The 72,089-nt window shown below is 37.4% G+C and overlaps 4 protein-coding genes and 2 long non-coding RNA genes across 6 annotated transcripts; 2 read left to right on the plus strand and 4 right to left on the minus strand.

The window, feature by feature from the left end:
* Positions 1-2,403: 2,403 nt before the first annotated feature.
* Positions 2,404-4,574, minus strand: LOC103433538 (cathecol O-methyltransferase 1-like). The gene is made up of 4 exons (XM_008371802.3): positions 3,948-4,574; positions 3,244-3,554; positions 3,091-3,155; positions 2,404-2,897 (listed from the first exon to the last, which is right to left on the minus strand). Exons 1-4 carry the CDS (start codon positions 4,385-4,387, stop codon positions 2,601-2,603), a joined length of 1,113 nt encoding a protein of 370 aa, XP_008370024.1. The 5' UTR covers positions 4,388-4,574; the 3' UTR covers positions 2,404-2,600.
* A 7,156-nt stretch (positions 4,575-11,730) lies between these two features.
* On the plus strand, positions 11,731-13,033 carry LOC114824569 (uncharacterized). Its single transcript, XR_003772856.2, has 2 exons — positions 11,731-12,077; positions 12,177-13,033. It is a non-coding gene; the product is annotated as an uncharacterized lncRNA (long non-coding RNA).
* A 1,825-nt stretch (positions 13,034-14,858) lies between these two features.
* On the plus strand, positions 14,859-33,369 carry LOC114824400 (uncharacterized). Its single transcript, XR_003772698.2, has 2 exons — positions 14,859-15,166; positions 33,031-33,369. It is a non-coding gene; the product is annotated as an uncharacterized lncRNA (long non-coding RNA).
* Positions 33,370-53,534: 20,165 nt separating this feature from the next.
* LOC103433634 (7-deoxyloganetic acid glucosyltransferase-like) lies at positions 53,535-54,230 on the minus strand. The gene has a single exon (XM_008371902.1). It carries the CDS (start codon positions 54,228-54,230, stop codon positions 53,535-53,537), a length of 696 nt encoding a protein of 231 aa, XP_008370124.1.
* A 6,598-nt stretch (positions 54,231-60,828) lies between these two features.
* Positions 60,829-61,569, minus strand: LOC139195059 (secreted RxLR effector protein 161-like). The gene has a single exon (XM_070820241.1). The coding sequence runs from the start codon at positions 61,567-61,569 to the stop codon at positions 60,829-60,831; it is 741 nt and encodes a 246-aa protein (XP_070676342.1).
* A 3,011-nt stretch (positions 61,570-64,580) lies between these two features.
* Positions 64,581-65,895, minus strand: LOC108173212 (uncharacterized). Its single transcript, XM_017331879.2, has 2 exons — positions 65,868-65,895; positions 64,581-65,002 (listed from the first exon to the last, which is right to left on the minus strand). Exons 1-2 carry the CDS (start codon positions 65,893-65,895, stop codon positions 64,581-64,583), a joined length of 450 nt encoding a protein of 149 aa, XP_017187368.1.
* Between the last annotated feature and the right edge of the window lie 6,194 nt (positions 65,896-72,089).

Here is a 72,089-nt window from a genome sequence, read left to right on the forward strand (position 1 = left end):
AAACTGCTTCTGCTTTGCTGTGAAATAAAGCTGTAGAGTGTTTGGTAAACTTTTTTGTAAAAATTCTTTTGAAAAAAAAAAACAGTATTATAGTGTTTGGTAAACTTTTATGTAAAACAGATGTGAAAAAAAACCGGTTTTTCAAAGCTGGGTTTTGCAGCTTCTTGTTTTTTGCTTTTTTCACCCAAAACTGTGAACAAAAGCTGAAGCTGAATATTTACCAAACACAAAAAGGGCTCCCAGCTTTTTTCAGAATCATCTCAGTACCAAACCAGGCCTTAGTATGCTCTCTCAAAGGTCACCTAGAAAGCAATTTTGATGCCTTGGCTATTGATTTACATGCTGATTTCTATCTTTGGTTCACTCGTAACCTTGATTTTTGGCCTATTTGGGATCCGGGAGATGCATCAGAGAAAGCTGTCACTTTGATAATCTATTTTCAGTACACGAAGGTCAAGCGAATGGATGTTTTTGTGAATCTATTTTTCCGGAGGCAACTACCATTGAAAGGTATTGATGTTGAACGGAGGGCAGTGATTGCAGTTGAACTAAAAACATGCCTTTTCACAAGTTCTCTGAATTTAAGGATTGAGGTCAAGCTTTATGGGCAATAGAAATCGTTGACGGATATCCAACTCAGAAAGAGGAATCCACATCAGGTGAACAGAAGTTGGAATACCACAGGCAAGCATTTTCATGTACAGCCCATCAAACCCTCCAAAATTTTCAAATAGCATTTCAAATTCCTGGTATGAGAATTTAAAAATTAGAAACATAATTAAAATAGCTATTTGCTGCATGCATAATCTGTTTATCTTTCTTTAGCTACATACTTGCTTGAGAGTTATCAGAGGAGGGGTTTTGTCTCGTATTTGCAATGCGCCTATGTCGTAAGATACACTTTAGGATTAATAATTGGATTAAGGCAGATTTCCAATATATAAATCATGTACCAATTGCCAACTATGACGACCTCTTATCCTTTCGAACCTTCTCTCTACCTTAGCTGGCTAGCTATGAACTTGATGATATTATGATGATGTCAATCAACTTAATCATTGAATTACTGCTTTTATTTCAAATGGTAGCTACAAGCCAACCTTATCTTCCATGTACTTAAGCCTTCACTTTGCTTTGAGAACTATTAAATGTAATGAACTTTGGTATTGCCCTTGTTCCCTTAAACTGTATATTGTCTTTTTTTCCTATATCTTCTCTGCGACCTTTTGGAGTCTAAGTGAGAAATGGCTCAATTATTACGTTTTATCACATGACAACTCATATTTAGAACAAAGAGGGTGTGTGGTTTTGGTGTAGTGATATTTGTATCATATTTAAACTTGTGGTTTTGTGGTTTTGGTGTAGTGAGATATGAGGAGTGATGAAGGTGCTACATAAACTGTAGTGAGCTACATGAAGTAGTGAGATACATGAAAGAGCTATATGAAGGAGTGATGAAAAAGCTATATGAAGGAGTGATGAAGGAGCTACATACATTGTATGTACAAAAGGGAAGATGCTTTTATCTGCACGTCTTCGAAAGAATTCAAGTTTGTATTTATAGAGTTTGAGGACATGTGTTAATATGTTCAAACACATATCTTAGGTTTGTAATGAATGTATTGGCTTTACCACATTGATCTTATAAACGCTTGTTTTTATTAATGATAATACAAAATATTCTTTAAACAATGCTCAGTGGAAATTTTACCAAAAAACATATATTTTTTGCCTCAATTTCCATTGGTATATTAATTATTGTTTAGAATTTAATTACAATATTTATTAAAAATTAAATTAAAAAATATTTTTGTCAAAAAAAAAAGGATTTGCGCGATGAAGAAGTAAATTGCGACGTTGGTTAATTCTTCGTCGTGCAAACCCTGTTTTCACTACCTTGGCGCGATGGTTGGTGTGCGACAAAGGTTTCGTTGGGCTAATTTTTGCATGACGTATTTTGACTTTGCGAGGCAAAAGACTTGCGTCGTGCAAACTGTTTTTTGCACTAGTGTACAAATACTATTTAATTAAATATGTTCTGTAAAATATATGATGTGGTTGTTGATGAATGAATTATTACTTAAGCATTGATTAACGTAATTAATTTTTTTTGGTGACACATCACATGATTTGCAAATATGGTCTAAAATTTTGACCTATTGAGCATTACTCATCTATTTATTAACAACTAGACAACATATATTTTCAATCAAAAGTTTGGATACTAATTAAATTTCCAACAGAAAAAATAATCATTTTTTTCTTCTGATAGTGCTAAAATATTTCATTCCGGGGTTGGTTAACTCTTAATTACCTTCGCGACGATGTTAATGCTTTGTTTACTTCATATCAATAAAGTTTTGGTATGAGTCGCAACATAAAATATAAGCAGGTCCCAACATATATATAACTACTGAAATTAATTAGCTACTAAAAATCCCTTCGAACAACACACAAAAATAGTCCCCTTCAAACGTCAAGTTACACATACATAAAAATGTATTCTTATTTTGTATGATAGACAATAAACTTAGAAAAAGATGGGATTATTAGGTATTTGCGTGTGGGATTATCAGGACCATGAACCTAACAACACTCCTCTACTTGTAGAATTCCATGATCCAAAGATTAGCAGTGAAACATTCATATCTGATGCCACTAAATCCAGCAGCAGTTGCTAAGGCCATGAATTCTTCTTGGCTCCTCTCCATCCCTCCCGGGCTTTGTGTCATCATATGCAGATCAAGTTGGCCGTTGGTCCTCACAGATAGGTTAGAATCCGGCTTAATTGGGAGAAGTGCCTCCACCACTATCACTTTTCCATTGTCTGGAATTGCATTGTAACAATTTTTCAATAACTTTATGCAATCTTTATCCAACCAGTCATGAAGTATGTTCTACAAAATAGTCCCAACAAAAATGGAATTATTAATTAAATAGAAAAGCTTCGGTTAATGATATTCATTGGAAAAAGGCTTCTCATGGTATAAAAGATCAAATAAAGAGAAAATTCCAATTTATAATATTACTTTTCTCAGGTCAAACAAAATATTTAAAAACAAAAATAATGCATGAGGAGTTTAAAATCACCTTCAAAAAAATGGCATCCCCATTTGGAATACTTTCAAACATGTCTCCTCCTACATTTTCAACACCTGCAAAATAAATGATTCCAATCGTTTATTACGCAGAAAAGATAGAATTCAAATTATAGGCCATAATAATATAAATTTAAAGTCGTACCAGGATAAGAGTAGGCATGTTTTATAACATGAGGTAAGTCAAAATTGATGCCCTTAATATGTGGATATTTAGAAGTGATTAGATTAATTGCCCCTCCCAAATTACCACCAACATCAACAAGCTGCGTAACGTGCTCAAAACCTTTGTAGAGCTTGAGAATTCTCTTCATAACTAGGGTGCTATGGTTGAACATTGCCTTGTTGAATATTTCATTAAACCTATGGTCGACACTTGGATACTGAAAGTGGTGCATGCCATGAGCTCTGTCAAAGGCAATTTCTCCTTCAATAACTGCATCTTTCACCTGACGCCTGTCGATGTTCACAAAATTAGAGTTAGCTATCGCTACTTTAATGTTGTATTCTTAGATCTAGACTAGGGGTAGTGCTAGTTAGATTAGGAATTTTCGATTCTACCATTAAAATTTCTGATCAAATAAAAACTTTTCCATAAAGGAGAGAACTCCGGTTCTAAAATAATTTAACAGTTTCCGATTTGCAAATTTTGATCGGCCAAAAATTTTGGAATGAAAATTGTAAACCTTATTTCCGATCTTATCCTTGAACAAATATGGGACACATTCATGTATATACGAAGCTCATGACCAACGAATCTGGGACATATTTTGATCCTCTTCATACATACATGAACATGTCCAATTTTCAAAATGTGGTTGAGTAGCAAGTCTTGACTAAAAAACATACCAGCCTTTTAAGAAGGCCTCGTCTTGAACCAAAGTCAACACAGGGGCTAAGGAAACACCATCTTCATTAGTCACAAAGTGCTTGGACACAGGGGTAAGGCCGTAGAGCCTCCGGAAACACTTGTCAAGTTTACCGTCAACAACTGTGCAGTCGAGCACGGAGTTGCTGGCCAGGACAGCTAGAAGGCGATCTAGCATCATGGGTCCGTCAGGGGTCTTGGTTCCGATGTGAGCTGCGATCTTAGATGAAGAGAGCTTGGCATTTTGACCCTCTTTTGCTATGATGTCAAAAACGCCAAGCTCAATTGCTGACTGCATGGAGAAGGACAGCACTGAAGAAACCACCAGCTGCAGTGCATGGCAGTAGCTCTCTTCTTCTTTCCTTGCTTCATCATCAAGAGGAATGTCAGGAAGGCCTTTTGGTTCCTCTAGAGAAGCCATTGGATCAGTGCTTGTGCATCTAGCTAAGCAGTCTACATTGATTTATATGCTAAAAAATCTTCGATTTATTAGGTGAAGTGTTCTGTCATTTTCATTGTTTATTGTTTTATTTTTGAGTGGATTTATTTTATTGTTTTATTTTCGTACTTGATATATTATAGCTAACGAGTTGGGATTAAACAAAGTTCTCTGCGGGCATGGATTGCTTGAATAGTTAAATTAAGTAATGGGAAATAATTTTGAATGACAGTGAGCGTAAAGACTATTACATGAACACCATACAAAGTTGGGATGAGGATCCTCTCTGGATCCCTTTTGTAGAGATCTTAAGAATTCTCACATCATGACCGTTCATTGTAAATCGTACCATCAGTTTTTGTTAGATACCATTTGTGTTTAATCTTAAATAAAATAATTTAAAATAATTTTTAACCGTACAATATACGATAAATGATTAAAATATGAAAATTATTAGGATCCCCACAATTTAGAATTAGATGAATCCAAATCCACAAATTTGAATATTAAATTGAATTTTTTTCAGAACAGGAGTTAAAACCATTTGTCCGAGTAGCAAACTAAAAGCCTCCAACTACCACTGCAATTAAAGTTGCTGATGAATAACTGATTCATTTGACTCTCTGTACCAATGAATGAAGAGTAGACCTAATGATGCGACGAGTTTTGTACGTTGTTGTTACTAATTGCAAGTTGAAAATAAGACAAATGTGCGAACCTTTTTGCCTACGGTTATCTTTGGTTAAAATGATGCGTCTTTACACTAATACTGTAATTTGGACTAAATCACACAAATGATTAGTCATAATAAATTCTTATTAAACTTATTATTTACAAAATTCGAACTTAACATCTTTTATTAAACTCATTATTTACGAAATTCACTTAACATATTTTAGTTATAATAAGTACAACTAAATTACAATATTAAGTGATGAGTTAAATTTATTTTTTTATATTCATGAGACTAGAGAAATTTATTATCAAGCAAGAAGAAATTTTTTTGGAAGTTATATTCAGATTATTTGTCCAAAAAGGTGTTTATAAGAAGATGGCGGACGTCGTTACGATTCTGTGGTAACTTTTGATAAGACATTGAAACTCTCCATAATTCACCAAATTCGACTCCGTTGTCGCTTACGAATTCGTAGACAAGAGTACTACACATGAAGGAATTTAATTTGGAATTTGGTCCAGTTGTAATTTCATAAATCGGTCACTATGTATTTTTTAGGAGAAACTTGTTGAGAAAGTCAAGGATCATCAGCAAGATACTTGCCAATATTATGAGTCAATCAATGATATCAAGGATTAATATATTGTAATTGATTACATTCCTATCTTGTATTATACACTGTCAATTAGTAGCTAGTTAGTAGGAATTGATTGTAAACATATGGCGACATATAGTAGTATTGTACAAAGAATTGAATTAATGAGAATCGGTGAATTACCACCTTCCAAAATTCACACGGTATCAGAGCCCTTCTTGGGTTCTTAGTTCTTTTTTCTTGGGTTATGGTGGAGGATTCAACATCTGGCTATTGAGTAAAAATTGTAAACAATATGTAAACAAATAATTCACTCGACACAATTTCATTCTCGTTCATTTTTTCTGAAGAGGGTTTTATTAATTTGAGTTTGACCCATTCTAGGCTACGCACCTTGAGTGAATTATTTGTTTACATATTGGGTATTATTTTTACTCAACATAATTTTTGGCACGCTCGGTGGGACCCATTCACCTTTTCATCTGTAACTATGAATAAATGAAATCTTATGTGCTACTTATTTTCTCGCAGGAAACAAGATGGCACCACAAGTTATTGTTTACTTCCATGAGCTTCCGACAACTCATGCCAAGGTAAGACGTGTAAAGCATGCTGGTTATCGAATGTCATTCATCATTGATCAAGCACAAGCTTCGCTCAATATCCCAAAGCCAAATCCTGGAGTCGAAGCCAACAAGGCAACTGCCAAAGTCGCAAAGACCGTGCAGAAGAAGACTCCATCAAAGAACACCACAAAAAATGTGAAGAAAAGAGTTGCTAAAGTTCTTAGGAAGAAAAGAAGTGAAAATGATGTTGTGGAAGCTACTGAAGGCCTCCCAAATGTAGCTGCTAAGGCTCCACTTGCATCACCCAAAGCTACAAAGACTAAAAAGCACAGAGTTATCAAGACTAACGCACTTGCAGCTGATAAATCTTGCATCACAACTAAAATCATAGTTGGCTCAATTCCAATCACTTTAATCATTGCGGAGCCTCTAAGGGTGGTTTCTTTTAAAGAAGAAAAGAAAGTTTCAAGAAAAAATACCACAAGACGTGTACAACCAGCCAAGAAAGACAATATTGTCTCAAATATCAAATCACAAGCTTGGTACATTGAAAGTAAAGTCAAGGTTGCTAACCCATACCACCTATGGGGGCACTACAAGGTGACAAATTGTGTCAAGTCCAAAAAGACGAATCCAAAAATACACAACAATGAGACAATGAGAATTCAAGCCCACATGTTACAGGGGGCATCTAAAAAACATCTCAAGACAAGTTTAAAAACCAAGTTATGGGGCTCCACTCTAGCTCGAAATCATAGGGGGGCATTCCCCGATCTCCAAGCCAAGTCGCGACCATGTATTGGTCATATTAAACAATCAATGGCTCAAACAAGACTACATCAATCCCATTACAAGGCATTTGCCTCGAACAACATCCCCAAATGGTTGGAGAGTAAAAATGAAGATGTAGAGTCTATGTCAGTCATGGTAATTAGCACATCACGTCTAGAGGAGCAGCTTCAAGAAATGCAAAGGAAGCTAGCCGAAAAAGATGCCGAAATTGTAGCATTAACTGCACAGCTAGCCATTAAGGCTAACGTTGTTGGTGGTGGTGAGACGAAAAAAAGAAAGTTCCTCAAGTCAAATCACACAACAAGAAGTCAAGGAAATATTTGATGAGAACATTCGTAAATTCCATATGTCCTTAACTCCACCAATTTTAGGGTACCAAATACCATACCCTACACACTATGATGCCATGCCATACCCAAAAGGTTATCAAAGACTGAGTTTCGAAAAATTTGATGGCGTAAACGGCACCCCACAAGAACATCTAGCTCACTTCTACTCAGCCTATGGAGCCCCAGTTTGGGGTTGAGGTGATTTTAAAAAAAGCTCCTATGAAAAAAAGCTGGGAGTGTTTTTGGTGTTTGGTAAACTAAAAAAAAAAGGCTTATTTTGGAAGCTGCTGTGAGAATAAGCTGAAATCAAAGGAAAAAGCTGAAGCTGCCATTTGTAGCTTTGGAAAACTAGCTTTTTTTCAAAGCACACAGAACTACAGTGCTCCTTTAATGAAAAGACCCACTATCAAACTGCTTTTTTTTCCAAAAGCACTTTTACAAAAAAGTTTACCAAACACTCTGCTGATTTATTTCACAGCCGCTTATTCTCACAGCAGCTTTTTTTCAAAGCACAGCAATACCAAACCAGCCCGGAGAGACATCACAATATGACGCCTTGCTAATAAGGCAATTTGTGCAGTCCCTAAAAGGACCAGCTTTCACTTGGTACACGCAATTGCCTCTAAGTTCTATCCGTACATGGGACGACATGCAAAAGTCGTTTCTTTCACACTTTGTTAGCTCCAAAAGAAAAATCTCGATAGTGGATTTAGCTAATGCCATGCAAAGGCATGACGAAAGCGTAAATTCATCGCAAGATGGAGAGGCCTAAAGCTATAATGAATAGAGAAATTGACCGAGGCGACGACAATACAAATGTGCTCACATAACCTCGTACCTGAGATCGGAACTTCTGTTGTTGTTGCAGAGCCTCAAACATTTGATGAGCTAGTCTCGATGGCATGCAATGTTGAAAAGCAAATTGCTCGAAATCGATTTAAATTCCGAGCATGGTCAGAAACTGAAAAGACCAACAAAGGAATAGAAGGAGAATGAGCTTTTTAGACGTAAAGCCTTATAAGGTGGTCTGAAAAAATACACACTGAACTACGTATGATTTGATCCCTAAAAAAAAAGGGTACGTAGACAACCTATCATTAAAAATGGGTGCAGTCATAAAAAAACTAAAAATAATTCCCAAAATTAAGGGATGAACTACGTTCGGTTTGATCATTTCACAAGGTGCGTAGGTTGTCTAGTTTTATTACTAGATACAGCCATAAAAACCATTTTTCCAAATTCAAGAGATGAACTACGTTCGGCTTGATCTCTTCATAGGGTACGTAGGTAGTCTAGTTTTATTACTAGATACAACCATAAAAACCATTTTCCCAAAATCAAGGGATGAACTACGTTTGACTTGATCCCTTCACAGAGTACGTAAGCAATCTGATCCCCAAATTTAGATGCAGCCATAACTCATCAAAAATTATATATTTTACCCTTAACAGAATTATCATTTGTTCGAATTGTCATATGCTAATATTTGTTTGAACTCTTCCCAGGCGAGAGTTTTAAGGACAAAGCATAGGTGATTTTCACTTATGTAAGGTGATGAAAAAAGTCTGATGCATTGAAAACACTAAATTGTCATGCATGCAGCAGCTGTACTTAAAGTTTAAAGCAGTAGCTATGTTTGAATAATGGTGCTGCTATCTACAAAGAAGCATGCCGTGTAGACTACAGGTTAAAACAGCAGCTATGTTTGACTAATGACACAGCTATCTACGAGGACACGTGCCATGTAAACTAAAAGTTAAAAGCAACGACCAAGTTTGAAAAACGGTACATCTATATTTGTAGAAACATGCTGCAGAAAAAAAAAAAAAAAACATAAAGGAAAAGATGCCTTCACTACAAGATTACCAACTAAAGCATTTTTCTCTCTCTCTCTATATATATATAGAGGTAAAGGTGCGGCATGCTGAAGTTGAAGGTGCTGCTATCTACAAAGAAGCATGCCGTGTAGACTACAGGTTAAAACAGCAGCTATGTTTGACTAATGACACAGCTATCTACGAGGACACGTGCCATGTAAACTAAAAGTTAAAAGCAACGACCATGTTTGAAAAACGGACTTGGATTCTCTGCCCTCTCAATTAGGTGTTATTTCCGTGTCCTCCTGTTTGTGTGGTCACGGTTAAGCCACGTCAATATTTTATATTACTATTTTTTTTTTTAATTATTTTTATAAAAAAACAATATAAAATGTTAGCATGAATTAACCATAACCACACAAAACAGGAGGGCACGAAAAGGACACCGAAATGATAGGGCAGAGAATCCAAGTCATTGAAAAACGGTACATCTATATTTGTAGAAACATGCTGCAGAAAAAAAAATAAAAAAACCCTTTTAAACATAAAGGAAAAGACGCCTTCATTACAAGATTACTAACTAAAGCATTTCTCTCTCTCTCTCTCTCTCTCTCTCTCTCTCTCTCTCTCTCTCTCTAGATATTTTATATTAGCATCCCACAAATTGTTGAATGTACTCTACATTAAAATTTAATATTAATAACTTATTTACCCTATTATGCAATTACAATTTTGACCTTATTAGGTTGAAAAAAAAATAAAAAATTTCTAAATACACCCCAAATCACTTTTAACGTATTATTTATTTACTTCAACTATTAAAACCCTTCCCACATTCTATTGTTGAATAAAACCCTAAGCAATGAAACTACAAACATGTTGATTGAAAAAAATTATTTTTGACCGGAACAAGAAATCGGTGTTTCGAAAGCTTTATATGAGGTAAGACTTAATATTTTTCTTTGTTTTAGTGATTTCGACGACATCGATAATTATTTAATCTCACTCAATCTAATAGTTCAAGAATTAACACTTATGAATCTCATAATTCAAAAACCATGGCATGCAAACTGATTGCAGTCAATGTCATTCATAAGGTGCTTTCTTGCAGGTCGACTTGGTTCGACCAAAATATGCACAAGAAAATGGAAACAACATGGTAGCTTTGAAATCATTATTATTATTATTGAAAAACGTTCAAATGAACCTAAACATTTTTTTTTTCAAATAATTCAATTTGAAATCATTCGACAGACTAACGTTCAGATGATTTGAAATAATTCGGCAAAATTAAAAATGAGTGTTACAAGATTTGAGAAATGTGAGGGTGTATGTAGAAAATGTAAGGTGTATATTAAGAATGTGGGATGTGAGGGTATTATGGGGAAGGAAGTGTGGTGTATTAAGATAATTTGTAATTGAAAAAAGTAAATGTGGGGTGTATTAAGTATGTGAAATTTATTCAACAACTTGTGGGGTGCTAATATAATTAGCCTATATATATATATATAGAGGTAAAGGTATGGCATGCTGAAGTTAGAACACGGAACGTAAACTGAGCAAGGGAGATGCGTAAAGGAATATGGTTTTGAATAACATAAGAAAATTCAAATAAATCTCAAACGTTTTGGTTCAATGAACCCATTATTATCAACCAAGTTTGCTCAAAAGAGTCTGCGAAAAAAGAGGAAAGGCCAACATAAAATAGCAGGAGGGCAAAACAGAAGGAAAACCACATGAATCCCTACTCCGGTTTACTGCAAGAGTGGAGCAGGGAAGCAATCGAGTTCAAAATTATTTGGGTAAAGTACAAAAAAACTACCTCAATTATTGATGTCACGACATTTTTATACATTATCTTTTAAAATTGACAATGTCATACCTCATCTTATGAATTTGTGCCAATGTCATACATTCCGTTAGCTTGACGTGAATTTCTCAGTTAAATGCTGAGGTGGCTTGATCCGGAGCCCATTTTTTATTAAAAAATTATTAAAAACTAAAAAAAAATCATTTAATATTTTTTAAATATTAAAATAATAAAGAAAAGTTAAAAAAAAAAAAAAAAAAAAACCAACAATCAGTTCGTCCCCTTCCCCCCTTCTCTCTCTTCTCCCCATCTTCTCTTCTTCCCCCTTCCTACAACTTCAACCCAGAAAAAAGAAGAGAAAAAAAAAAAAAAACCAATTTGTCTTTCCCACCCCCTCTTCTCCCCGCACCCAACCTCCCCACCTTCCCACCCACCATCTGCACCCAACCTCGCACCCACTACCTGCAACCCAAAAAAACAAAAACCTAGATCTCGTTGAGATGGAATCAGGAAAGTGGGGGGAATGGATGTGGAGGGAAGAGGGTGGGTACACGGCAGGGGGGCGGATGGACGAACTGGGTGTCCAAACTAGGTGTCCTTTTTTTTTTTTTCTTTTCCTTCTCTCTTCTTCTTCTGCAGGTTGGGTGTGGGGGGGGGGGGGGACAGACCCTTTTTTTTTTTCCTTCTCTCTCTCTTCTTCTTCTGCAGGTTGGGTGGGGGGGGGGACGGACGATTTCCATTTTTTTTTCCTTTTCTTCTTCTTCTTCTTCCTCCTCGTCCTTCTTTCTGGGTTGCAGAGGATTGGGTTTATGATGGGGGGAGGGGGGACGAACAAAATTTGGTTTGGGTTTTTTTTTTTTTGTTTTTTTTTTCTTATTCTTCCTCCTTCTTTTTCTTTTTGGGTTGCAGGAAGATGGGGAAGAGAGAGAGAGAGAGTTTTAAAAAAATTATTTTTTTAATTTTTAATTATTAAAAATATATTTAATTATTAGTGAGTGGATTTGCATGTAGCCACATCAGCACTTAACAGGAAAATTAACAGAAAAATTGACGGATGTATGACATTGGCACAAATTCACAAGATGAGGTATGACATTGTCAATTTTAAAAGATGAGGTATGAAAGTGTCGTGACACCAATAGTTGAGGTAGTTTTTTGTACTTTATCCAAATTCTTTCTTCTGCAGATTTGTTCAAAGCTTCAGCACGCCCAATGTCCAAGAGAAGCCCTTCATTCACGTCAATCCAGGACTGACAAAGTTTTACATCCAATTTCCACTTAATTGAAGCTTTAAGGTCTCTCACTCGACGCTTGACATAAACTCTTCCGGAATCATATTGCTGACGAAGAACACAAGCGACCTCATCTGCTTCTTTTCCACTAATGGTATTGCACGTGGATAAACTGCTATACACTAACACTCTGTTTGGATACGGTAAAATAAAACAAAATTTCACTTAAACTAGGGAATTTAGGATGGGAAAGCAGTTTTCCCTCATTTGGGAACCTTGTAGCGCGAGAAACGGCAAATTCTATAGGAATAAAGGTGGAAATTGGGGATGAAGAATTCCGAGTTTAATTTCCGCCTAAAGAGGTGTAATTTCACAATTCCAACAACGATGAGAATCCCGAATTCATCCGCAGGGAGATTTTGTGCACGCCAAACTTCAGGATTAGGGCACCAAAGTCAGATATCTATCGCCAAATTTCACAACAAAAGGGCTGCACGATCTTCACTCTGTTAACTCTCCAATCTTCGAAGGGATTTTCGATTGTGCAATCATCTTCTTCCTTTGTTCTAGGTCAGCGTCACTACTCTATTCTATCTTGAAAGATTTTTAGCTTTTTGGGTGCGATCTTCCTGTAAGCATCATGTATTTCTGGTTTCATTCCATCCTTATCTGGGTGCGATCATGTATTTTAGGGTGCGATCTTATTACTGTAAGCCTCATGTATTTTTGGGTGCTATCTTATCTGGGAAGGGTGAATTGTCCGGTTGAATTGCCATTTGGGTGTGATCTTATTATGTTTTACTTTCTCCGATTGAATTGTCTATTTACTCTGTAACCTTATCTGGGAAGGGTGGAATGATTTGCTCATAATTTAAAATGGTAGTAAATGATGTCTGCTAAGTGTTGAAATTAAAAAGCACCAACACTACTGGATTAATTGCAATATTAAACCAGATTAATTGAATATCTGATATGTTAGCAACATCGATTTCTTCCTGAAATGTAAGAACAAATGACAGAACAGACAAACCTCACGAGGGTATCCTAGATCGTACACCAACTTCCGGATAGTTCCATTGTATGTAAGAGACTCGAAGGTTTCTGGCTTGTACTGTGCCAATGTGTAATCCATATCAAATCCTTCTGCAACAATATTCTTCATATTCAATGATCTTTTGCAGAAGATCTACTTTCTTATGTCAAATTTACATCCTCCTTAGGGAGATGACCATACACATGGTTTTTGACCACCATCAGTTGAGCCCATTTTTAGTTTTTGATGGCCTTTGGTGTTAGTTCCTTGTTATAGATATTGTGCTTTTGAAGGTTAACTGTCAAAGAACTAAAATATAGATGCTAGTATGATTAAAGCCGTGACTTTCATTACTGCATTTAGCAATATAAATAAGTGTTGGATTGGTATAATCCTACTGGGATTTAGAGATCCCATCTATATCAAATATATGAGTTTACCAGATCTCAGCGAAGAAGAAAATGCAATACCAGATCTTAGTGAAGAAGAACAAATCAAAGCATGTGCTTGGTTGATCGAAAATGACAAGCAATTTCTCATGTTGAAGACTCTCCCAATTGAGAAGAAAAAGAATATGGTATTATTGCTTACTTCACGAGGCGCATAAGATTGTTTTCATTATGTTTCTCATTTTAGTGTTTTTCAGTAAGACATTAGTTAGAATAAAAGTCTTGCATGTCACAAATGTTGGTTGACATTTGCAAGTGTGCTTTACAGGGGTTTTCCTATTTCAATCAACTCTTATCATATTATTGCAAACGTTTTTTCCCAATTAAATATTATTGCAAACCTTTGATAAGTTCTTAATTGCTGGAAAATTTAGACAGTTTTCCCTTTAGTGCGGGTTTGGCAGCCCCAGTCTTGGGGGTTTGATGACCTTTATCATTGATGACTTTGTTACCAGTTTAACATTTTTCTTTTTTCAAATTTGTATTCCTCTATGGAATACAAATTCTAGGGAATATCCAAACAATGAAAATTGTAAATCCCTTCATTTTGCAATTTCCATTTATCCAACATCCAAACATTGAAATTTCAATTAACAGGATTTCAATTACTGGGAATTGTAATTCTCGTCATTTAGAATTCTATGAAAATTTAGAAATTCTCCATCCAAACATAGTGTAATGTTCTTAGAATTCTTGGCCAACTCAAGTAACTAAAAAAAAGTCTACTCAGATGTCAAACCACTGTCAAATCAAAACATAAATGGAGCTAGAGAAGAGAAAAATTTTCAAGGCTCGCACATGTCAAAGCCATTTCCATGCACGATGCTTGAGGGGACAATTGTTAAGCTATATATTTTCACAAATAAAATATATTAGCAAGTCTTATTAAAAACAGGGAGACTTAAGAGAAAAATAAAAATAAAAAAATAAAAAAATATATTCTACACCTGCACGTACGTGGACTATGACAAGTCTGATGGAGTTTTGTCATCTATGTGCCAACCAAGTATAGAGATCATGTGTGTCTAGAACTCTCCAAAAACCCCCACGTTCTCCACTCAAGTGATGGCTTTCTCTGAGCATCTCCACACCGCAGGAAAATAGCATCCTACTAGCTTCAACTGCCATGTCCACTTTTTCGCCTATAAAAAGGCATCAAACCAAAGCAAAGGGGGAGGACACAAAAAGAAGAAGAGAGACTCTGCAGAAATTAAGAGAAAAATTGAGAGAAAAGATAGCAACGAAGGGGAGTGACAATTAAACCTTGCAGAAATTGAAGCTCACAGAGAAGAACGAAAAAAAAAAAAAAGAGGAGACACCGCAGAAATCAAAAGAGAAATTGAGAGACAAAAAGAACGATGCAGAATGACGGTGAGGAACGAACCACAAAGAAGAACAAAGAAAGCAAGAAAACGAAAGGCACAAGGGGTGCACACGACAAAGAACAGCAAAGTACCCAAAGGTATCAAATCTTTGTCTTTAATTTATTCTTGGTTTTGTGTATTAGGTGCAGCTTTTTGCAGGATCAATAAAAGAGGAACTTGGCTTTTCCTTTTTCACCAAAGCCAGAAAGATGGATGGGAAAATTTCCCCATGGCAACCAAAAGATAAGGGAAGAAAAAAAATATGTTCTCCTTCTTCTACAATCTTGCCGACAACGGGTAAAGAGCAACCCACCCTTTTAATAGGGGGCGTTGCTTTGAAAAAACCCAGTCACCACCCTCATTTCAAGTTCCCCGTGACACTTCCTCTCTCCGTCGAGTCACTGACTACCAGTTTATTCTTCTCCGGCGGTTTCGAACCATATAGTATAAATCCGTAGGTCTTTGGAGATCTGCAACTACCAAAAAAAAAAAAAAAAAGAGATCAAATCCAAGTCTCTCAACAGTGGCAGCATGATCAGACCACCAATACCAAACAGAAGACCAAAAATGGAACGCAGCAGTGTAGTGTTCATTCTCCCTCGTCCTCTTCTTCTTTTGGCCAAGCAGCAGCCATGTCGTGATCTCTGCCCAGCAAGTTCGTCCATGCCAAGAAGAAAAATGAGTAGTTTGTGCCGCTGCAGTTAGTTCCATGAATTTTTTCGGGGTGGTCTAAACCACCCCGTGAAGTTCCAATCAAACTTGAAAGTTCCGTGAGAGTCCCGACGCCATGCTCTGTCTTCTCAAAGTTGAAGATGTCAACACTGCAGCAACAAGCATGAACATGGAAAAACAACATGAAGCATGGACTAGCGACAACAAAATTAGCCTAAGTCTTCCTGCGTTACAAAGGGTGCCAGAATGATGCCAACTTTATGCACTAGCGGGAATGAAGATTGCATTTAGGTCACTAACGGAAGAGAGAATACAAAGGGCTGCTCAAGCATCTAGAAGGTTTGCAAAAGAAAAGATGGTTTGTAAAGGAAAAGTGAGTAAAATTGACAGATGCTACGAGACTGTTTGGGCCCAAAATATTGGTTTGGGCCGAGATGTATTCTCGGCCCGAAAGGCCGTACAAAAAAGGTTATTGTAGATTATTTAGTTCGTGGGCTTCCTAACCTAGTTCAGTCAAGTCATGCTGCGAGACGAGTAATTGAATCCTGGTGCAATAAGGAGTCTCAGCAAGATATGGATAGAAGTGAATTCGGTTTGATAAAGGACTAGGTTCAAAGTCATAGTGAAAATAGGACTGGTCGAGATGGTGTTTGATGAGAAGAGGAAATCCTAATCCGAGTAGGGTTTTAACTCGATCTAGAAAGTGCCTGGTGTTACAAATAAAAGAGGCCGTGCATCGTTCAAGGCCCCTCCAATTCCACACACAACTGCCCTGCGCAAATTTTCTTAACAACCTTGAGATATTTTCCTTTTCTTTTTCGCTGACACACCTTCAGTTTGGATAAACAGTACTGTGAAGGCAACCGATGATATCTTCAGTCGGCATAGATAACACTGCGGTGAGGGTGACTGGTTATCTATCCAAGTATCGGTCGAAAAGGATTTCCGAATCCTTATTGGTCGAGGTCATCTCATTAGTCTTCTCAGCGAAATGAGGTGTTACGGTTTATTAGGCTCGGCTTACTGCACGCCGAGTTAGTTTATGATTGCATGCTCTCAAGTGGGATTTAGAGTTCGGCATTCCAACGGCCGAACCACGTTTATTGTTAAGACATATATTCGCTTTGTGTATTTGTGCCCTTACACTTTGGTGTTGATTCGACATGAGTTTACTCTGACGAATACCATCACTGTGACCGAATCCGACGTCGATGATTTGTGAACTTCGTAAGAATAGTAGCCTTGTCTTTAGGTTCAAGAACCCAAGAGGCCGAGACGTGTTCCTTCCTGGGTCGCAATCGCAAGATGCAGAAGTCGGTCGCGCATTCAACACAACATTAGCATATTTTACTCCTCGGTCGAGCTCGGCCGACGAGTTGGCATGCCCTGCATTCAACCGAAGGACATAGTTAGCCCATATATTACTTGGCCTGCGAGCCACGTAGGCTTGGTAGTTTTTAGAGTCAACATTTTGGCACGCCCAGTGAGACTCAGTGCTAAACTACGAAGTTCATGCCAATTGAAACATGATCGGTTAAAAAGAAAACAACTATGGGAAAATCAACAACCGATTTGCCAATTCAGAACATAGGACAAAGTGTATCACATGCACAGAATCCCCTTAGTGCCGTGACACCTGAGTCCACAAGCGCGACTCGCCGAGAAAAGGAAATTGGTCTCGGCGGTCAGCTTTGCAGTCTAGAAATCCCTAACAAGAACACTTGTGTCCTTAATGAAGGGATAATGGAGGACTGTGATGAGGATGGTGGTGAAGGCTTTGATCCACCAACAAGATCGTTTATTCGAAGACGACTTGACGAACAATCTAGGGCGGTTGAACAGACATTTAGTTGAGGAATCAATAAACTGCACGATGTGATACGCAGTAATAGTGACGTACAAAACAGATTGCTTGAAATACTGGTTAGCAAGGTCTGCGAGACAAGTCATTCGATCTTTCCCGGCACTTGCCACCAAAGAATAATCTGTTGCCAGTAGTACATGCCGAGCCAATTCTTACTCGACTTAAGCCAATTGACTTAGAAAAAAAAGGAGGATCGAGTAGCAGGATAGATAGACCTGACCAGAAAGTAGAAGTAACGTCCGTCGATGTAACCGAGGTCCAGCGGATGATTGATTCGGCCATGAAAAAGGGGTCGAAGTTCCCTAAATTGATCTATCCGTATCCAGCTTACGTGGAACAGTTCGAATATCCTAAAGGTTTCAAAATTCTAGATTTTAGTTTTTTCGTTGGAGAATCGTCTTTATCCTCGTTAGAACATATGGCCCATTTCACAAGCTGCCAACAGTGATTTCCACAAGCTGCGGTTGTTCAACTTTTCGTTGACAGGTTCAGCATTTGCTTGGTATAACAACCTTTCACCCAATTCCATCCAAAGCTAGGAGGAATTGGTCGAGAGATTTCACGAGCAATTTTATCGGCCAGGGATGGAAATGTCAGTTTCTTCGTTGGCAAGGATGGCTCAAGCGTCTAATGAGTCACTAATGGATTATCTTACCAGATTTAAATCAGCCAGGAATTGGTGCCGAGTACCTCTCCCTGAAGTTGAGTTTGTTAGACTTGCTTTAAACGGACTCGATGTAGAATACAAAAAGAAATTTTTAAGGGCAAACTTTCAGGATATGTATGAATTAGCCCAGCATGTTGAGCAATATGACTATTTGCTCCGAGAATAGAAGATGTCAAAACCCTCATCTAGAGGGACGATTTACAAAAATCCTACGGTCAATTACGAGTCGACCGAAGGCGAGGAATCTTAGTACGTCAGCGTGGACGCGGCCGAGATAGTAATAGATAAACCATACGTGTGCAAGGCATTGACTCAAATTAATTCCAAAGAAGTCAAAACCCGCTCGGCCACTGAAGAAACAGTAAAAACATCAAAAGTTTATACCTTTGATATCACAAAGGCTTAAGTAATTTTTGATCAATTGTTATCAGCGAAGATCATTAAACTTCGGCCATGGCATAATATTCCCAAGGCCGAAGAACTTAAAGGAATGACATATTGCAAATACCATAACTCGACAAAGCATGCAACAAACAATTGTGTCATATTACGTGATGATATCCAGAGCTGGATTGACAAAGGCAAGCTAAAGTTTCCTGAAAAACGCATGACGGTTGATACAGATCCATTCCCTTCAGTGACAGTCGGCATGGTAGACGCCCGTTTGCCCAAGAGCAAAGGAAAAAAGAAGGTCGAATTTACCCCAGTACAACATATCCGGAAGCAAAGCTCCCAGCCTCGACTCAAGATCGATCTATTTTCCAACGCGCCACCTACTGAGCTATCAAGACTGGCAGTAGTTGAACCAATGTCGAACTATAACGACGAAGAAAATGGCGGGCCAATAGTACCACAGATCCTAAAGAAAGGTTCCCAACCTCGACTTAAGATCGATTTGTTTTCTAATGCACCACTTACCGAACTCTCAGGACCTACTATAGTTGAGTCCATGTCAGACTCCAGTGAAGATGGAAATGGCGGGCCGATAGTTCTGTGTAGCAATTGTAAGGCACACATTGTATTAATCGAGCCCAAAGGGAAACTGTCTCTGATGCAGATGCCGACATCACAACACTAATCGGTAATTATAGCAAAACCTTCAAATGAACCTAGTGAAGGCCAGCGCCAGAAAGTATTCGACTGGCTCGGCCTAAGGAAATAAACAGATGGTTCTACATCGGTCAGACGACGCCTTGATTTCGACACACCGTTTTACAACGAGGACTATTATTCCCAATTTCAGTAGTTCGAGCTCATTAGCAAATAAAAAAACCTTCAGGCCACCTGAACTACGTAACCAACGTTGGTACAACTACAATTCTCCCACTGGCATGTATACCGCGCTATCCAAATCTCAGAAACGTTGACGTCAGCGTATAGATTGCTTGGCTCGACAAAAAGCTGCCCAGCCTGTTTCAACCACTAAATGACAGCCGAAAGAGACAGCAGGAAGCGGAGATGATCGACCAACCCCAACAATCATGGCTGAATTACAAGGGCAGAAGGAAACCAATTGGGACTTTGAAACTACCATTGAAGCAGCCGAGAAGCGGATCAAACTTCTTCTTCGGCCCGGGGAAATGAAAGCTCGTTTCGAGCAATTTAAGAAAGTGGTCGAAAGCCAACAGTTTCCGTTACCGTTGAAAGAACCTCTAATCAAAGTTCAATGGAATTTGCACCTTCTATTCCTCGACGAATCATTAGAATATATGAAAGAATTTCACAAGAAATATTCCGCTAACGACTTGTATGAATTGCCGAAGGCCTGCCAAGAAACTCTTGACATGGCATTAACTTGCCCCGATGCTGAGCAGATTATCTAAAAAATCACCGATCCAGCAATGAAAGCCAAATTCTAGCACATTCGAGAGGCTAAGGTTCTCGGCTTTGAGGTTGACCCATACACGGATATTGACACAGTCGAATTCCCTTTTTCTCTTGAAGACCTTCAACATCTTCGGTATCATTTCGAAGTTTTTTCGGCCATCTCCTTGTTTGGCTTAACGGCCGATGAGACAGAGTGTGTGGCACGACTGGACGAGCTCCCAAAATACGGCAGGAGCAGAGTTCGACATCAGATGCATGCAAGCCTGAAGATGACAGTCAACAGGATACAGCGACGGATAGTATAGTGCAAGCTCTAGAATATGTTAAAACACACAGCGAGCCGGCCGTGAACGCTCCGACACACGATGTATAGTCTTCACAACTCCGGAAGAGGATGACCAGGATCCAATGGGCCCTTCAGTCCTTGAAAATATGGAAATCAGTATGGTCCATGTTCTACCGACCGAATTTCAGCTAACTACACGCCAACCAAGTTCCTTGGATGGCGATGTGGTCACCGAGGAAGTAACACAAGTTGATTTCGTCACTACGACGGAGGATGAGTCACCAAACGGCGACGATAAACTTAAAACAACCTTGGATATCTTGTTTCCCTGTTTTTCCTCGACTAACCTTCAGCATTTAAAACCGTTGTATGTCATGGCCCATATTGAAGGCTACCCAATATCCAAGATTTTCGTTGATTGTGGAGCAAGGTTCAACATCATGCCTGTATCCGTCATGAAAGCATTACGATGATCCACCGACGAACTCATTCCTTTAGGAATAACCATGAGTAGCTTTGTTGGTAACAAGTCTCAGACAAAATGGACCTCCCTCTAGAGGTAAACATCGTAGGTCGCAATCACATGACCGTATTTTTTATCGTCGACTCCAAAATCGAATATAATGCTTTGCTCAGTAGGGATTGGATTCATTAAATGAATTGCATTCCTTCTTCTTTATATCAAGTTCTCATTTTTTAGGATGGTAAATCAGTTGTGGTCCACCCGGCCGACACTTAGCCGTTTGAAACCAACATGATTCAGGCCCGCTATTATGATGATTACGTTGGCTATATTACCCTACAGGGTTTTAATGAAGATGGACGGTCGACCCAGATCTCAATCCAAAAAGCCATCGAGGTAGGCGCCGAGACTGTCCACCAGGATTCGGCGAGACTCGGTTTGGCCAATTTACTCCCCACTACTGATGATTGACATCAAAAGCGAAAGGCGTCGGGCCGCGGTTTCATTCACGATGGAACAGCTGCTGGCCCATTTGTATGCTATTTCCAAGCACCCACATTCTGACATCAACTTAATCGAATTTTTGGTCGAAGAAGATAACGGCTCGGTACTATCATTGGATAAAGTTTAGGTTGCATCGGCCGAGCTCGACAACAGCCGACCCTAAGTTAAGGATCCTCTAGAGGAAATAAATGTTGGAACGGCCGATGATCCTTGGCCGCTCTTTATTAGTGCGTTATTACCCCATGCCATGAAAGTTAAACTCGATCAATTGCTTCGCGAGTTTAAAGATTGTTTTGCTTGGAGTTATCATGAAATGCTGGGTCTCGAACGGACCCTTGTCGAACATGAATTACGTATCAAACCTGGTTACAAACCTGTTCGACAACCTCTTCGCCAATTCTCGACCGAAGTACAACTCGACATAAAAGATGAAATTGTTTGACTATTAAATGCCGGGTTTATCTAAACCGCTCGATACGTCGAGTGGTTGGCGAATATCGTACCCGTGATCAAGAAAAATAGGGCCCTACGCATTTGCATTGATTTTTGAAATTTGAATTTGGCAACACCCAAGAATCCATATCCCATGCCAATTTCAAATTTGCTAATCGACGCCGTGGCTAATCATGATATGCTGTCATTTATGGATGGACATGCCGGTTATAACCAGATATTTATCGCTGAGGCCGATGTTCATAAAACTGCTTTTCGCTGCCCGGGGGCACTCGAAACCTACGAGTGGGTCGTCATGCCATTCGGTCTAAAGAACGCTGGTGCCACATACCAACGCGCGATGAATACCATTTTTCATGACCTAATCGGCACTACCATAGAAGTGTATATTGATGACGTTGTGGTCAAATAAAAAAGCCGTCGAACGCATGTTGATGATCTTTGGCACGATTTCCTTCGCATGCGACGACATAACCTTAAGATGAACCTGGCCAAATGTACCTTTGGTGTGTCGGCCGGTAATTTCTTAGGTTTTCTTGTCCACCATCGTGGCATCGAGGTCGACGTTAACAAAGCTCACATGATTATTGATGCCCCATCACCGACGACCAAAAAACAACTCCAGTTCTTGCTCGGGAAAATAAATTTTCTTCGCCGATTCATAGCCAATTCCGCTGGCAAAATGACGACATTCTCTACACTATTAAAACTTAGGGACTCAGACAAGTTTTAGTGGCGTGAAGAACATCAAGCGGCTTTCACACAAATCAAGGTTGCTCTCGCAACTCCATCTATCCTCGTACCGCCCTGACATGATAAACCTCTTAAGCTTTATGCTTACTCGGCCGATATTCAAAGGCCGAATCAGAAAATGGACACTGGCACTATCGAAGTTTAGTTTGCAGTACGTCCCACAAAAAGCCGTCAAAGGACAAATGCTTACTGATTTCTTAGCCCATCACCCTTCTCCTTATGGGTTCTGGGGTAATAATGTTGAAATTGGAATGGTGGGAGCACGTGACAATTATTGGACGATGTATTTTGATGGTTTCATCACGTTGACATCGGCCGGCGTGGGGATCGTCCTCAAGTCTCCACACCAACACCGTTGGTTCTTTTCCCTTAAGTTGGATTTCGATTGTACTAACAATCAGGCCGAGTACGAAGCCCTTGTTATCGGCCTTAGCGTGCTTCATGACTTGCGCACTACTCGTGTCCTCGTTTTCGACGATTCAGAGCTTGTGATCAACCAACTCAATGACACTTTTCGGTGTATGAGTTGCACTCTAGCGCCCTATCACATGGTGGCCAGTTACTTAGCGAAGTCGTTCGACGGTATCACATTCAATCATATTTCCCGTGGACGGAACACCGTCGCAGACGAACTCGCTCATATAGCCTCCGGAGCACAACTCTTGGGGGGCAAGAGTGGACCGATGATACCCATTTTACGGTAGTCATACCCGGCTTTGGTTAATCAACAAGTCATTTAGTGCAACCAAGTCATCCATACATGGGTAATGTCCTTACCTTCGTTATTGGAACGGGAGGATATCGTAGATATTTGCGCGGTCGAGACGCTACCAAACGACTGGAGAAGGCCAATTATGCAATACCTTGATGATCCAAGAGGCAAACATGACCGAAAGACAAGGGTCCACGCCACAAACTATGTCTCGTACCAAAACGAGTTGTATCGAAAAGGAGATGACGGTTTATTACTGTTACGCCTCGGCCCGCAAGAAGCCGCCCAAGCAATCACAGAGGTACACGAAGGAATTTACGGAGCCCATCAATCAGGACGTAAGATGCGTTGGCTACTTCGCCGACACGGTTACTTTTGGCCAAGCATATTGAAAGATTGTATCGAGTACGCACGAAGATGCGTCCAGTGTCAAATTCATGGACCCATCCAAAGGGCCCTGGTCGAATTACTTCATTCGGTCACCAAACCTTGGCCGTTCAAAGGATGGGCAATGGACATGATCGGTAAAATCACACCATCTTCTGGAGCAGCGAAACATGCATGGATACGCGTGGCAACGAATTATTTCACTAAGTGGGTCGAAGCAAAATCATACGCCAAATTAACATCCAAGAAGGTTTATGATTTTATGAGGGAACATATTGTGTCCAGGTTCGGCGTGCCATAAACGATCATAACTGATAATGGCACAGTCTTCACAGCCGAAAGGTTCAAAGAGTATATGGCGAGCTTAAAAATTTAGCTCGAGCAGTCCACACTATACTATCCACAAGCGAATGGACAAGTCGAAGCAAGTAATAAGGTTTTGATTGGTATTCTTGAGAAAATGATAAAAGAAAGACCTGGCATGTGGCATTTAAAATTGAATGAAGCCTTATGGGCATACCGAACTTCACCCCGGTTGGTAACGAGGACCACCCCATATGCGTTAACCTATGGACATGACGCGATGTTACCAGTCGAGCTAAGTGTAAATTCTTTATGAGTGATCGAGCAGAGTAGTTTGTCCAACGTCGAATATAATCAGGCCATGTTACAAGGGTTAGAAGATTTGGAAGAATATCGGCTTAACGCTTACAATCTTCTAGTGGCACAAAAGAAAATTGCCGAGCGAGCTTATAATAAAAAAGTCAAACAAAAAACGTTCGGCGAATGAGAGTTAGTTTGGCAAACTTTGTTACCCGTGGGAATTAAAGACCCCAGGTTCGGCAAATGATCGCCGAATTGAGAAGGAGCGTTTATCGTCCATAAAGTTCTCGGTAATGGGGCATACCATCTTAGAGATTGAACCGGTATTATTCACAAATTACCAATTAATGGAAAGTTTTTTAAAAAATACTACCCAGTCACATAGGAGATGCAAGAGTAAAAGCTTGTTTCATTTCATTAATAAGATGGTTTACAATCAAATTATTCTAAGGTGATGAAGGAATAGAGTTCCAAGAAGTGCCTTCAGCTCCAGCCACCTCACCTTGCCCATTATGACCTCGGCCTGCCTGTTTTTCTTATCCAACTTCAGCTGCTCGACTAGTTTCGCGTTCGCCGTAAATTCGGTTAGACAAGATTTCCCGCCCGACTCAAAGTCCATCGCAAGCTCAGAAGCAAGGGCCGACCTTTGTTTTGCCAGTTTGGCCATTTGACGGTTGAGGTTAACCAAGGCTTCCCCATTTGTCTTTAAAGCATCAATCTTCAGACGAAGAGTTTCCTGAACGGCCAGTGCAATTTTCAAGTCATCATCAGCATGAAGAGCGTTCTCGAGAATACTAAAGGATTCCCAAACTCACTCCAAGGCGGACGACGCCTGAACGACAGCCTCGGCGCTCATTTGACCATCTGCTCCGAGATCGTTTAGGCATGCACCCAACGAATCGAGTCATTTGTGCTTAAGGACTTGTGATGCCGAGAGAGATAACACTTCTTGTAGCTGAACTAGAGCAGCTGAATCGGCAGGTGCAGTCCTAGCGACCGAAGGACTAGCCGCTCCAGAAGTGCTCGACAAGAGAGCATTAAATTAGACTTCCCATAAAGGCTGCATATAAAAATCATGTTAAGTACAAGGAAATTATGAAAGAATATAGCAAGAAAGTTTTTGTTTTAAACCTGCCGAGAGGAGACTTCGGCCATATCTTTGGGTTCGTTGCTCAAACCTAAAGAACATAATGGCCGAGCCCAGTGCCTTAGACTACTTCTTAGTTCATGCAGCCGATGAAGGTTATCTATGTTCGATGACCACAGAAGAGGCCAAGAAATATAGATAACACCCTTCGGCGCATAGAATGTTCAATGAAAAGAATAGGTAGGCACCTGACATTCAGTATCTTCTTGGTTTAGAGATCTAAGGCAGAAAACTAACCAAACAAAGGCGGTAGGGGTACTTACGAAGGTCGAAATGGCTTTTTGGGAAGGAATGTTAAGGTCTTGGTTATACGGATGAACGGGTGTTTCTGCCGTCGCTTCTGGCTCGACGGCAGGTCGTTTGCCACGATCGACCGTAAAAGAGCCAACTTGGATAACCGCCTCTGACGCAGAGGGAGACGGATCGCGTGGTTGAAGGCGACTTGTCAATGGAATCTCATAACTCCAATCGCTCTCTTCTAGAACGACTACCGTGGGTTTTGGATTTTTAGGAAGTTTTTTCTCGACCGAGGGGACCGCCCCTTCTAAGGCAGGCGCAGCAGCTGGCCCCAAGGTTGCAGGCGTCTCGGCTAGTGTTGTAACAACTGGTCTAGTGACTTGAGGAACCGGCCGTACATAGGCTGTTTCTTTGGCCAGAATTGGCTTTTTCTCTGTCGAAGCTTGGACGACAGGAGTAGAAGGGGAAACACTAGGAGTCGTCGCTTCCATAATTTGACTGGAGATAACATGAATATCTCGTTCCCCTTTCCTCGCCAGCTTCTTGACCCGTTTTATAGGGTGAGGGAGGTCGAATGCGGTCTTGGCCTCTTGACGAGGCTGTTTGCTCAGCAAGGCCTGTGCGGTAGTCTTAGCCCTTTTGGAGATGGTTGATTTTTTCCCAGCCGCAGCCACAGCAACCACTTCTGTTTTTTTCAGTGACCGACCACCTGAGAAAGCAAGAGCAAATTAGTAGAGTTCAAAGTCGAAGGAAGAAGGTAGAAATAGACCGTTACCTTGAGATTGAGGGGCAGAAGCCTTATTGGGTCGACCGCCGAAGATCTTGTTCAGAACGTTTTCGACCGGAGCACCAAAAAAGTTTTGGGTATACTCTTCCCACCAATCACCGAAAGTGTTAGTGCTCAGAGATTCTGGAACGATTGGCCGAAGGCGGAATTTTTGGCACTGTTCTTGAAACTCTTTCTTGGCATCCTTACAATTCTTGTCTGACGAGACAGATAGGCGTCCTCGACTCAGCTGGGAGCGAAAGGTAAGAAGAGGCACCGGGCGACCCTGAAGATAGTCGAGTTGTCGAACAGTGAATTGGGGGTGATATACTTCCCAACTTGCTCGGTGCACGTCACACACAAGAGGAAGGTCGCGGGTAAGCACAAACGACCCCCAGGATTGACAAAGATCAGCATCCGCACTTCATGCTGATGTGGGGAGTTTGATCGATAAAGGATATTCTCGACAACGACAGATCAAGAATTCATCGTCGGAAATAGCATCAAGGCTAAAGAAGTATCTGAACACGTCTTTAGCTTGGTGATGAGGTATTGGTCGAGGGGCCACCTGAAGGGCCGAGTGCTTCAGTAGGTGGTAAGCTCTGGCCAAAGGGTGACAAAATAAACTTGTAGCCAGAGCTGGAATACCCAGAAGGGACTACTCCGGTGTGGGTCGATCTTATGAAGGGTCATCTTGGCCAAACAGCGCAAGAGATGGGCAAAAATGGCTGGACTGAGCGCCAGGGTGTGACCACTAGCCAGGGCTTCGGCCATCGGCATGTTCTCGACCAAGCATTTATTGGACTTGGCACAACAAATAAATTTGTTATACCAGTAGAAGAGGAAGGCTTCGTGTTCCCCCTGCCGTAGGTTCTCATCCCCTCGGCCAACAAAGTGGAGATAGAGAGTGTCGTAGTTGAGGAAGTTCTTATAAAGTTTCTGAACTTCCTCATTCGAGGGTTCTTGGCCCTCTCCGCTCAGCGTTTCGATGGCCCGATCATTGAAAAGAGCCTTCAGGTCAATGGTTGACGAGTACCCGGAGAGGGTAGCGTTAGCTGGGATGCCGAAAGGGGAAGTCCTTAAGATCGCGGTGATATCAAGGATAGTGGGGCCCATGGGGCCGAGGGGAAGAACCATGGTTTTGTTAGTTGAGCACCATAGGCTGAAGGCTGCCATAAGAAGCTCATTGTCCATGATGAGTTCCATAGACGAAAGATGAATGGCATCATAAATGCCAAGAGCTTTCCATTGTTCGCCGAAGATCTTTTCCATCCGAGCAACCTAAGCTTCCCAGGTCGCAATGTTTGAGGGCTAGGAGCCTTGAGGTTTCACCAAATCCCACCTCGATCATTCAAACCCTGACAGTAGGGGTGTTAGGCATGGATCCTTAAAGAGCTCGGTAATGGCCAGTGGTACTGTATTCTTGAAAAGTGGACCAAGGATTTGGTGGGGGGTGCTCATATCGCTCTCAAAGCGCAGAGTCTTAATTGAGCTCTAATCGATGATTGCCCCATATTTGTCGCATTCTTTAGAGAGCTTGGAAATGAAAGAGGCCATTGGAAATGGTTTCGAAGGATTTCTGGGAGAAAGCCAGGAGGTTTCTTTTAATCTTTGAGCAAGAGAGAGTTTGGAAAATTTGAAAGCGTAAGAATGAATGATAGAAGGCCAGGTATTTATAGACTCGTGGAATGGAAGACCAAATGGGGATAGTGATCGGGAAGATCGCTAATAATGATGGAGTGATGGAGAATATTAACAGACTCAGGAGAAAGAACAAAAAAACTCGCAGATTAAGGGGTCATGATGATATCGTGACGACATCCTTTTATAAAGAAATGATGTTTTGGTGTCCACACGAACTCGAGGGTACCGAAAGATTGGCAAATCGAGATTGCATGATGGCATGCGGCGATAGGTATATTGATTTGAAGATGTTTGGACATCCGCACGTCTTGAGAAATTCAAAAAATCTCGCGGATCAAGGGGATAATGATGAAAGGACACTTCAGGTTGGGCTGAGAAGAGAACACTTGATGAGATATCTGACGAGATTAAGATCGTGCAATCGTGCTTCATAAATGCTTATCGGGAGATGGAGCTTGGTATCGCTTCTTCAAGGTCAGGGCTCCATCAGAGACTTCAGGCTGAAAAAAGTCATCGGAAGCGATGGGGCAATGTTTGGGCCCAAAATATTGGTTTGGGCTGAGATGTATTCTCGGCCCGGAAGGGCGTACAAAAAAGGTTATTGTAGATCATTTAGTTCGTGGGCTTCCAAACCTAGGTCGGTCAAGTCATGCTGCGAGACGAGTAATTGAATCCTGGTGCAATAAGGAGTCTCGGCAAGATATGGATAGAAGTGAATCCGGTTTGATAAAGGACTAGGTTCAAAGTCATAGTGAAAATAGGACTGGTCGAGATGATGTTTGATGAGAAGAGGAAATCCTAATCCGAGTAGGGTTTTAACTCGGTTTAGAAAGTGCCTGGTGCTATAAATAGAAGAGGCTGTGCATCGTTCAAGCCCCTTCCAATTCAACACACAACTGCCCTGTGCAAATTCTCTCAATAACCTTGAGATATTTTCCTTTTCTTTTTCGCCGACACACATTCAGTTTGGATAAACAGCACTGTGAAGGCAACCGATGATATCTTCAGTGGCATAGATAGCACTGTCATTGTAGAACCAACCGGTCTTGTAGCATCTTCAGTCGGCATAGATAACACTGCGGCAAGGGTGACTGGTTATCTATCCAAGTCTCAATAAAAAAGGATTTCCGAATCCTTATTGGTCGAGGTCATCTCATTAGCCTTCTCGGCGAAGTGAGGTGTTACAGTTTATTAGGCTCGGCATACTGCACGCCGAGTTAGTTTATGATTGGATACTCTCAAGTGGGATTTAGAGTTCGGCATTCCAATGGCCGAACTAAGTTTATTGTTAAGACATATATCCGCTTTGAGTATTTTTGCCCTTACACTTTGGTGTCGATTCGGCGTGAGTTTACTCTGACGAATACCATCATTGTGACCGAATCCGACGTCGATGATTTGTGAACTTTGTAAGAATAGTAGCCTTGTCTTCAGGTTCGAGACCCCAAGAGGCCGAGACGTGTTCCTTCCTCAGTCGCAATCTCAAGACGCAGAAGTCGACCGCGTACTCAACACAACATCAGCATATTTTACTCCTCGGCTGAGCTCGGTCGACGAGTTGGCACGCCCCGCATTGAACTGAATGACGTAGTTAGCTTATAGATTACTCGGCCTACGCGCCACGTAGGCTTGGTAGTTTTTAGGGTCAACAGAGACAAATGGGGAAAAGAAAAGAATATGTTGTTCAAGAGTTTCACCCAAAGTCTTTGTGTTAGGAATTTGAAAGATAAGCAACATGGTCAAGAAGCTGCGAAGGAAAAGAAAAAAAAAACGAGTTTAATACTCAAAAGGAAAAGAAGAACTTCAGCCTAAAATATAAAGAGGTTTTTATCACATCGAAATTAAGTACAAATTGTGGATGTGATCTTCTTTTCACCACATGAAGTTCTATTTGGACTTGAAGAGTTCAACCCAAGTTCAAAGGAAAAGAAAAAAAACTTGCTATCAAACTTCCCAAAGTAATTGGGAAACTCACGTGGCAACCTTAGGAAAGATAGGCCTACTTTTGTTCCTACTACTTTGACTAAGTGAAACTCCAACACTTTTCAAGAGTAAGAGAGAAGTCTGTAAACAAAGTTCCTAGATATCCAATAGATGCTACACGCATCAAAGTTCCTAATTTCATTGGGAATGTTGCCCCATGTGAGAATTGAAGGAATAAAACAACATTTGTTTACTCACGTGACTTTACAAATTTTGAACTCTGTGATTAAATATTGGGCCAGACAATATGGCACTCACAATATGGAAAGGACATCGATTCCGTGGAGGATGTAAATCACTTCAAATGCTATAGATGCAAACTATCTTAAAGCATGAAGCTATATAAAAAAATCAAATGGCACAAAGCCCCATCAAATCTCAACAAAGTTACGAACTACGCCGGTTTGATTCCGTTAAGGATACGTAGGCAGTTTGATATCAAATTTTAGACGCAACCAAGAAGTCAAGACGAATCCCTGGTTTATATAAACTAAATTCACCTCTGCTGCTTTGATCAAGTAAATACAAATTCTACAAAGAGTAAGAGAAGTCTTCAAGCACAAGTTCCTAGACTTCCAATTAATGGATGCTGCTCATGCAACAAAGTTCCTAATTTTATAGGGAATGTTGCTCCATATGAGATTGAAGTAAAAAAAAAAATTTGTATTCACGTGAGCTTTATATTTTTAGACTCCGTGAATAAAAATAGGGATGGACACCACAAAGTCATGTCAAGTTTCAAATGGAATGAAGCGGTATCAAATGTCAAATGGCACGAAGTTGAAGGAAAAAAATCTTAAATGGCATGAAGCCGTATCAAATATCAAACAGCTTGAAGCTGTAACAAGACTCAAATGACATGAAGCCACATCACACTTCAACGGCTTAAAGTCTTCGCTCGCACGAGCTAAAACTGCACAAGGCACCAAAACGCTCTAATGGCTTAAAGTCCTTGCTCGCATGAGCTAAAACTGCACAAGACATCAAAAGCTCCAATGGTTTAAAGTCCTCGCCCGTATGAGCTAAAACTGCACAAGGCATTAAACGCTCCAACGGCTTAAAGTCCTCGTCTGCATGAGCTAAAACTGCACAAGGCATCAGTTGCTCCTTGCCTGCACGAGCTGAAACTGCACAAGGCATCAAACTCTAACAAAACACATAAGGAACTATGAGTGACTTGATCCCTCAACGAGGGTACGTAAGCAATCTAGGGCTCTACCTAGACGCAGTCACAAAATCAAATAAACACCCAAATCCCCAAGTTATCATTTATTCATATTAGAATCAAAAGGTATTCCATTCCTAAATGAAGGGTTGTAATTAATAGGAGCGTAGCCAGAAAGATGGATGAGAAGTGTTCCCTATGGCAGCCAAAAGATAAGGGAAGAAAAAAATCTCTTCTCCTTTCTCAACAATCTTGCCGACAACGGGTAAAGAGCAACCCACCCTTTTAATAGGGGGCATTGCTTTGAAAAAACCCAGTCACCACCCTTATTTCAAGTTCCCCGTGACACCTCATCTCTCTCTCGGTCGAGCAGCACCGAGTCCCTGACTACCGGTTTATTATTCTCCGGCGGTTTCGAACCATATAGTATAAAGCCGTAGGTCTCTGAAGATCTGCAACTACAAAAAAAAAAAAAAAAAAAAAAAAAAAGAGATCAAATCCAAGTCTCTCAACAGTGGCAGCAGGATTAGACCACCAATACCAAACAGAAGACCAAAAATGGAACGCAGTAATGCAGTGTTCACTCTCCCTCGTCCTCTTCTTCCTTTGGCTAAGCAGCAGCCATGCCGTGATATCTGCCCAGCAAGTTCGTCCATGCCAAGAAGAAAAATGAGCAGTTTGTGCTGCTGCAGTTAGTCCCATGAATTTCTTCGGTATGGTCTAAACCACCCAGTGAAGTTCCAATCAAACCTGAAAGTTCCGTGAGAGTCCCGACGCCATGCTTCGTCTTCTTAAAGTTGAAAATGTCGAACACTACATCAACAAGCATGAACATGGAAAAACAACAAGAAGCATGGACGAGCGACAACGAAATCAGCCTAAGTTTTCCTGCGTTACAAAGGGTGCCACAATGACGCCAACTTCAAGCACCAACGGGAATGAAGATTGCTCTCAGGTCACTAACAGAGGAGATAATACAAAGGGCTGCTCAGGCATCTAGAAGGCTTGCAAAGGAAAAAATGGTTTGCAAAGGAAAAGATGGTTTGTAAAGGAAAAGTGAGTAAAATTAACAGATGCTACAAGACAAATAGGGAAAAGAAAAGAATGTGTTGTTCAAGAGTTTCACCCAAAGTCTTTGTGTTAGGAATTCGAAAGATAAGCAAAATGGTCAAGAAGCTGCAAAGGAAAAGAAAAAAAAAACAAGTTTAAAACTCAAAAGGAAAAGAAGAACTTTAGCCTAAAATATAAAGAGGTTTTTATCACATCGAAAGTAAGTACAAATTGTGGATGTGATCTTATTTTCACCACATGAAGTTTTATTTGGACTTGAAAGAGTTCAACCCAAGTTCAAAGGAAAAGAAAAAAACTTGTTGTCAAACTTCCCAAAGTAATTGGGAAACTCACGTGGCAACCTTAGGAAAGATAGGCCTACTTTTGTTCCTACTACTTTGACTAAGTGAAACTCCAACACTTTTCAAGAGTAAGAGAAAAGTCTGTAAACAAAGTTCCTAGATATCCAATAGATGATGCACGCATCAAAGTTCATAATTTCATTGGGAATGTTACCCCATGTGAGAATAAAACAACATTTGTTTACTCACGTGAACTTTACAAATTTTGAACTCTGTCCTTCATTTGGGAAATGAATACCCTTTGATTCAAATATGAATAAATCATAACTTGGGGATTTTGGTGTTTATTTGATTTTGTGACTGCGTCTAGGTAGAGCCCTAGATTGCCTACGTACCCTCGTTGAGGGATCAATTCACTCGTAGTTCTTTATGTGTTTTGTTGGAGTTTGATGCCTTATGTAGTTTCAACTTATGCAGGCAAGGAGCAACTGATGCCTTGCGCAGTTTTAGCTCATGCAGATGGAGACTTTAAGCTGTTGGAGCGGTTGATGCCTTGTGCAGTTTTAGCTCGTGCGGGCGAGGACTTTGGGTCATTGGAGCATTTAAATTTGATTTGGCTTCATGCAATTTGAAATTTGATACGCCTTCGTGCCAGTTGACATATCTTTGTGCCATTTGAGATTTTGTTGAGGCTTCATACCATTTGATATTTGACTTTTTCTTCGGCTTCGTGCCATTGGGTTTTGTTGCGGCTTTGTGCCATCAAAATTTAATACGGCTTCGAGCCATTGAATCGGCTTTGAGCCATTTGAGTCAGCTTGGTCCCATTTAAAGTGGTTTTGTGCCGTTTAAGCGTAAAGTAAAATTAAAGGGTTTATTTCTGATAAACCCACTAATATTTTGGCATTTGACTTTGGCTTGGTATCATTTCTTACTACATGTTTAATTTTACTTTTCCTTTTCGTTTGCACTTTCTTTCTCTAATAGGTTCCATAGGAATTCAATCCTATTTGAAATAAGACTTTGAATGCATGAAAGCTGGATCATTTTTTAGGGATGTGATATCCACACACCCTTTTTTACTTCTCACACACCCTTCTAATTTTGGGTCGTCGGATCGAATGAATTGAAGAAGATCAACGAACAGAAATTAACAAAGGGTGTGTGAGAAGTAAAAAGGGGTGTGTGGATAGCACACCCCATTTTTTATTGTGAAAAAGACTTGTTTTGACTTGTCTTTCCTTTGTCTTGGGAACCTTGTCAGTTTGTCTCCATGCTTTTCACAAAGCCCATAATTTAGATGGGAACCATGACTTTCCTTTGTTCTCCACGTGAGTGGCTTTCCTGTTATCAAGGAAGGAAGACCATTTTACTCTTTGTAGAATTTGTAATTACTTGGTCGAAGTAGCATGAGTGAATTTAGTTCATATAAACTAGAGATTCGTTTCGGTTTCACTGTTGCGTCTAAAACTTGATATCAATCTCACTCCAGTTTCAACAATATAAACTAAGTTAGGATTTTGAGCAGCAATAAGTTTTCTCATACCATCAGCTTAGGGTAGAAATAGGACTCCTAACGTTCCAACAAGCAAACTGGAATATGGAAAGGGAGATGGAATTTGGACCTAACCAACGAATAACATTTTGGGTGTCCTTACCAACTGCAATTCTAGAAAACACAAATGATATCATCAGATATCTTTTGAGAGAGAGATGACGATGATTTTTTAGAGAGAGAGAGAGAGAGAGATGTATGGACTCGAATAGTGGTGCAAAATTGAACATGACTAGTGTAGTTGAACTAATTAAAACATAACATTCAATATGGTGCGGTTTCGGTTTCGGTGCAGTTTTGAAAACCCAAAACTGAAACCAAACCGTTTTCTTTGCCGCAGTTCGGTTTCAAAATTGCAACCGTTTCAAAATTGCAAAACCAAACCGTTCAGTGCGGTCCGATTCGATTCGTGTTTCAGTTTTCGGTTCCAAGTGCCCACCCCTACAAAGTATGCGACCTTTGTTAGTATTTATTATGATAGTGCGTTAATCATCATTTTAGCATTTTATTTTTTTAATATTTTAATTAATATTGGGGGTTTTGAACATTAGTTCTTGCACAAGATTAAAATTTAAAAAAAAACTTGGTGCGAGATTACATATTCAATTTAATCCCTTAAAGTGTACTTTTATCAAAATTTACATTGAATTTTTGTTATTTAACGTGTATTTTTATTTAATCTCTCCACATTAAATTTTAATTTTATTAATATGCACATATTTAGTTCTTTAATTATAAATGAACATAAATGAGAAAATATTAAAAGAAATTTTTGATACAAAAATATATAATTACATAAGTGTACAAAAATGATTGTGCCGAAATATATAAATTGACTTTTTGTACTGAAATTTTTGTACCTACATGATTGTACCGAAATATACTATAATGAACCTAAATGTATGTACCGAAATGTATTATATTGAATTAGTATACCTAAATGTATTAAATTGAATTAATGTACCTAAATTTCAATACCGAAATGTATGTACCAAAATATACGTACCGAAATGTATGTACTGAAATATAGTATATTGAATAAATGTACCTAAAAGTCAATACTCAAATGTGTGTATCAAAATATACGTACCGAAATGCATTATATTGAATTAATGTACCTATATGTTTGTATCGATGGATATATCAAAATATATATTATAAAAAAATTAGTTGCCTAAATGTAGACATTAAAATTTATTATGATGAATGAAATAAAAATTAAATTTAAATGTAATTAATACATGAAAATAAAAATAAAAAGATAAATAAAACATCAAAATATAACTAATAAATGAGATGATTAAATATACTAGGAACTAAAATTAGATTTTAATCTTACACAAGGTTATAATCTAAAACTCATCTTTTTAAAAAAATTAAAATGAAGTTTTCTAATTAATATTTGTATCTCAATCGTTCAATCTCTCTCCAACACCTCTAAACTTGTTAAGTGCCCCCTTATTTGACATAATTAACATTTACATTTAGAGTGATGTTATTCTCACCTCAATGTCTTATCTTCCCACCCATCTTTTAATGAATTTTTTAATTACAAATTTGTCCATTTACAAAAAAACTGATAAAGACATTAATTATCTTGTTTTGCTTAGTTTAACAATTTAAAAAAAAAAAAAAAGGTTGAGCATGGGAGACAATTTGTCTACCTTAAACCCTAACTCATATTTTCATCTCCTTTCATTCAGAGAAAGTAAAAAAATAGCAATGAACTTAGAAGATGACACTTCTACGGAGGAGGTAGAAGATTATGTTTCCATTGAAAAGGTAGAAGAATAATTTGTGTGTAGGTTATTTGAATTTATCCATCGTATTTTTAAATTTGTAGTTGTCGAATTCTTTTGAATTTGGATACCTCTGTAGTTTCCATTTGAATTTGCAGATCTTAGTGGTTTTCATTTACATATTATTGTTACATTTTGTAAGAGACAAATTTATAATTTCACATTGTACGTATATATTAAGGGTTATTTTGGGAATAATAGTGGATGAGAAAATAGCATTTTAATTTTTTAACTTTTTAAGGTGGGTGGGATTATAACGTGGGTGGGAAAATAAGGCAATGGGGTGTGTCTTTTAGCTTTCTACGTTTATTAGTAATACTTATTATAATAGTGAGCATTATTTTAACATTTAATCTTTTTAATTTTTTAATTAATATTTGTATCTCAATCATTTCTTCGCTTTTGTCCCTTCTCTGTCATTTGAGCAAATATCCCCAATCTAAAAATCCCAAATTCTAATCTCAATCGCTAATTGAAATCCAATATTGTAATTGAATAACATATATTTCTGGGGTTTGGTAACACTTCGTTCATCTGTGCATCTTTGCTTTTTTCTTTTTTTTTTCAAATAACAGAGAGGGGAGAAGGGTAGGCCGACGGTGAATGGAGGCAACCTGTTTCCCCTTCTCACGGTGTCGATCGACTTTACTCTGTCACATTAGTCAGCCATCCCAAGTGAGATGGATTCATAACTCATATTTGACTCAAGAGTTAGAGCAAGTTGTGTAGGTTTAGGATTTAAATTTGAATTTTGCTTCAAGAATTGAAGTAGGTACAAAATATTTCAACCTTTTAATAAACAAATAAACAAAAAGATAAATATCTTAGACCTCTACTATTCCTTCGCACACCGATGTATAAATGGTGGTGTTTGTCACAATAGAGACTCCTATAGAGGATATGTACCCCAATTTCATGGCTGCATGGTAGCAATAATTGATGTTTGCCACTTAATTCAGTGTCCACTGTTTTTAATAGGCACCAATGGGCTGTGGGATGTTATGTCAATCGACGTAGCATGTCAGGTGGTGAAGAAGTGTCTTCGTGGCCGAATGAGGAGAGTTTCCATTGATGACGAACATTGGGTTTCTCCTAAATGTCCGAGGTCGCACATCTGAGGCAGTAGCAGTCTTGGCTGACGTAGCTATGGCTCGGGGAAGCAGAGATAACATTAGTGTGATTGTCGTCGACCTCACAAAAACCAGCTAGCCTGCATGCATTTTATTTTTTTAGTAAATATACTGTTTTCATAAGTTAACTCATAGTATTCTTTACCCCTTTACACATTCGAATTTGAAGTTACATAATTCCTTTGTTAATTGGGTAATTGAAGCTTATATATATATATATATATATATATATTGTGTGTGTGTGTGTGTGTGTGGATCATTCTTGGCTGTTTCATTATTCAGATACTAATTCATTTGTGTTAGAATCGTAGAATGTGTGCTGTTTAAATTAATGGGGTAATAAGAGAGTATATATAAGCCCTTTAGTACATCCTAATAAGGGGCAACTTACAATGGCTTCGGTTAGTTTTATCTTCTTTTTTTTGTTTTTTCTGGACAAGTGATATCGTTAGTAGATTAAGTTGTGTTAAGAAAGAGAGGGATTGAAGTCGCATTGAAGTGTATTAATAAGTATGATTGCTTTTCACAACCGAGGTCATCAAGTTCCATCTACTTTTTATTTTTGGGGTTTATAGAGGAAGTGGTATTTTCAGATAGGGTGTAGTCCTTTTATCTACCAACAGATTGTTGACGCATAAATAAAGATGCTCAATTGAATAGTAGCTACAAATATATAAGAAATAGAGAGGCTTGGCTCCTTAAGATTGAGGAGGAGTTTCTATTCAATTCATTAAGTGAACGGTTTATAAAATCTTGTACTTATTATAAGAACAGTTCATATTATAAATCATTCTATACAGATTACTTTGACAAAAAATCAAGGTTTTTAGTTAATCAATTGTAGTAAATAGATAGACGGTTTTTAATTCATTCATCTGTTTTTATATAGTTTGATGATTTATAATATTTACTTGGTTGCAGAGATGATCTTTATATAGTGATTTATATTATGAACGCTTCCGATCATAAGAATAAAGTTCCGTGAATCGGCTACATACATAGTAATTTAAGGAGGAACTTCTCCTCATTCATTGAGGAGCCAAGTTAATTCCCATATCAAATATCAACTTTGGGTATGATCATGAGATGTCAGAGAAACCAAACTCCCCCTTTTGAAAAGAAGCAATTCGTGATTAGGGAATAATGATTTCCTTCTTTATTTTATGAACTTACGATATAACTTTACATGCATGCTTGTTTAACATAACAATATGCACACCCTTTTCTATATATTAACAAATGCATAAACACCTTTTTCTACATCTACTACGGCATCCACCAGAAAATATTGTACTTTATCTACCTAATATTTATTAACACTATGAATCTGATGAAGAAATGAAAGGTTTACAGAGAAAGAGAGAGAGAAATGTAGAGACTTTTCAGATTACTTCATTAAGTTTTAATGCTTACAAGCTATGCTATATATAGTATTTTACACTTGTCATCTCATCTTTATCCACCTAACTAACTTTTAACCATTCAACTAACTGCCAACAATTCTCAACTGTATTAAGCTGACATGGCACACACCCTTATTCTACTAATGACCTATGTCTACACTTATCATCCCCTCTCAATCTCAGCTAGGTTTCCCGAGCTTGAGATTGCAACAATGTTTGAAGAAAGCTGGACCATGCAGTCCCTTGGTTAGAATATCTGCAATCTGATGCTCTGTTGAAATATACTGCACTTGTAAGTTTTTTCTTTGAACCTTCTCTCTGACAAAATGAAAATATGTGTCAAGGTGCTTGATCCTTGTGTGAAACACTGGATTTGAACAGAGAGCAAGAGCTGATAAATTGCCACAATGAAGTAAAGGTGGTTCCAGTACAAACTGATGTAAATCCTTCAACAAAAGCCTGACCCAAGCTATATCTGCAGCACAATGGGCAAGGGCCTTGTATTCAACCTCTGTTGAGCTTCTAGACACTGAGGATTGTTTCTTCGATTGCCATGATATCGGATTTTGACCCATAAATACTACAAAACCAGTAACAGATCTTCTAGTATTAGGATTTGCAGCCCAATCAAAGAGTTGAGAAAGCTGTGATAGAATGATCTGAAGATGAGGAATATGTGAGTCCACAGTGAATAGTGCCATGTACATATCTCAAAATTCTCTTGACAAGACCAAAATGTTCATATGTTGGATTAGTCATATATTGACATGCCAAATTAACAACATATGATAGATTAGGCCTGGTAAAGGTTAGATACTGTAAAGCACCAACCAAACTCCTATAGATACTTGGATCATCCAAAGGAGTACCTTCAGAAGCAAGAAATTGTGTTTGAGGTTTACATGGAGTTATAGTAGGCTTGCAACTGTCCATACCAGCCTTATGAATCAAATCTGTGGCACACTTTGATTGATTGATAAAAATATCCCCATTGGTCTTGTATTCAACCTATAATCCCAGAAAGTAAGACAACTTGCCCATGTCTTTTAAATCAAACACATCACTAAGTTCTTGAATGACAGATTGCACCTTTTAAGCATTGGCCCCTGTCATTATTATGTCGTCGACATAGAGTAACAAAGCAATTACATCAGTGCCATCATGCTTAATGAAGAGACTTGTATCTACCTGAGACATTTGAAATCCCATTGCAGGAAGATAACCTGTGAATTTGGCATTCCAGGCCCATGGTGCCTGTTTCAAACCATATAGAGACTTTACAAGTTTACAAACATGCCCTGGCTTAGATGAATCTACAAATCCTTGAGGTTGCTTCATATACACTTATTCTTCTAAATCACCATTCAAGAATGCATTCTTAACATCCAATTGCCGTAACTCCCATTTATAAGAAACTACAAGAGATATAATCATCCTAATTGTGGTATGTCTGACAACCGGACTGAAGGTTTCAAAATAGTCTAAACCATGTTCTTGAGTGAACCCTTGTGCCACTAAGCGTGCTTTATACCGAGAAATCGAACCATCTGGATTCTTCTTTAGTTTGTAAACCCATTTGCTACCAATGATTGATCTATGGTTTGGTGAAGGCACCAAAATCCATGTGCCTTGACTTTTTAAAACATCAAATTCCTCCTGCATTGCCTTCTGCCAATGTGCACTTGTTGCAGCACTTTTAAAAGATATAGGTTCAGCTATATCACTGCATTGAGATACAAAAGAGAAACCTCCAACTGCATATTGATCTTGATCATCAATCTGAAGAGTGGTTAATTGAGGTAAAGTAGCAATATAGCTTGAATAATCTTTTCTTTGTATGGTTCCAGTTTGTAACCTAGTACTCATTCTGTGCATTGGATGATCAGTAGGCAAATCAGAAGATAAAGGAGTATCAAAAGGAAGATGTACCTCTAATTGTGCAGGATCCAGGACAGGTAACATTGAGGCTATAACTGGAAGGGAGTGAGTTGTTTCAGATGGTTGTGACACTGTGAGACTACCGGAAGTAGCTGATTCTTGCACAAAGTTACGTTCTGAACTTGAGTTAGCAATATACAATGAGTCATGTGCCAGAGATCCTGATTCTGATACACTCTGTGTTTGTTGCAAAGGAATAGTTACTACAATTGAATTTCTTGATGGAGCCCCTGTCTGAGACTCAGCTTGAATTGTACACTTTGACACACCATATTTAGATTTGCAGGGAAGCACACTCTCATCAACCACATGTCTTGTTATCAATAGCTTCTGAGTTTGTTTATGATAACATATAACACCTTTATATCCTAGTGCATAGCCAACAAAAACACACAGCGATGCTCTTGGTTGCAACTTGTTATTATTATAAGGTCTGATGTAAGGATATACAGTAGTGCCAAATAGTTTCAGGTTTTGAAGTTGAGGTTTAACCTTAAATAACAACTGATAAGGAGACTTTATTCCCAAAGTCCTACATGGCATCCTATTTATTAAAAACACAAAGTGAGCACAAGCATGAAACCACAAGGTTTGAGGTAACTAAGCAGTTGTCATCAGAGTTATAGTTGTTTCTATGATATGTCTATGCTTTCTTTCAGCAATTCCATTTTGCTGAGGTGTGTATGGACATGAAACCATATGAAAGATTACCTTAGTTTGCAGAAAACCCTCAAACTGTTTACTACTAAACTCTCCACCCCCATCTGTTTGCAAACATTTAATTCTAACATCAAACTGAGTATAAATGAAATGATAGAAATTCTGAAAGATACCAAACACTTCTGATTTATTTATCAAGGGAAAAATCCATACATGTCTTGTAAACTCATCCACAAAACTCACACAATATCTAAACCCTTCTACAGACTTAGTTGGTGAAGAACCCCAGAGATCCGAATGGACTTTTTGAAATGGAAAACTACATTGTTTTTTCTTATCTACGAAAGGTTGTCTAGACATTTTCCCAGATATACAATAGGAACATACATGCTGTGAATCATCAGGAGCACTAACTATATTGGATTACTGCAACATAACAGAGAGAACTTCATTACTAGGATGGCCTAATCTTTGATGCCATATTGTTGACTTAACCTTCTGACCAAGCAAAGCAGCTGACTTTTGAGCTGGAGAAACTAAATTCTTTGAAAACACCTTGATCGAAATCTAAAACAACTCACCATCACTGCTCCTTTCGTGGTATATTATAGCCTTGGTTACCTTGTCCTGCACATAGAAGTTAGTATCATCACATATAAACCAACAATAGTTTTCTTTACGCATTTGTTTGACAGATAAAAGACTAACAACAATAGTTGGAACATGTAAGACATTTCTCAGAAGTAATGAATGAGGTAATGTCTTTAAACATGTAGAACCAATATGTTTGATTTGTAAACCTTCACCATTGCCAATTGTTATTTTAGCATTGCCCTCATATGGAGAAATCTGTTGCACATAATTGAGATATGCTGTCATATGATGTGATGCTCCAGTGTCAATGATCCATGAATCATTAGGAAGAAAGTTGGCTAGAGCTTGAGCTTGCATGGCAGTTAACGTAGGAGCAGGTGCAGAACCTTGATAGGCAAATTTGTTCCTGTGATGACAATCTAATGCACTGTGTCCTCGCTTGCCACAAATTTGACACTCAAGAATTGATCCATTTGAACTTGGATTGGTAGACCTCTTCCAACAATTTGGAGTTGTATGCCCTCTCTTGGAACATATCTGACATTCAAGGATAATATTCGGCCTAGTTTCAGTGTTTCCAGACCATGACTGCCAATTTCCACCATTCTGTCTTCCGCCTGAGGTATTCCCACGATTACCACCATAGTTTGATGATCTAAAATTACCATTACCATTTGGTTTTGTACCATAGACATTTCTTGTACCAGTATTGGAATTAGGATACTCTCTATGTGCATTAGTATTCCCAACAAAGCCATATGCATTAGAAAAATCCGAATAGAATGAAGGTTGAGGATGCACTATAGGAAACTGATTACTTGGAAATAGTGATGTATTAGAGAAATCAAGATACACTGGAGGTTGAGGTTACACCCTAGGATACTGAGTACTAGGAAATGGTGATGGGATACTGAATATGAGAAACTGGCATTTATGGTGATGGATGCATTACAGAATTAGATGATGATGCTCCTTGTTTTGGCACTCTGAAAGATGGAGCTGCATTCAGAATCCGTGTAAGAATCCCTCCAGTACTATACACAACCTCATCAGAATTACTTGATGACCCCTGAGCCATTGTAGATTGTGAAGAAGAAGCAACATTCCCTTGCACATACATTCCAGAAAAATTTTGAGATAAACCACTCACCACAGACTCAGCCTCCTTTTTTGCACATAGTAACTGCTCTTTAAATTCCCTTAAGGACGTAGTAGTGTCTCTTGTGTAAATCACTGTTCTAATCACAGAATATTTCCTTGGTAAACCAGACAAAGCAGCAACAATGAAATCATTATCAGTTACAAATTCCCCCGTAGCAATTAATTGATCTTTAATATTTCTAAGTTTAGACAGATATTGATCAAGAGAGTCACTACCCTTCTACATGGTCTGAAATTCAGTCTTTAACGTATTCACCCTTGCTTTAGAAACAGAAGCATACCTATCTTGAAGATTAGTCCACGCCTCATGAGCAGTCCTAGATCCCAAAACATGCTCAATAGACTCATCAGTCAAGTAGCAATCAACAAACTCAAGATAGCAAGATCAACAGCTTCCCATTCTGTATATGCCTTAGAGATTTCATTTGTAACACCACGATCAATACTAACCACAAATTTTGGTGGAGGTGAAAGTGACCCATCAAAGTGATCAAACAACTTATATCCTTTGAGAATAGATTTGAACTGAAACACCCATTTCGAAAAATTCTTGTCATTCAACTTAATTGTCAACATTCCTAAAAGCCCTTCAATTTTTACAGATGAAGATGTCATCCCTATTGGCTAGATTAACAGTTTTATCAAGAAACAACTATCTCCTCAACACTTCAAGAAGAACAAAGTAACAAGAAATGCTTCAAATTTCAACTAACAGTGGTCCCAAAAATTCAACTATTCGTCACAAACATTCACAGAAATGGCTTCGTGCCCTCAAATTTCAACAGCTCTTCAAAGAAATTCACAGAAATGGCTTCGTTCCCACAATCTTCAATTAACTAATCTTTTACAAACATTCACAGAAATGGTTTCGTGCCCAACAATACGATCAATCTTGAAATGACTTTGTACCATAAACAAACAATAATGGCTTCGTGCCGCAAACAAACAAAATCTACTACTCCACAGAATTAAAGCATGATAGAGAATCGAAACAATAACTTGATTCACACCAACAATGAAGATACACCAACTCAAAATTCCAGAAGAAAAAAAACTCCCAATACGCTGACAAACCCCAAGACGATCAAACCTTCAGCACCGATAAACCTGAGATAACCCAGCCCACAACAGAACCGATGGCTCTAGATACCATATTAACACTATGAATCTGATGAAGAAATGAAAGGTTTACATAGAGAATAGCAAAAGATAAAGAGAGAGAAAAATGTGGAGACTTTTCGAATTACTTCATTAAGTCTTAATGCTTACAAGCTATGCTATATATAGCATTACACTTGTCATCTCATCTTTATCCACCTAACTAACTTTTAACCATTCAACTGACTGCCAACAATTCTCAACTGTATTTAGCTGACATGGCACACACCCTTATTCTACTAATGACATGTGTCTACACTTATCAGTATTCTGCACTCATTTAAATATTATGCCGCGTGTTACTTGAAAACCTTTTCTAGTCATCTTTCCCACATCCTTATCTAATAAATTACGTGGTGATTAGAAAATCACCGATCCTATATCAAGAGTCAAGACTTTAGAGTTGCCACATCAATTGTAACTCCAAAACTCATTTCTGGGGCAAATTTTGCCCAGAATTTCTCCGGGTTAGCGAGCTGGTCTACTTTATATTTGTATTTTTTTTGTTTTATATTTATAAATTCATTGAATTCAACGGCTAAGATCTAATATCATCAAATCTAACGGTCCAAATTTAAATCCAACGGTTGAAAAAAAAATCATGTGTTTCATATTCTTTCATAGTGACACACCCCGACCAAGATCAAGGCATGCTGGCCATCACGTGAGGGTGACGTAGCCATGTGCACAATGCGGAAGCAATAAGGATAAGAATATACGAATAAAAAAAAACCGAAAGCTACTAAAGTGCACTAATAAACAGGAAGTGTTAGGAGTGAGATACAAAGTAAATACTCCTAATCAGAGCATAGAAAGTCTAGGTGTAGTCCAGTAGGACAAGTACTAATTATATAGTACCATAAGATGTCCTACAATTATTTTAATATGTCAGAACCGCCGAAGTCCTCAAGGCCACCAACAGAAAGCTTACCTAAAACCTGGAAGGGCGCAAAACAGAAAACGTGAGTAGGCAAAAACAAATGTTTTACAAAACCATTTCATTTCTCAACAGTTCTAACCCCTCGTCGTAAAACATGTATAATTTTCCCAGAAATAGAATATTAGCATATACATAAATATTTATGTAAATATATCAATTCAAATCATGCTTCACATAATCATAATCATAAGTATGCCATGGCAAGATATAACGGAGTAAGAAATTTAGGTGAGAATAAATTCATGGAAAATAACATATTAGCCGGAAACTCTGCATAAGTCTGTACGGATGAATTCATAGCTCATTAGTCAATCTAGCCGGAGTCACTACTATGACCTATATGGCACTACACTACACATAAGTCGAAACCACTAAAAAGGGGTCTATACGACGAGACTGAGTGTAATATAATTATGCTCAATACTACTCTCTCATGATAGTTGGGCGATAAATCGCTAGTCACCTACGAGTCGAAACCACCTATGGTGGTCTGTACGACAGGACTGTGCACCTAAATTGGATCCAATATAAGCATATGGTGCGGGAGGTGACATTATAATAACAAGCATGTGCCATATCTCTGACTAATCATTAACACCCTAGGTGCAGGTTTATGAGCTTAATGCTTCTCAAATAATCACAACCGTTATTCACATTCATAATTCATAACTCACCTGGGCTTACCTGAGCGTTCACAGCACCACAATTATATATATGCATCATATACTAATTCATATACCAAATATAAATTTATATGCATCGCATTCAAGGCATACTTCATTTAAACATATTTTTCTGGGAAAATGGCAAGTATATAAGTATATACTGAAAATCAAAAGCCCACTCATTTATATGTCGAAGGGTCGTAGTCCCCGAGTCACCCTTGACCGCGCTCTTCCTCGGGATAAGTTTCCCCTATATGCGAAATAACTATAAAAATGTCATTTAAAGCATATAGACAAAACTAGCTAATAACTTCTCATTCAATGCTCAATTAGGGTGTTTGAATATACAAACGTGATCTACACAACTCCACGAACATCCCCATATTTTTAGAAAATTTTTCCGACCACCCACGCGCCGACCAAGGCATGGCCAGACAAGTCGCCTAAGAGCGGCCACGTGCCTGGCACACTGACGGTGGCAGTAACGACGTTAAGGTATATTCTATTAAAATCTAGAATATTCCGTCTAAAAGCTAAGGGCGTTACCTTACACCGTTAGCATATTCCTTCAAAACTGACGGAATATGCTCCTTCTTCCCCGACGAGTCACCGGACGTCGGCAACTGTTTGCCAGTTTCTGGAAAAGCTTCTAACCCTAATTTCTACCTCATTTTAACACCAAAAAGTATGAAATTTGCACCATTTTGAAGATCTCATCAAGACAAACAAAACCATACCTTTTACGAGCCCTAAAACCCACGGGATTCGCCGGAAAACTCCTCGATACTCCGGCCAAACCTATAACTCGTCAAATCTCACTATTCTGACGTCCAAAATCTACCAACCAACCACTCCTAAGGACCTCCTTAAGATACCTATAAGCTTAAAATCCCCAAAACATGAGATTTTACATTTGCATGAATAGTGCCATAATCGGAGATCGAGAAAACTAGGGTTTTTGAAGGAGTTCTTACCTAAAAATGGTATAGATAGGTTTGTGATGATGAGATGAAGATGATGATGATGACTACGAGCTCGATCCATCACGGGAAGTGAAGTTTCAAGGTTGTCCGTACGGCTTGTATGGAAAAACTGAAAATCCGAGAGAGAATGAGTCAACGGGAAAGAAAGAAAAAAGGTATGGATGTTTGTGTGTGTGTGTGGTTCTAGTTGGTCCCAAACCAAACAAACTAAGTCCTTTTTAATTCTAATTCGTTCTAAAATACTAGGGACTTAATGAATCGATCTAAATCTAAAAATGTAAACCACACAACACCACCAACTCTCAAGGGCATAATTGACATTTCACGCCTAAAATATAATATTCTAGGACGGGCTGTGACAATGTGACATCCCACATCGCCTAGGGGAGTGATCCTTAAATGTATATTCTCATCCCTACCTAGCACAAGGCTTTTTGGGAGCTCACTGGCTTCGGGTTCCGTAGGAACTCCGAAGTTAAGCGAGAAGTGGGCCAGAGCATTCCCAGGATGGGTGACCCACTGGGAAGTTGCTAATGAGTTCCCAAAAACAAAACCGTGAGGGCGTGGTCAGGGCCCAAAGCAGACAATATCGTGCTACGGTGGTGGAGCGGGCCGGGGAAGTGATCCGTCCCGGGTCGAGATGTGACAAATGGTATCAGAGCCAATCCCTGGCTAGAAGTGTGCCGACCATGATGTCGGGCCCCTAAAGGGGTGGATTGTGACATCCCACATTGCCAGGGGAGTGATCCTTAAATATATATTCTCATCCCTACCTAGCACGAGGTCTTTTGAGAGCTCACTGGCTTCGAGTTCCGTAGGAACTCTGAAGTTAAGCAAGAAGGGGGCCAGAGCACTCCCATGATGGGTGACCCACTAGGAAGTTGCTTGTGAGTTCCTAGAAACAAAATCGTAAGGGCGTGGTCAGGGCCCAAAACGGACAATATCGTGCTACGATGGTGGAGAGGGCCTGGGAAGTGATCTGCCCCGGGTCGGGATGTGACACATAGTGTTCCACAAGTTTCATGGTGTCAATTAAGTGATTTTTCTTTTAATATTTATCATAATCAAATTTTTTAAAATATTCATAAATTAAAATAGGACAGTCAACATAATTTTTTTAAGTTATTTTTACAATAAATTATCCTAAATTATTTTTGGCTTTTTATTAGCACCCCACAAAATGTTGAATGCACTTAAAATTTAATATTAAATGACTTATTTACCCTACTATGTAATGGCAATTTTGACCTTATTAGGTTTTAAAAAAATAAAAAATTTCTAAATACACCCCAAATCACTTTTAACGTATTATTTATCATTTTCAAGTATCAAACTTCTCCTACCCTTCATTGTTGAACAAAACCCTAACTAATGAAACTACAAACATGTTGATTGAGAACAATTATTTTTGACGAATGAAACACAAAATCGATGTTCGGAAGCTTCACATAAGGTAAGACTGTAATGACCTGTCCCAATTTATTGTACATATTTTATCCCCGAGTATGTAAATTGACGATAATGCCCTCGAGGCTTAGTGACGTGGATGTATGTATATAGTTTTAAATTATTTTTCTTGCTAACGTAATTAAATCGTACGTGTCGTTACGAGAGTGCTGACGCGAATTAAGGTCAAATCGGGTTTGTAACGAAAATGTTACGAAGGAATAAGTGAAATTGGGTTGGTTCTATTTCTAGTTAGACTCATTTGTTTAAGCCCTAACCTCTATAGCCCAATTAGGGCTTGAGACCATTTTATTTTGGCCTATCTCGTAGCATACACCCACACACACACGTGCAAACCTTCTCCTCTCTCTCATCTTCTCAACTTTTCTCTTCCGTCCATACACCCGAGCCTACCAACTCTCAAGGTTACCATCATGTTCTTCTCAAGCCTACGATCTCAGCCATACCAATAGTTCAAGGAAAGGATAAGTTTTACACGAGAACTCACGAGCTCTGGCGAGGTGCTCTGTTACTCTATCGTGATCGTGGATGTTTCACGGAGTTCTAAAGCTCAAGGAAGTCTTTAATCAACTCCATAGAGACTCTATAATAGATTTAGGGTGGAGTTGATGTCGGCATAAGGGGATTCACGAAGTTTCGGTTTGGCCGGATTATACCAAGCTTTATTCCGACCACTTCCTGTCGATTTTAGGTCCCCAAATAGGTAAGATTGTGTTCTTCTAGTTGAGAGCTTCAAATCCGTATAAAATTCGTGAATTTTAGTTGAAAAATGAGTGAGATATTAAAGTTTTAAGATTTTCCAAAAATCGACAACACAAACGGCGGCCGGCGGTGGCTCCGGCGAAGCCACCGGAGAAGGAGGAGAATATTCCGTCAACTTTGACACGTGGTGTTGAGTAGGCCATGATGGTATATTCAAATACCCCAATTAAGCAACGTATGAGAAGTTATTACACGGTTTTGGTAATGTGCTTAAAATTAACGTTAAATTAGCTGTTTCGCATATAGGTGAGACATTTCTGAAGGACGAGCATAGCCAAGTGAGACTCGGGGGTTACAACCCTGCTACATACCAGTGAGTGGGCTTTTGGTTTTCTATATATACGTATATATGCTTTACATTTTCCCAGAAACTGTTTTAAACGAGCGTATTCTTTTAGATGCCATGTCATGCTTGCATTTTATTTTATTATATGCATTGGTATGTATATACATACTATTGTATGACGCTGCGGAGGCCAGGTAAGTTTCAGGTGAGTATTGTATGATGTTAGTGGTTGCATTGGTTATGGTTAGACGTAGAGGCATGTAGAGCTCATTATCCTGCACCCCGATGTTAGTGCTCCCACCCGTGGCCATGGCACAGTCCTTCACATGATGTTCACCTCCCGCACCGCATGCTCACCTTGGATCCAAGTTTGGTGCACGGCCCTGTTGTACAGACCATATTAGGTGGTTCCAACTCGTAGATGACCCGTGATTATTCGCACAACCTTCACGTGATCGTAGCACTTGAGCGTACTTATTTACACCCAACCTTGTCGTACAGACCACAATATGTGGTTTCGACTCTTGTGCAGGCATATATGATGAGCTATAGGTTCATCCGTACAGGTCACATTAGATGACTCCGGCTGACATATCATTTATATTGATTTATTTCACCTAGCTTACTTATTTCATTGCTAAGATACTTGACATGGCATATACTCGGTTTTCATTACTCTCGAGCATGATTTTTACATACGTATGTATTACTATTTTCTAGGAAATTATACGGGTTTTACGGTGAAGGGTTATTATTTTTGGAAAGTGAAATGGTTTTAAAAAGCTTTGTTTTTGCCTACTCACGTTTTCTGTTTTGCTCCCCTCCAGGTTCTAGTTAGAAGTTCGTGTTGATGGCTTACGAGGACTCTACGGTGGTTCTAACCAACTTCAAATAATTTAGGGATTTCTTTCGTGCCTTGTATAATTCTTACCTAGCTAGCTGGACTGCATCTAGGTTACCTATGCTCTGAATATGTGTATCTACACTTTAAATACCTTCACTCGCATTTTTATACTTGACTAGTTTAACTTAGCTAGTTTGGTTTTTATTTACTCACATTTTCATATCACTGTCACTTCCACACTGCACACATGGCTACGTCATCCTCACGTGACTGCCACATGCCTCGATTTAGGTCGGGGTGTGTCAAAGACTTCATATTTTTTTATTGTTTTAGTGATTTTGACGACATCAATAATTATTTAATCTTACTTTTGCTGCGTTATTCAAGTTTCTATGTTCATATTCATCTTTTAGGGATCACAGAGATTACATGAATTAAATATCTAAAATTACCATCAAATATTAAAAACGGACGACATGGGTTTTAATGGTGGAATTGAAAACAACCCACATATGCTTTAAATCCCAAGGGGCATCTTTTGTCAAAATTCCAATCGGCATTTTTTGTCCAAATTAAAAGCTTTATAAGATTTGAGAAATGTGAGGTGTATAGAAAATATGGGGTGCATGTAGAAAATGTAAGGTGTATTGTGAGAATGTGGGGTGTGAGGGTACTATATGGAAGTATGTGAGGTGTATTAAGATGATTTTTAATTGAAAAAGCAAATGTTAGGTGTTTTAAGTATATAGGATTTATTCAACAATTTGTGGGGTGTTAATATAATAAACCTTATTTTTTAATAATCTCGAGCTAAACATTTAACCCATAAAAATTGGAACAAAAAAACTGTTTTTGAGTTAAAAATTTTAAATTTTACATTGTCTCACTGTCACAGAAAAGATGTCTTTTGGCATCGGTGTCCAAATTGCAATTTATATTTTAAAAAATGGTTGACTAATTCCATGATTAATACCACATGCTTTGGGTGAAAATTAATCATTTTGCAATCCCAGGAAGTTCCACAATCTTCCGCATCAATCCAAGAACTTGAGTAACGATCCATCTAGAAACTTGAGTATATAATTAACAGATCTTCCCTGATTCACCTGCATAACGATACCACAAAGAGAGTCAATCTTGAGTTTACAAAAACAGAAAATAAAATATAAGAACTGGAAAATTAATAACTTAACGAAAGTTGGAAAATACAAACAATATTTCAACACTTACGTTTGTTACTCCCAAATTTCGTAAGTGGGATTCTCGTAGGTCTTAGGCAAAGCATGTTGACTACCTTTCAGTTCTCGCACATCTATAGCTCAACATCCACTTGATCTTTTCCATCTTGATGCATGTGGTTATTTCACCTTGCAGGAAAATATGTTGTTATGTCTACCATCGTTACATTTAAAGGAATGGTTGAAAATCGGTTGACTCGAACAATTAAAATTATGCAAACTGATGGTGGTGGTGAATTCACTAGCAATACTTTCTGCACTTTTCTACGTCAACATGGAATCACTTAATAACTTTCTTATCCATATACTCCCCAACAAAATGGCATCGTTGAAAGAAAGCACCGTCATATTGTTGAAATGGATCTTTGTTTACTTGCCCAATCCCATCTTCCGTCCTCATTTTGGATGGAAGCTTTCACCACGGCTGCCTTTCTAATTAATCGGTTGCCTCTCCATAAGATTGGGGATGTCTTACCGTATGAAAAGTTATTTGACAGGACATTGGATTATCAATTCTTGAAGGCATTTGGTTGCACATGCTTTACTCATATGATTCCCCACAATTCTCATAAGCTAATGCCAAAATCCATCAAATGTCTTTATTGGCTACGATAATAATTACAAGGGCTATCGGTGTTTAGACATTGCCTCCGGTAAGGTTTATATTTCCCTCCATGTTCAATTTGATCAATCCACTTTTCCATCAAAGCTGCATCTTCTCATAGTATGCAGCCACAACAACCATTTGTTATGGATCCCACTACCATGCCTAGTCTTGCTCCCCACAGCTAAGCACAACAGCTCCCACAAGCTACAACTTTTTCTTATGATTTAAAGGCCACTCCTAATCTGAATTTCTGGCCCCGCCACTGATACAATGGATACAGTCAAGTGTTGAGGGGTGAACTACTTAAATCCCAAGTCCATTTGATTTCAATTTTGATTTTCCAAGCCCACCAAGAGCCAATTTTCGTAAGATTGTTAACCTACAAATTTTGAGCGTTAACAACACTTAGATAAATCACGTAAAAAGAGTTTTAAGGCTAGTTTAGGGTTGTGGAGCTCTTAAAAACAACAGCTTACTAAAAAAATCTGGAATATCAAATTTGTATGGTAAAAGAAAAAATAGAAAACTTCATTTTAATCCTTGGCAAAGATGACTTTTTGATTAAAACCATGAGTAAAGATCAAAATCTAATTTTAGTCCCTTGATACATTAATAACCTCATTTATTAATTATATTTTGATTTTTTAATTATTTATCTTTTTCTTTCTAATTTTTAATGTATTAATTTTATTTCATTATAATTTTTATTTTCATTTCATTCATTGTAATATATTTTGTTGTGAACATTTAGATAAACTAATTTTTGTTATACAATATATTTTGATGTACTTTATCTTCTTCATTTAGGTATATTAAATTCATTATAATACATTTCGGTGCATACATTTAGGTACACACATTTCGGTACATACATTTCGATACAAACATTTAGGTACATTAATTCAATATAATACATTTTCAGTACTAACATTTCAGTGCATACATTTCGGTACATACATTTAGGTACATTAATTTAATATTAATACATTTCGGTGCATATATTTAGGTACATACATTTCGGTACTAACATTTAAATATATTAGTTCAATATAATATATTTCAGTACTAACATTTAGGTACATTAATTGAGTCTTTCAAGTTTGAAGAATGTTAAATAAAATTAATAAATTAAAAAACTCTTTTTTGGTCAAAAACTAAATTAAAATTTGTGTATTAATAAATTTAAATATTTAATGGGAGACATTAAATAAAATGCGCATTAATTATTTTGAATTAAGGGCACAATAGGGACTAAAATCAATATTTAATCTAACACAAGGTTTTTTTTAAATTTTAATTTTCTTGAGGGATTAAAGTTCAAAAACCCCAAGAAAAAACATGTTTTTTTTTAAACTAATAAAAACGCATAGAAAATTAACCAAACATAGGGTCTACCATTCTTCTAATAAAAGTGATTTTTTTTTAAGTATAGTGAACAATGTCCCATGTAATGAAATCTTCAAATAACAGGTATACCCCTGCATATTTTAATAAATTACAATCTTTCTCTTTGGTAATTATTATATCACATTAAATAACATACCATTTTTAGTCATTTAATATATTCACAACAATTTTATATCAAATTTTACCAAACACTCAACAACTTTATTTTACAGCCCTTTATTTTCACACCACAGCAAAAACAATTTTTTTTTTTAAAAAACACAACAATATCAAACTAGCCCTTACACAGCATTATATTAGTAGTTTGGAGCATTATAATGTCAAACTCGTTCCATAAAAGTCTTTCATATATTCTAGCTATTCTCTTTAACATATCATAAATCATCACAAGTTTCTCAAGTCTTGAATAAGTTTGTCCACGATTGAGTTCCACCCGCATTGGGTTAAAAACCTTCCCACAACATTGTGAGCCAGGACCTCTTCTTGGGGGGCCCACTCCACTATAAATCCCCTCTCCTTTGTACCCATCTCCAGCTCAGTCGGAATCACGTGCTCTCCTTGCTCCCCCGTAAGCATATCTAACCGCACCACCCATATAAATTGTTTCCCGCAACTGACCAAGCCGTGCCAAAATTCAAAAAATTGGTCATGTGTTAGCTTCACCAAGCTGCCAAAGCTAACATATATAACAGATCCCACTTGTTTGTAGTCCAGCCACGTCATGCAACGGCGGTCTTCTTGGCACAAAGGGGCAGAGGATGACAGGACATCGCCAACGCGAGATTTGACAAGGGCGTGGACAGGGCCTATTGCGTAAACTTTGGGGATAAGTGTGGCTATGTGGGAGAGAATTGAGGCTTCAAGGCCGTCGAAGGTGTCGATTATTAAAGAAGAAGCACGAGCAATAGCTTTGGTCTCTTCCATGAAAAATTTAGTAATTGAGCGGTCAATTGGATATCTGCAAAAGCTTGGTAGGTCTCGGCCCTGTAAAAGGCCTTCCATCCTCGAAATATCGCTAATCTGCTTATCCATGTCATCATCTGTTTCAAAGTTAGAAGTAGATTTTGCATGACTAGTCATGGTAAAAATATGAAATAGACTTCATTTCAAAAAATTACTTGGAAGAATTGTACCACGTAGTATACGTGAGACCTATTTATATTGGCGGTATAGAAAAATGCTACTAGTGACGACAAAATAAATTCATTTGATGCATCTAGATGTTTGAATCACTAGTACAAAAACATATTTGTGTGACGACAACTTGTGCGACGGAGCAAATTAAGTTGCACAGGGTCATTTGAGCAATGGTGACAACAAAACGTCACACAAGGACATTTTGCGCGGCGAAGGTGTACATTCATTGCGCAAAATAGTTTTTCGCGTCAAAGGTATACCTTCATCACACAAAACTGTTTTGTGCAATGAAGACATACCTCCGCCATGCAAAGTCAACGGCTTTTCCACATAACTTAAAAAAATATATATTATTAGGTCACTCAAGTGGGCATTACATTGGGGTATGCTGCTCAAGCAGTGGTTTTCTTCCGCTTAAGTGGAAAGTAGTATGTGTTCTGTTGCTCAAGTGGCCACGTAGTCCGCTCAAGCGGAAAGTAGTATGTGTTCTGTTTTTTTTTTAATATAACTTGCGTGACATAACAATGGGGTCGTGCGCAAACATACTTTGCGCAATGCACCAACCAATGCGTTACGCAAAGACTATTTGCGCAACGCACCAACCATTGCGTCACGCAAAGGGTGTTTCCGCAACGAACAAACTGCATCGCGCAAAGGGTTTTTGTGGTCCACTTGTGTAAATACTTTAAATTGACGATCAAATTAGTTCATTGAATTCATATAGGATGAAGGAGTGTAGCTGTAAAAAAAAATCATCAAAATCGGAGTTAAAATAACCATTAAATTGTGTACTTGATCTCTAAATGTTTGTTTTTTTGCGATTTTTTGCATATGCAATCTCGAAGTTTATACAAACAAGTTTGACGGTTCGATCGTTGAAATTAGTTTCGTAGAATGCGTATCCCATCAAAACAATAGATTCACTAACTCTTAGGGTTTATTTATACTTTCATTAAGTATAACATAAGATTTTGTGGTATTCACTAGTGTCAATATTTTAAACTGAAGATCGAATTCATTCATTGTATTCATATAGGATCAAGGAGTGTAGCTATAAAAAATCATCAAAATCGAAGTTAAAATAACCGTTAAATCATGATTTTTTGTTTATAACCGTCGAAAAGTTTTGTCCCGTTACTTGATATCTGAATGTTTGTTTTTTGCAATTTTTTGTATATGCGATCTCGAAGCATATACAAACAAGTTTGCCGGTTGGATCGTTGAAATTAGTTTCGTAGGATGTGTATCCCATCAAAACGATAGATTCACTAACTCTTAGAGTTTATTTATACTTTCATTAAGTATAACATAAGATTTTATGGTATCCACTGGTGTAAATATTTTAAATTGAAGATCGAATTCATTTATTGTATTCATATAGGATCAAGCAGTGTAGCTATAAAAAAATATCAAAATCGGAGTTAAAATAACCGTTAAATCGTAATTTTTCGTTTATAACCGTCGAAAGGTTTTGTCCCGTTACTTGATCTCTAAATTTTATTTTATTTTTGCGATTTATAGTGTATGCGATCTTGAAGTATATACAAACAAGTTTGACGGTTGTATCGTTGAATGCATATCCTATCAAGTTCAATGGTACTGAGATTTGTCTGTGTTTCAGCAGTGCCAAAGATCGTGGGGCTTTCACCTTCAATTTCACTTTCGAACAGCGCATTGAAGCACTTCAATGAGATGAGATATGAACGCAGTGAAGACTTACGCTTGACATTGTTGTGTTGAGTCCTGTTGATTTTGAAATTTCTTTGTTATTCTCTTGCAGATCGAGTTTTGCATTTTTTTTTTCCAGAAAGAATCAAGGCCAGCCTTAACATTGCATCTGAAACTCAGAACATGCAAGGTATATATGTCCAGATTTGAGATCCTTTCTTTTGCTTCAGTTTTTTTTTATTATTATTTATTAAATTTTACAGAAGCCTTTTTTGTTTGTGTTTTTGTCTACTTCATTTTTTATTTATTGTTTATGAGCTGAATATGCTCCAACTAAATGAAGAATGTAAATTTGGATTTCCAAATGGGTGATAGAAATTTGGCCCCTGATTTCTCTTCGACGATTCCTGTAAATGTGAACTGTAATCCTATAGTTTGAAAGGTGCTGTCATTGTTTTTTAATTCGTGTTTTTATATTTTTACTTTACCTTTTGCCTTTTTAATCTTTGATTAAGAAATTGAGATTTGCCCATTTGAAATTTTCTGGTAAAAAATTAGGGTTGAGGAAATTTTGGAGAGGTGGGTCACATTGTAGGAGTTTGTGTAATTGGTATTTACAGGTGGAATAAGGTGATGAAAGGTAAGTATTTCAAAATGAAAAGAAAAGAGATCACATGGATTGTGTGAGGTTCTCCAATTATTTGGTGATCTTAGGTTCTCCAATTATTTGAACCGAACCATAAGGTAATCATGTTGTAATTAGTGACTAGAATTGTTTTGCTTCTGTCATCAAATTATGTAGCGGTAGCCAAATATAAACATTTGAAATAGCATTGCCTAAAAGAGCGGTTTTAATCCGAACTCAATTCTTTTTTGGGGACATATTGTAGGTTGATTCACATTCTGACATGTAATATAGTTGTCGTGTTAGGGCTAATCGTGGAGATTCTGTAGACACTACAATTGTTGTTGTAAAGAGTCCCTATATGTTGCTTAAAGGCTGGTATCGACTGATTCATGATCTGATTACTCGAGAAGGTCCATTTCTTGAAATAGCTTGCATCCCTATTGCTGATTGACAATCCTTCTGTGGCCAATTATGGTTGTTGCAAGTATCGTATTGACAGTTTTCATGAGCATTTTAATCAGATTGTATGCATCGGTTGTAGTATATCAGGTTTGCTTACACCAGACTAAAATCATTGTAATCTCCTTGGCCTTTCATGAGTAAAATTATACAATTTTTAACCATGTGGGAATGCATGAAAGGTGTGGCGTACATGATTGCAATGGTGGCTGATGAGTACACGAATGACTGGCTATATCTTGGAGAGGGAACAATCTTTCCAAAGTTAATGACTTTCTTGCTTATGAAATATTGTTCCTTGAGCTCATTATTTTGAATACACTTCCATTTCAATTAATCAGTAACTTTTATTCTTGACAGCTTCAATCCTCTTGATCCCCACGTATTGCTTGAATTCTATGGATCCCCATCTGATCGCAATGTTGATCTCCTCGGCAATGTATGCCTGTCCACCTGCTTTCTTTATGTATTTTCGACATTCAACATCAAATGCTCTTCTATTATTTCTACTAATCTGCAGGTTTATTGGGATATTTGTGCAGGTTATTCAGTCATGGTGTGTCATGGTACGCTTGGGTGCCTATATTGTTAGCTGAGTAATTTTGCCGAATTGGTGATCTTAAAATACGTACAGGCAGTAATTGGGTAATTATTGTATACAAAAGAATTTCATAGAAAGTCAACATCCTTAAGCGTATTTCAAATATGAAGGTATGATAGGAGTGGTGAGTAGAATTATTCAATTTAATATGCTAGACTATGTTTGGACTATAGAGTTAAATTTCCTAACGCGAGAGGCAATCTTTTTGTGTTATAAAACATATGCAGAATATTTGTGCTTCTTCATATTCTCATTGAGCTTTAATCAATCTTCTTAGTAATAGTTGTTATGTGTAAAAAGATTGAAATATGCTAATATAGCATAGTATTAATGGCAGCTGGCAAGGGTATGATAAGTGATTTTTGTCTTTCATGTTACTAAGATTTCGATTAAATTGCTTATTGAATTATTTTGCAATTATTGTAATTAAATTGTGGGGAATTGACCTTTCTATTCTCCAAAGTCTTTGTTAGAAATTATATTTAATTTAATTTTGTGATTTTTTTTTTTTTTTGTCCATCTAACATAGTTTTGTGGTTGAAGTTTGTGTTGGGAAAGGAGAGATTTTTTAAATTCTATTTTTATTTGTATATATTTGTGTTAAATTTTTGGGTTATGTGTGTGAATAATATTCGGTTGAATGAGAAATTGATGTGTTTTAATTTTTGTTTTTTTTTGTTTTGTAGGGTTTTAGCTAACGGGCAACCGGTTGCAAGGTAGAAGAAGAGGAAGTGAGGTGTACGAATGAGCTAGAGAGGAAGGTGCACGCGCTTCAAATCGAGGCAACCGCCCTCTCAGCACAAGTCACTCTATTACAGGTATAATACCGGTTATTGATTGTTTTTCTTTCTTCATTAATTGGAATCAAATTGTGGTTTACGATATTCTATCAATGGAAAAGTGAATCACACGCCCAAGCTTCTGTCAGTTCTGGAGATCTCAGTACGTATCTAAAATTTGCATAACACTGGTGAAAAAATGTACTTAACGATTTACGTTCATATGCATAGGCTTGACTTCTAAAGATGCATCCTGCAAAGGTATGGTTCATAAGTCTACAATGTCTGAAAATGTAACCTGCAAAGCTATGGTTCATAAGTCTACAATATCGATAAGGATAATACATATATATCACGTAAAAAAGATTAGATCAAACTTAATTATCTTTCATTGAATTATGAGATATATCTAATTCAATCAGCAATTTAAGTTGACCAATACTTTCTCGAAGAGTTCTATTAAACTGGGATGAGACCTAATACTGAACTTCGAGAAAGTTAAAGGTGTCTAAATTTCTGAACTTTCTAAAACGATCATATGTAAAGTGGCCTGAAAGATTATTAAACCCCAATGACAACGACTCTATTCTCTCCGAACTACAAACAGACAAACTCTCAAAGATATCGGATATATCTTCATTTAAATTGTTGTTTGACAGATCAAGATCCTTCAACTTCGTCTCACTAATCCCAATTTTCAGCAGGATTTCCACCTTTCTGATTGGGATTTTTACAACAGTAATACGTGGCTGGGTGGTAAGATAAATCCTTATTTGCTCCATTTGAAGCATCTTAACTACTTGGACTTGAATTACAACAATTTTCAAGGATTGCAGGTTCTCCAACAACCCATTTTCCATATTGTTTACGCATCTATCTTGAATGTTGTTTGGCAGAATCCGGTAGTTAATTCCAAGTTTACTATCTGATGTGTTATTAGATACTTTTTTTGTAAAATTAGATACTTTTTTGAGAAGATTTTTCTTTACAATTTAGTAATTGGATTGCTCCTTTAGCTGTATGAACTCAATAAAAGTTTCAGGTTGTGGACTCTGAACTGTTGAATCTCTACGGTTTATTCTGTTTTGTCCAATTGTTGTCATTATTCCAATTGGGTAAATTTGGGTTTTTAACGATGTTTCTTTGTTTACTGATAAATTAGGGGGTCTAGACTCTTAATTGCAGGTGAGGAAAACAAAGAGCCAGCAAAGCTTCGTTGAGAGGATGCATGAGTTTCTGGGATGGTTGTAAACTTATATCGCCAAGAACAAGATTAAGTCGCATAAATCACAAACAAGAAAGCATGAAAAACTCTTACACAAATATGTCAAGAACTTTGCAATACCACTGACCTGATGAACTGCCATTGGAAGACACCATAGCTGCTGCCATTAAATCTTAGTGCGTTGCAATCCTTCTCCTCTCTGTTAGACGAATCTATGCCCTAACCAAGAATAGGACTTAGTTCTTAATCGAGCGTACATATGTGACAGCAAAGGTCACAATATATATATAGACATATATCTCTCCTAATCCAATAAGGATTCCCTATTAAAATCCCTGCAGGAAACAACTTATGTCTCCTAATCCACATTAGTTCACCACTATGATAGACCCCCCCCTATCAACAAGAACTCACATTCATCTTCCTATAAGGCTTTCTTATACTAATTGGTCCAAATAGCTAATACCAGTTCACCAAAAACTCATGTTCATATTCTTACATTCTCCCACTTGAACATGAGACATAGAACGAGCACAGCCTTCACCAATTTATAAGAAGTGATCACACAACCTTATTCAAGATTTTATCATCATGACCAATGTCCCATTGCATTTCAAAAAAAAAAAGCCAAGAATCTCAAACTACAACCAAAAGTAGCATTGATTCAAGACTCAAATGTATCCAATCTGCAAAAATGACTCATGATTAACACAAAACAATCCAGAATATGCTCCCACTTTTCAAAATATCATAACATATATTAATCTTCATTGAAAAGCAACATTTCAATGACTGAATAAAATTCATGAACTATAAACCTTTTAAAACAAACAAATTGTTTTCCAAAGTATCATATGAATCTAACAAGTCCATCATCAAAACCACAATACTCCAAAACCGAAGCATTAAGTCTCGAGATAAAGACACTTATTTTAAAAATACAAAACAAACTAACAAACTAAACATAACAAAGTAAGCTAGCTTAGACCAAAATCACAAGCACAATCCCAAATTGAATTACTTACATAGCTGCAACCTTCAAGTTTTCCGAAACAAACCAATTACTCCCACTGATCTAGACTTGAATTACTTACATAGCTGCAACCTTCAAGTTTTCCGAAACAAACCAATTACTCCCACTGATCTAGACTCTCCAATACTCCCATCCGAGATACATGTTTCTAAGACTCTCCAATAGGCAGCGCTTTAGTCAAAGGATCTACAATCATCAAAACAGTACTAATGTGCTGAACATCAATCATCCCTTTCTTTACTTGTTCTCTCACTTTAAGAAATTTTACATCCATTAACCTCGAAGCAGAAGTTCTTATGTTATTTTTTGCAAAGAACACGGCTGAATTGTTGTCACAAAACATTCTCATAGGTTTTTGAACTGAATTTACAACTTTCAATTCTGACAGAAAGTTCTTCAACCAAACAGCTTGTTTCATTCCTTCAAAACAAGCTACAAATTCATCTTCCATAGTAGATGTAGCAATGAGAGTTTGTTTAGCACTCTTCCAGGAAACTGCTCCACCATTCAACATGAAAATATAACCACCTGTTGACTTTCTATCATCCACGTCACCTACCAAATCGGAGTCAGTGTACCCCTCAAGTTCCAAAGATTCACTCTTGCCATAAACCAACATAAAGTTTTTAGTTCTTTGCAAGTATCTCAGAACCTTCTTGGCAGATATCCAATGTGCTTCTCCTGGATTTGCTTGAAACCTTCTCAACATTCCTACTATAAACGCAACGTCTGGTCGTGTACATACGGTTGCATACATAAGGCTTCCCACCAGAGAAGCATAAGGCTTAGATTGCATTTTCTTTATCTCCAAATCAGTCATCGGGCATTGATTCTTCGAGAACTTATCCCTTTTGTTAACTGGAACTTGGCCACAACTATAACTTTCCATATTAAATCGGTGCAATACTCTATCAATGTAACCTTTTTAGGATAAGCCAAGCAATCCTTTCTGTCTATCACGTATAATCTCAATTCCCAACACAAAGTGTGCCTCTCCCAGATCTTTCGTATCAAAACTTTCACTGAGCATTCTTTTGGTTCTTTGTAACAACTTAAAACAAGAGCCTGCTAGAAGGATATCATCAACATAAAGCACAAAAAGAATAAAATGTGAACCAAAAAACTTGATGTAAATGCAATCATCCAATTTGTTCTCTACAAATCCCTGAGAATAAACAATATGATCAAACTTTAAATACCACTGTCTAGAGGCTTATTTTAATCCATATATCGACTTATTGAGTTTGCAAACCATGTTTTCCTTCCCCCTTTCAAAAAATCCAGTTGGTTGTTTCATATAAATACACTCTTCTAGGTCTCCATTCAATAAAGCTGTTTTCACATCCATTTGATGCAGTTCCAAGTCAAAATATGCAACCAAAGCCATGACAACTCGCATGGAATCTTTAGAAGACACTGGGGAAAAAGTCGTTGTAATCAATACCTTCTCTTTGGGTGAAGCCACTTACTACTAATTTAGCTTAGTATCTCTCAATTCAACCAAGAACATCTCTTTTGGTTTTGTATACCCATTTACAACCTATAGGCTTGGTTTGAAGGCTAGACTCCACAAGTGTCTAAACATTGTTTTTGTACATCGAATCTAGTTTTTCCTTCATTGCATTCTGCAATAGAGTTGACTGTGAACTCTCCATGACCTGAAAGTATGAAAGAGGGTCATCAATATCACCAATGTCAAAGTATGCTTCTTCCAAATAGACATAATCACTCACAGTTGTCGATTTCCTAACTCTGGTTGACTTTCTTGGTTCAAACAAAAGTTGGTTCTCAACTGAAACTAGTTGTTTTGAATCTGAAACAGATGCAGGTGCAGGTATTTGTTGATTCCATAGTTTGATCTATAGGAGACTCCAAATCTGTAATTATTTCTTCTTTTTTAGTTAATGATGATTGACGGAATAATGGGACCTGGTTTTAGTTGGTAGCTTCAGAGATATCATGTGACTGATCCTCCTCTTCAAAATTAAAGTTTTTTTTTTTGTCAAATTGGAAACATCTTGATCTTCAAGAAAAAAATGCATTGTGTGTCTCCTGGATTCTAGTATGACCATGAGGTATTTAGAATCGAAACCCCTTTGATTTTTCAAGATAACCGATAAAATAGCAAGATTATGTTCTGGGATCCAACTTCCTCTCATTTGGGTTGTAAAATCTAGCTTCAGCCTTGCATCCCCAAACATGAAAATAGCCAAAATTAGGAACTGTACCATGCCATATTTGAAAAGGTGTTGAAGAGACTGATTTACTTGGAACTCGGTTGAGAATGTAGTTGGCAGTTTTCAAGGCTTCTCCCCATAAGAATACTGGCAACTTCGATCTTGTCATCATACTTCTTACCATGCCAATTAGAGTCCTATTCCTTCTCTCTGAGTCTCCATTTTGTTGAGGTATGCCTGGTGTTGTATATTGAGCTACAATGCCATTTTGCTCCAAATAAAGTGCAAATGGTCCATTTTGTTGTCCTGATTCAGTATACCTGCCAAACTATTCTCCTCCCCTATCCGATCTAACAATTTTAATAACTTTACCTAACTATTTTTCAACCTCAGTTTTGTAAATAATAAAGCACTTAAGGGCATCAGACTTTTCACTAATAAGAAAAGTGTATCCTAGTCTAGAGAAATCATCTATAAAGTTAACAAAATACTTGTTTCCATATATTGTTTTGACTGGAAAAGGGCCACAAATATCAGTGTGTATGATTTCAAGCAACCCTTGACTTCTATTGGCATCTAATTTTATAAAGTTGGTCATTTTACCCTTTAAGCAATCAACACATTCTGTTGCAGTGGCAGGATCTAATTTTGGTATCAATTCAACTTTAGAAAGTTGAAGAATTCTTTCTTTAGAGATGTGCCCTAATCTCTTATGCCAAAGAATATAAGAAGTATCTTGTTCTAGCATTCTCTTTTAACTGACATTTAAAAGTGAGTGGTCAACATACTCACCTAGACACTCTAGACGCCAGAGATTTTCAGACAAGAGGGCAGTTCCCAAAATTTTATCAAAACAATCTTTCTTAAAGATTTTCAAACAAACATCATCAGCAAAGAATGCATAACCATCTTTTATTATTTTAGAAGTAGAAACCAAATTTCTTCTCATTTTGGGCACATAGAGCACATCTTTTAATTGTAAAACAAAACCAGAAGTCAGTTTCAGATTGACTATCCCTATGGAATGCACTGCAACCTTAGTCCCTTCCCTAACATAGACATGATACAAAGCATTTCCAATTTCCTTTTGTTTTTGAAAACCTTTCAAAGAGTTAGTTATGTGTACTAAGCATCCAGTATCAAACCACCAAGAGTTAACAGATACTTCACAAAGATTTGACTCAACACAGACATGTACTAGTTCTTTCTCTTTGCTCTTAACATAATCTTTAAAAATTTCACAATTAACTTTTAAATGCCCTTTAGTCTTGCACTAAAAACACTTAAGTTTAGACACATCTTTAGGTTTAGCTTTAAAATTGATAGATTTTATGGGGGAATCATTTACTTTAGCAGATATATTGAATTTGTTAGAATTTTTAGTGAATTTAGAATTCTTACTAGGACCAGAAGAGCCACCATTGTTGAATGCTCTCTTCTCTCTTCCAGATTGCACATAGTTTGCTTCTTCAATCTCCTTGCCTTTCTCTTGCTTTTGTCGGGCTTCTTCTTGCATACATTGTGCAATTAGTTCATCTATATCCCAGCTTTTCTCTTGTGTATTATTGGAGACTTTCACCTGACCATACTTTGTGGGGAAGGCTTGAAGGATCATAAACACAAGCTGCTTCTCTCCAATGTTTACATCCATGGAATTCAACTTTTCGGCAGCATCTGTCATTTTCATTATATGATCTTTTATAAAGCCAGTACCTTCAATTTTTTAAGTAGTGAGCAAGGACATGTATTGGCTCACTTCTGCCTTCTCAGACTCTTTAAATTTCTTTTCAATTGCAGCCAAATAGTCCACAGCCAGTTCTGGTTTCTTGATTCCTCCTCTGATGGTATCAGACATCCCAGCTTCTAAGATGGAAAGTGCTACTTTGTTGGCCCCTGTCCACCTCTCAAAATCTGATCTCTCTACCCTGGTGCTTTGATCACTTATGACAGGCCTAGGATTATCAATTGCTATATCAAACTCATTAAGAGTCAATAGTAAATTGATATCCCTTCTCCACTTCTTGTAGTTGCCACCTGTAAGGATCGGAATATTTGCCAAGTTTAAGCTCCTCATCGATATTGCAGACATTGATGAACATGAAATCACCATATGAACATTTAGAGTTCTGATTTCGTTTTCACAGTCTATTGCACATCAAAGCTTTATAACCAATATCCATATATACAATCTTAACAACAAACAGTTGATAGGCGCATATAGGATCAAGGGTTTCAAGATAAACCATGGACCGATCACCATGTAATCAGGAACAACCATCTTTTTGTACTGATTTGTTCCATGCATCTCAGTTCATGGTTTTGATAGCACCAGTAAGTTTGCAAAAATTCGAACCAAATATATTTCTTATAAATGATCATTTTAACATGCTAAAATTCCAAGAAATTGCAATCATATTTTAAAAATGACATTATTCATGTTAATCAAAAGATCATTTTACAAGATTCATATAAATTTTTATTTTATATGATATTCATATTGCTAATCCGAGTTTTGAAGATCACATACCTTTTAAAGAGACAAACATCAATACCCAGCAGCGAAAACATTTTGGACAAATATTGAGCACTCAACAACGAGGTTTGATTTACTCGGATTGATGATGAATGGGTCGGGATTAAAGGAACAAGATAAAGTCTTCCTTCCTAAAAGAACAAACCCAGAAAACCCCAAAAAACAGAACAAATTTCGAATACCAACAGTCATAATATTCTAACTAACCTTATTTTACCAAAAACGCACTGTTTAGGAATAAAAAATGTTGTGAGACCTAGAACCGGCTTCGAAACCTTTTATGGTGATTTTCAATGTTTTTTTTTTTTAATGTTTCAATCGACCTTGCTTGATTGAATTTAAGAACTTAAACCTAAGGCTCTGATACCACATGTAAACTTATATCGCCAAGAACAAGATTAAGTCGCATAAATCACAAACAAGAAAGCATGAAAAACTCTTAAACAAATATGTAAAGAACTTTGCAATACCACTGACCTGATGGACTGCCATTGGAAGACGCCATAGCTACTGCCATTCAATCTCAGTGCATTGCAATCCTTCTCCTCTCTGTTAGACGAATCTATGCTCTAACCAAGAATAGGACTTAGTTCTTAATCAAACGCGCATCTGTGAGAGCAGAGGTCACAATATATATAGACATATATCTCTCCTAATCCAATAAGGATTCCCTATTAAAATCCCTGCATGAAACAACTTATGTCTCCTAATCCACATTAGTTCACCACTATGATAGACTCCCCTATCAACAAGAACTCACATTCATCTTCCTATAAGGCTTTCTTATACTAATTGGTCCAAATAGCTAATACTAGTTCACTGAAAACTCATGTTCATATTCTTACAATGGTATGCTTATTCCTTCATTTGGGTTAACACAACACCCAAAAACGTAAATTTGTCTTCCACTTCTTCTAAATGTAATTTTTCATATTTCTATTCCATTATGATTTGTTCAATTCGTTGAATTTTGAAATCACTTGATGAAATAAAATTTCCAAAACATGTTAAAAGAGTGTAATTTTACGCGTCCAATTCGAGTTTAAAAACAACATTTATATTCATAGTGTATGTTTTGTTCAGTAGATAAACAAGTGTGGATGAGCTTGATTATGTCGAATTGAATGCTTTAGTGCCCACCACCTATTTGATAAAAGATGTCAGAGAAGCATGCCCGCGCACACGGTTTTATGGGTAATTTTTCTTTGTTCTGCGTTTTTGTGTTTATGGATTTGGAATTTTACGGGTGAAACATTGAAGAATCAAATGTTATTTGAACTCTGGTATCAATAACTATTATGTACCGATTTGAATAGTGGGAAACAGCACAATATTTCATAAATTTTTGTAAGTGCACTAATATCGATCCAAAGCCGCATGGGCTACCTGTGTGGTCAAATCTTTTGATATAACAATCTACTCAACGTTTTCAATGTAAATAGCATTAAACTTTTGTAACACCATGTTTTATATATTTTAAACATAATCTTTCGTATAATTTTCAATCCCGCAGCAACACACGGACATAATTTCTAGTATCTACAAATCACCGGCTGGTCCGCCAGTTGCGGCCAACAAAGCATTGGAACTCCAGCCCAAATTCCCTCAGGGATCGAGTTCACCTCACTGTGGGTCAAAAACCCTCCCACGGCTTTGTGGGCTAGGACCTCTTCTTGTGGAACCCATTCCACTATAAACCCTCTCTTTTGTACCAACCTCAAGCTTTACTGGAATGACAAGCTCTCCTTGCTCACCACGAAGCTTATCTAATCGCACCGCCCACAGAAATTGCCTGCCACTGTTGACCAAACCATGCCAAAATTCTAACAATTGTTCTTGTGTCAGCTTCACCATGCTGCCAAAGCTAACAAAATAACGGATCCTGGTCATGAGAAATTTTTCATTATGCTCGTAAGATAAATGGTACATGACATATCGTTATATAAGTAGAGGAAAGTTTTACTTTTTAAGGTGTTAATTTTTTAACACAAATATTTCACCACTTGTACAAGTGATGTACCAGCCCATATGTGTTCCGGGCACATTAAAAAATCTCTCATACAATGATGATCTTTTTGGCACAAAGACGCGGCCAAAGATGATAAGTCGCTCCCGACACGAGATTTGAAGAGAGCGTGGAGAGGTCTGTTTGTGTAAACTTGGGGAAAACGAATGGCGATGTGGAAATGTGTAGAGGTTTCGAGGTCGTCGAAGGTGTTGATTATGAGAGCTATAACTCGAGTAATGGCTTGCGACGTCTCTTCCATGAAGAATTTGAAAACAGGGTAACTCCTTAAATCCCTTATTCAATTTAGAATAATTGTCATAGTAACTTTAAGATATTATTTGACATAATATCTTGAATTACTCCACCAATTTCACCATATATGACCAGCCATTCCCAACCCTAGTGGACGGCCACCTTTCTAGAAGTACCTTACTTATTTCACTAAAATGTTAAGTTATTTGCTACCCACAAACTCCTAAAATTATATTCTTTTCAGAATACTAACTTTGACATCGGAGATTCTTCGATCAAAGACCTTCTTCCCACCCCTAACAAATTCATCGTGGGCGCATGAGGCTTTTGACCTTAATTGAAGGTGTTATTATTTTACAGATGCATTTTCGTCAAAGCAAGAGACGGCAAAAATTTGCATCCACAATTCTGATCTATATCTACAACTATTGAGCAAAGTAATTAAAATGAGCTTTTTTTTTTTTTTCTTTTTATGCATATGTATATGTATAGCTTTTAAGCAAGGTCTAAAATATCGATGATATCGGAAATATCGTTAATCCAAAAACACGGAAATTTCGATGGAAATATCGAGATATTATCGATATCGATAAAAATTGAATAAAAACCACGGAAATTGCAAGAAAAACTTCGAAATTTTTATTGAAACTTTGCAGGATGTTTATTTAGTCAACTATCTATTAGTTTATCACAAAAAATTGGAAGGAAATGCATTGCATAATGGATTTAACTGATTTAAATTGATTATATAGCGAGCTGGCAAACATTGTAAGTGTAGAAAATATGTAGTAATTAATGAAAGAAGTTTAAACACACCATAATCATTTATATATAATGAATTAGTACAATATTTTACACTTTATACATTGCATGGTAAGATACATGAGTGACTTAGTACCACATAGAGTTCCTATCAAGGTCTAAAATATCGATGATATCGGAAATATTCGTAGTCCAAAAACACGAAAATTTCGACGAAAATATCGGGATAATATCAATATTTTAGACCTTGCTTTGAAGTTGGAATTAACGTACAACACAAGAATTACCTAGAGAAATCATCCACCGTCAGTTAATATGACGGTAATAAGTAAAAAAAAGAAGAAAAAAAAATTAGTGTTTAGGTTGAGCCTTAACATGCGGTGTTGATAATGAATGGACTCGTTAGTAATCCAGTAAAAAAAGGGGTCATGTTTGTGCTAATCTGCAAATTTATTGTACTTATTTTATTTTTAAGCTATTGAATGTGTAATTTGGATACTTTCTTTTTGAGCAAAGTTGGATACTTTCTTAATAAGTGAATTTGATTTAGGTCAATCTTTAATTTTATATTGGGAAAATTTATTTGAACTCATATAACCTCTTTATACACCCAATTTATATTTTAAATATAAATTATCTTTACTATCCTATTGCATAATTATCATTAAGTACAAGATGAAATTAACAATAAATATTAAATTTATCAATAAACCCACCCAATAATCAAACCATAAACATCTCCAACACTACTCATCACTTGCCGAAAACCTACTTTTACTTCTGTTACTACTGCTGCCAAAACAAGAAGCAGCAGCTGATCAAGATCAACACCTAGTTCTAAATCAAGTGTTTTTCTTCACTTTTAACTATCCCTTTTAATTAAGTAATTAAAGTTATTTTAATTCTTTAATTAACACATTCAGATGTTACTCATATCTAATTAGTAGTCTTGCTATGTAGATGCACTGCAAACATGTGAGAACATGATAATCATTGCACTTCATTTCATTTTGTTTATGCACCGTTGAGTGTTTATAATTAGTCATGTGATCTTATTATTATTTTATTTGTTTGTGCATTGTTGAGTGTTTATAATTAGTCATGTAATCTTATTATTATTATTTTATTTTATATATTCTGAAAGAGTTTCTATTTCTCAGTTTCTAACTTTCGTGCATGCTTGCTAGCTGTTATTCCTAGTACTGCAAGTCGGCTTGCAAATTATGCATGCATTTGTTGAACTAATTATAGTGTTTGGTTAATTTGGTTTGACTCTCATGACAATTGTGTTTAATTAGATTAATGGATTTAATTAACATGGATTTTCATGAGACTGATCCGGGTAGCTTCTAATGTGAAAACATGGGTGTAAAGTTAAATTTGCATTTTGAATTGAGTTTGTGAGGGTATTATTGGTAGTAAATTTGGGTTTAAGAGATATTAGTAGTTTGATAAAAAAATTAATATGGATATAAAGAGTAAGCTAAATGTAGAGATCGGTTAAATGAGTTCAAATGAAATTTCCTCTTTTTATTTTGACATATGGTGATGGGTGTTTACTTTCTAACACAAGTTAGCTAGTAATAAAAAAAATTCTCTTCAACTAAAGGCCAATGAAAACAATTTTCCACTTTAGTAAGGTCAAACTCTTGTGCTAAAATTTCTCCCTATTAATGGACCTCTCATTAAAAGCACATGTTGTACAATGAATCACCTGGTATGGAAATATATTGAAATATTTTTGGGAAATTAGCTGTTTTAGAAACATTACACATGTTTTGCCAAAATAAAAAGATAGACATAAATGACACGAATGCCATAATATTGATATAATGAAGGGGTGTGCTATCCACACACCCCATTTTACTTCTCACACAACCCTTGCTAATTTCTATCCGTTGATCTTCTTTAATTCATCTAAACCTACGGCCGAAAATTTAAAAGGTGTGTGAGAAGTAAAATGGGGTGTGTGGATATCACACCCCTATAATGAATTGTCTAAAATACTCCAGCAGATACATAGTATTTATATAGTGTAGATATTGTTGGTATGTCACAGATATAGAGTCTATATGTTGATAAAATTGTGAGGTAATAGGCAATTGTCAATAGAGGTCGTTATGTTTATCAGTATGTGTTAGATACGCTGTCTGTATGTTCACTGTTTTATTGTTGTCAGCCATATTCTAGAACCTCCATGAATTTCTCAAGCACCTTGCTCTCATGCAGATTTGGAGAATGACTAGTTGTCACTGCTTGATTACTGCTGGAAGAATCAAAGCAGCCAAAACTGGAAAAGTAGATGCAAAAAAGGAAAGAAAAAAAAACGAACTGAAACTTATCGATCACATATAGTTAGGGTTTGACAATAATATTTAAAGCTATTCAAAATTTTGTACACTCGAGTGTTTGAGATTTTCACACTTTGGAATGCCGGATTGGAATTTGTTCGAAATGCTGAAACAGAGTGCGAGCTAGCCGGCGCCGTCCCCAAATTCCTTGATAAGATCCAAAACGTCCTTGAGACTCGCAGCTTCTTTGTTGAGATTCATCAGCACCTTTAATTCGTGGATCGACCACTCAGAATCCGTCACCTTCTCCTTTCGCGATTTAGTCGTGAACTCTGGATCTTGGAGCGGCTGGGCTATAGTGAAAGAGGGAATGGGATTGCAGGACTTATAACCAGGGACTATTCGATATTTCCCCACCCTAAAATGTTCTATGCCAGCAATGTAGGTTGCAATTTCTACTACGTACTCCTTTTGTTTTTATTCTATAACAGCCAATTGCCCAAATATTTTTACGTCAAACAATATGCCGCCAATTTTAATTAACATGGTTGTTTGAAATTTTTTATGAAAAAAAATTGCCCAACAATGAAACAAATGCAAACTTTTCAGACAGAAATTATAAGATTGAGACACCGGACCGGTCCTGAGTTTTAGGTGCCCAGGGCGAAAGCTCAAAATGTGCCATTTTTTTATACAAGAACATATATTTTAAAAATAAAAAAATAAAAAAACATATTTAGGAGGGGTGGAACTAGTTGAAGCTAAGGGACTAGGCCTTCATGCCTAAATTATATTATTTTTAAAAAAAAAACATTCAACAAAATGGACATGGTACCTACACTGCGATAAGCAAAACTAAAATTATATACAACCCCTAACAAAACTCCTTGAAATTTCAACCTTTAAGAAATTGCCTTCTTCCATTTTTTTTAAACAAAATCATCAATTATATCATCATACTCCCAGTCCTCAACACATCAATTAAATTTCAACATATATTATAGAAATCACCTACTTGTCAGTTTGTGCTCAAAGTCTCAAACTTTAATGCTTTTGCAATCTTGATACGACACACGATTGTTGTAGTATGCTGTTTTGTAGATTTGCAATTCTATTACGAAATTAAAACTAGGGTTAATCTTTATTTATTACTCTGAAATTTCGTGATTTTCAACATTTGGTACATGAAGTTTTTTTCATCCCATAGTCATACCTCAAGTCTTAATTTTGGGACAATTTCATACATCCATTAAGTTTTCCGTTGGAAATTCTGTTAACTGATGACGTGACGCCCACGTGGATAATAACTGAGTGCCACGTGTCAACATGGGCCCAATTCAATATTAAAAAATTTTAAAAATACAAAAACACAAAAAAAAAAATATA

This window comes from Malus domestica, chromosome 04 (genome assembly GCF_042453785.1).
Source record: "Malus domestica chromosome 04, GDT2T_hap1".
Classification (NCBI taxonomy): domain Eukaryota; kingdom Viridiplantae; phylum Streptophyta; class Magnoliopsida; order Rosales; family Rosaceae; genus Malus; species Malus domestica.

What these genes read in the sequence shown, in the direction of transcription:
- LOC103433538 (XM_008371802.3), bottom strand. Translation starts at nt 4,387, where the DNA reads ATGGCTTCTCTAGAGGAACCAAAAGGCCTTCCTGACATTCCTCTTGAT. An exon ending in GAGGCCTTCTTAAAAGGCTG is followed by an intron (nt 3,555 to 3,947) that starts GTATGTTTTTTA and finishes GAACATCGACAG; the next exon opens with GCGTCAGGTGAAAGATGCAG. An exon ending in GGGATGCCATTTTTTTGAAG is followed by an intron (nt 2,898 to 3,090) that starts GTGATTTTAAAC and finishes ACTATTTTGTAG; the next exon opens with AACATACTTCATGACTGGTT.
- LOC103433634 (XM_008371902.1), bottom strand. Translation starts at nt 54,230, where the DNA reads ATGACTAGTCATGCAAAATCTACTTCTAACTTTGAAACAGATGATGAC.
- LOC139195059 (XM_070820241.1), bottom strand. Translation starts at nt 61,569, where the DNA reads ATGGAAAGTTATAGTTGTGGCCAAGTTCCAGTTAACAAAAGGGATAAG.
- LOC108173212 (XM_017331879.2), bottom strand. Translation starts at nt 65,895, where the DNA reads ATGGCGTCTTCCAATGGCAGTCCATCAG. An exon ending in TTCCAATGGCAGTCCATCAG is followed by an intron (nt 65,003 to 65,867) that starts GTCAGTGGTATT and finishes GATGTGCAATAG; the next exon opens with ACTGTGAAAACGAAATCAGA.